This window comes from Pinus tabuliformis, chromosome J (genome assembly GCF_031772625.1).
Source record: "Pinus tabuliformis cultivar Carrire ecotype Pingquan chromosome J, CPIR1, whole genome shotgun sequence".
NCBI classification, from domain to species: domain Eukaryota; kingdom Viridiplantae; phylum Streptophyta; class Pinopsida; order Pinales; family Pinaceae; genus Pinus; species Pinus tabuliformis.
In genome coordinates this window covers 292857294-292929382 of record NC_142295.1, presented here as the reverse complement: position 1 = coordinate 292929382, position 72089 = coordinate 292857294, and positions in this window count along the sequence as shown.

Here is a 72089-nt window from a genome sequence, read left to right as displayed (position 1 = left end):
AAGTATTTATACCAATTCTAAACTGAAATATCTTGAAAAAATATTAAGATTGGTTTACAAATATGTAACACTGCTTTACAATAATAGAACTTAAATAAAGGACATTCAAAACTAATGAATCTATTTGGCACTAGTTTTATGGATTTATGGTGATGAAGAAGAGAAAGTCGAATTTGGTAGCAACTCTTAATTGATGATGAAGCATCCCAGTCACTAACTGCATCCTTCCTTTGTTCATTCTGCCCCAGAAATTCTGCAAAGTTAGGGTCCAATGATATGCTTGTATAGCTCAATACGTGATAGATATGTCAAAAGTGAAAGAGGTTTTTGTAGATAAGAATGTTTTTGAGATAAACCTCTCTCAGTTTCCCAAAATACAGCTCCAGATGTTCATAATATTCTCTGCAAAACGATGTCAAAAACAGGACTTTGCACAAACTGAAAAATAGGCTATGAAGACATGCACTTATCTCCCGTTTGGTAATACCTGTGTAAAAAGTGAAAGAGTTTTTTGTATATTCACTTGTTATGAACAAAACCTCCTCCAATTTCTCGAAATAATTCTTGGATTGGCCACAATAATTTTTGAAAAACTATGACTTAAACAAGAAATTTCTTAAGAATGTACCATTTTTGCTCTGATTTCATCTTTTAACCTTGAACTTCTTTCAACTATTTTTCACTTTTACTTTGGATAAAATTCATTGTAGCTGGTGAAAGTGTTTTCATCTTTGTTTAACCCTTAATGCATCCATGTTTACATTTACTGTTTACTTTTACCACTCTGTTTTTCATCTATCTTCACTTTGACATGAATTTGTATGCTATGCTTTGTAACTGTCTTCCCTACTGTTTATCTTTATGCTAGCTAATTTACTTGACTTGGTCTTCAATTTGATACTCTTTAACATTGATACACTTTGACTTCTTTTTACTGCGTCCTTGTACCTTCACTGTATATTTTAGGTTTTTACTGTCTATTTCAATAGTAAATCATTTAATTTCATGTTTCCTCTACTTTTCTTTCAACTGTATGTTTTTATTTTCCATCTCTGTTTGAATAGATTTGATAACAATCTTGGAGTAAACAGGTCTTATGACTAGTATTAAGACTGCTTATCCAAGGTTGTGGTCTTCTGATCACCTGTAAAACAAAACAAACTATTAAGAAAGCATTGGTTTGCAGGGGAGGTCGAAAAGGTTTCATTTGAGCTTGAAAGGTTTGTGGAGTGAATCTAGAATGCTTTTCGGGAGGTAAACCATGCTCGAATTGGTTAATAGAGGCTTAAGGTGGCGTAGATGGGTTACATAGGGTTTTACTGCACAATCAGGTGAAAATGAGCAAAACTGGGGTTTCTGTGTTTAAATGGGTAAGCGGTTGATATTGGCTGGTAAGCTTTGAATGAACAATGGACAATTTGTCATATGCAGAGAGTGGGAAGCAGGGGCAGTAAGCGTATTTCATCACGCCACTTCTGTGAGGGAAGTGGTTTTTAGGGAGGACCGCGTGATTCCACACATCTTTCAACATGTAGCATCGGCACTATTTGGGAAACCGCTCATATCGCATGCTAAAGGTTGACCAAGAGGCGCACGCGATACGAGCGATAGTCATTGGATCTAAGGGATCCAATCAGACGGTGGTCAGGGTGATGAAGTGACTGATGGATAATGGAGGGCAGGCCCGATATTAATTAAAGGAGTTACTCATATTAGGGGCGATCTGATTGTTCACTAAGTTATTAATTAATCCTCATTTAACATGGCGGGGTTGGGGTTCTTAATTAGTTATGGTTTAACTAATTAATCCCAATTATCAGTGTTATTACGGTTATTTTGCAACCAAGGGTGGGATATATAATTTATTGGGTTTTTAATAATAATACGGGTAATGGGTGTTTTATTTTTAGGAGTTAAATAATACAAGTTAAAAGTTAATATGACTTTGTGGAAATTCAACATGTGCTAAGATAAAACATTTCTGAAAGTATATTTCATCATATAACATTTATAACTTAGGCTAAATGAATATGAGGGTTTATATGGAGAATGTTTTAATTTCCCTAAGTAAAATAGTATTTTACTTAGGAAAAGCTTTATAAAGGGAGTGAGTGACTTTATGAAGGGGTAATTGTTGATGAAGGGGATTTAAGTACTTTAGGTATTTCAAATTATTGGGCCAAGGGTCCAGTCCCTCCAAAAGTCAGAGAATTGCTCTATGCCCCTCTAATTTTGTAAGTGCCTTTAGTACTTAGGGGAAATTAGTGAAATTTAGGGGAAAATGGAGTAAGGAAGTTAATTAATTTGACTTTGGTTCCTTGATGTGCTGTCTTCAATGCGAGTTATGCTTTGTCCAAGTGATGAAAGCAAAATATTTAAGCAGTAATCTTAACCATTCACCACATATTTATTCTGCAACCATCCATCTACTTACCCTACCTATTTATCCTATCATTTTTACTTCTTTATTAGGGTGCACTTAAACTGGCAAACCCTTATCACACTTTCTTTTCTTTTACATGTAGATATCTATCTAAGTCTAGCCTTATTACATCCAATGGCTCAAATTAAACTTTTGAGTTCCTTTTATTCACTCTACCTATCTACTTATCTACCAAGATTAAATAGTTTGGTCAGATTTTATTCTCTATCTCTAAAACATGAAATTGAAACTATGAACTAGTCAAGCTTAAACTATTTGACTACTCATGGATTGTGGCATAAGTGACAAGCTGCACACAATTTTTATTATGCAAAAAGTAAAATAGCAGTGGCATTTAGACTTGCACACTTTCATGGTATTTTTCCTTTTTTCTTTGGGGTTCATCTTCTTTCATTTTTTTGACCTTTTTCATTCTTTTTGCCCTTTGATTTTTCTTTTAAGGCATACCCTCTTTACATTTTTTAATTTTTTAATTTTCTACAAATATGGAAAACATTTGCAACAAGCAAAGGCATGTACATATTTTAGAGCTAAACCAAGTCAATCATGATATATGACACCTATTGGTATAGGAACCTAACAGACACTATCTGTGCAATGGATATGAAAGGTTTTTACGTAAATAAATGAGTCTAACACTTCATCAAATCATTGCAATAATGTATTAACAAATCCTTAATTCTTGAAGTTCAATCAAAGACAATTCAAAGAATAAATCTCAAAACATACTCAAACCATAAATCTAGATCCAATCATAACTGATTTGAAAAGGAAATGAATTTCAAGCATGTGCACTAAAAGAAACCATATCTAATGGGCTACTATATGATCTAGTAGATGGAAATAAATACTACAGCAATAGAACAACAAGTAACTACTTCAATATTTAGCATAAATTGGAAAGAACATCAATCAATTGTAACACTCGACTTAATCTACACAATTCATTAAAAGAATAACATTCAGATGTGACGCAGTTTCACCTATTCAATATGTTAAAGTAACATCATTTAAGGATCTATTTCAAAATGCAAATGTAAACTGTAAAGAATAACTCGATTCTGTAAAAGAACAGTAATAAATATTTGCAGAAAATAAGGAAATAATTATGACACAAAAGAGCAGTGAATCTTCTAGCAACTGGGCCCAAAGTCTCCAGAAGTTACTATTGATAAAGCTTAGAACATGATTAAGAGAGAATCTCTGTATTTCTCATTAATTGAAATAATAAAAGTACAAAACTACTGTAATTTCAAAATATTCTCTGTTTAATGCAAAGATACAATAACGGGGTAAGTGTCCTGATCCTTTTGACCCATCGGCATCATACATTCTAATGGAAAATTAATGGATGAAAGCGAATCCTGAGGATCAAGAGATCCTTAGGATTTTGTGGCTAATTGATCAGATTTTTGTTTTCTGAATTAGCACTTTCTTTCCTATCTTTCGCTAGCTCGCATAACAAAGGAATGATTTTCTCTCCAAATTTAGTACTATCATTCTATCGACTGAATAACAATTGTCCAATTCTGATTTCCTATGCATAAAAACAAGAAAAGGTTAGTATTCTCGTGTTAAAAACATGCAATTTGCTAATGATTGATTTTATCTAACTTTCAAAATCTTTTCTTCCAAATCCTTTCCAAGAATGAAGACAAACACACAGAAATAAGTGATTTATCAAGTAATGTAAGGGTAAAAGCATACCTTTTCTGTAACCCAACACTACCCATGATAGAAATTTCATCAAACATATCACAAATATGAATTCTACAGGTCTCAACAACATAACTGAGCATATGGGTCTCATAATTATCTAAGATTCACTATGAGCCATTTTTTCCTTATCACATTAGTTGCATTATCATATATTAGGCCATAGATACATTGTTCATTCATTTACAAGTAAAAACATGATGAGAGTGATAGATCACCACTATCATAATACATATTCATAACCAACATAATAACAATAGAAATACCAAGGAAACAACAACCATATAATCCACATATGAACCAATATAATACTTATGAAATAACAAGGTGAAATAACCTCATATTAATGATGCAAAGGCAAATCGAGTTTGGGACTTCCATGAACCACCCGACCATAGATTGGTTAAACCAGATCTTTCTTTCAACCAATCACCCATGTGCCATATTCCAAGAATGAATGTGGGAATTAAACCCAAAATCAACTAGGGATTCCCGATGCTACACCACCTCACCCTCATCAATATAACTAGGCTTTACCACAATCCATATTGGATCACTAGGTCGTAAAAAAAACATGGATGCCAGCATATTTCTCCACCTACACCATGAGGAATTTCCCTGTCTTGTAGTCACTAGTCTTTACCGCAATCCACACTGGATCACTAGGCCCTAACCAATACTCCACTGTCTAGTATTTACCATATATCTCTCCATTAACTGGTAAGGATTCCTAGGCCTAATCAAGGGAAACTAGCTCTAGGTCTTTACCATATATCATGCCATTAACCAGTCGAGATTCCTAGGTCCAATGAGGCCCACAATACCTTTCTTTACCGCAACCCAGAGTCTGGTTTAGGGGTCACTAGGCTAGTGGATTTACTGCAATTTATGGTTTGGTTTAGGGATCACGAGGCCATGTGTTCTTTCTTTCGAATATCCACCTAACTTAGCTTCAAATCCTTCAAGAAATCCAACTCAACCAAAACATGAGAACCCCATCACACCATGGCTATTTGGAAATGGCAAGGCTAGGCCAAAAACACTGTCACGCCTGGAAAAACCCATGCCATGAGAAAAAAGAACCACATGCAATACCATGCATGCCAAATCTAGAAAGGAAATCACACATGAAAATCGATACCTGTAAATTTTCCTATCGTAGCTACTTGATCCTGCTCTTCCTTGCTTGCTCCTTCCTTCCTCTTATCTCTTTTCCTTTCTTGATCCAATGCCAAAGTGCTCTGAGAAAACTCTAAGTGTCCAATAGTGAGTGAGACAGAGATAATAATGAGAGAGCTCCAAAACTGAACTAATAGAAGGTTACAATGACCAAGCCTGCCCATTGATCCTCAAAATCCTTTTTATCAATGAGGCCTCTATTTTCTTCAATTTCCATTATTTTCCTCCTCAAATGCAACCTGTGACCTTTCGCCTTCCTTTTCTCCAAATTTCCATTATTTTCATAAATATATGTGCCAAAAATTCCATTTTACCTTTCCAAAGTTTTTGACATTATGTTTTCCAATTTCCTTAGCCATAATAAACCAAAATAAAACGCACTAGGATGTTTTTCCCACCATTAAGCTTGGAATATGTGTCCCATGACCTTGGTCTTATTCTTTCCTTTATTAACTTTTAGATGGATTTTTGACTAGGTTTGTTACAACCAATGCTAGGGTCATTAGATGGTTGTTAGTATTGCAACAATTTGATCTAACCATTGTTAACAAGCCAGGGAAAGAAAATGTGGTTGCATAGTTTTTGTCTATACTAACATTGCTTGTAGGAAATGAGGAGATGATAGATGACCAAATTCTAGATGAGAACCTTTTTTATATTTCACTACTATCTCCTTGGTATGCTGATATAGAAAATTTCTTCATTGTTGGGAGGTTACCTTTAAACCTATCCTCCAAGGAGAAGCGCAAGATTGTTAGAAAGAGTGCTCATTTCACCTAGATTGGGGGAGATATATTCAAATTGGCACCAAATAAGATCTTGAGGAGACATCTAAGTGAGGATGTGGTCCATGACATCCTTTCAACATGCCATGATGGACCTTGTAGAGGCCATTTCACTACTAAGAGGAAAACCTTCAGAATCCTCCAAGATAGCTACTCTTGGCCTACTCTACACTAAGAAGCTAGAAGATACAATGCTATATGTGATGAGTGCTAAATGATGGGAAATATTACACCCAAGGATGAGATGCCCCTGCAACCTCAAGTGACTCTTGAGCCATTTGAGAAGTGGGGTATGGATTTCATTGGGCCAATTGATTGTTCAGCTAGAAAAAAGAGATACATCATTGTGTGCATTGATTACTTGACAAAGTGGGTTGAAGCAAAAGTAGTAAAGGAAGAAACAAAGTAGAAGGTTGCAAAATTTCTAAGGGAAAATATCTTTTACAAGTTTGGATTTCCAAGGGATCTTGTCACTGATCAAGGATCTTAGTTTACTTCAAATCTGATTAAGGGCATCATGGAGAAAAATCATATAAAAAAAAAAAAGATAAACTGCCTATAATCCTCAAGAAAATGGGCGGGTGGAGGTCACAAAAAGGTTTTGGAGAACATCTTGACTAAATTTTCCAACAACAACAAAAAGGATTGGTCACCCTGACTTGTAGAGGAAACTTGGCCCTACAATACCACTTGGAAAACCACCACTAGTTTCAACCCCATTGAGTTGGTTTACGGAAAGAGGGCTCTATTTTCCATTGAGTTTGAGTACAACACCTTAATTATGATAGCACATTTGTATTTATACATCACTGCAACCCATCAAGAAAGGTTTCTTCAACTCAATGGTTTGGATGAGTTCAGATTGTAGGCTCTCTTGCACAATTGGGTGGTCGAACTACAGAGGAAGATTTGGCATGATAAAAACATCAGGGAAAGGACCTTACAAGAGGGTGATTGGGCCTTGATATATGACTCTAGGTTGAAGGATTTCAAGGGAAAATTGATGACAAGATGAATGGGCCCTTATTTGGTAGAAAAGTGTCATGAGAATGGATCTGTCCAAATAAGAATAATTGATGAAGAAGGAATTCCATTGTTGGTTAATAATTATTGTTGTAGTTGTATACGATACCTATGTCAAAGGAAGAGTTTACTAACTCAATAAGTAAGGAGTTGAATGTAATTGGGGGTTTCAAAACTCTCAGTTCGTGCTATAGGGATTAATGCACTGGTGTTTGCTGGTGGTGATACCCTCAAGGATCTTCCCGGGATCCTTGGCAGACAGTTAGATTAGCTACAACTAGCCCATAGATACATGCACACATCCATATCAGTACAATGATAATCAAAGTAAGAATAAGGATTATTACCTCAGATCTTGGTGTGGTGTTGCCAGAGAATGCAAAGTAGTAGAGTGGAAAACCCCTCAGCTAGATCCAAGATCAATACCTTCACATGAACAAGATGAGGCATAATATCACAACATATAACTTCAACAATCAATACAATAATACATAGGGATATCTAACTACATACATCTAATCTACTAATAATCATTAGCGTTGCATAAACATGTAAATAAATCACAATACCAATGCCATGGAGTGGACAACACCACTTCAAGTATATATTAATGATAGGAAAGAGTGATTACAACCATCAATTCCATCAACCTTCCCTTACTCCTCCAGCTTATCTCCCTCTCTCTCCCTTCTTAACCTCTTGAGGAGCCAATGTCCAATACAAGATTCAACAGTGAATAGGAAATCCTTTCAATACTTTCGACCCCTTTCACAATGGCCCTAGCCTTAAATATATAACATGAGAGGATAAGACTTGCCAAAGCTTTCATGAGTTCTTTTGGGAAAAAGCAGAGATGTTTCCATTCTTTATCTTTCTTTCCCTATTTGTAGACTCCATTAGGAATAGAAATCCCCCCAAACAAGTCGAATCTGGATGTTTCCCTGCTTTATGAGCTGACATAGGAGTGAATATAGGGATATTATTTGGTCAACTTACTCTTTTGACCTCCAGAAACTCACTTAAGTTGACTAACGCTCCTCTGAGGCAAAAAATAGAGTTACCCTAGGGACTAACGCACCTCATGCATGGCTAGGAAGCTTTATAAAGCGTATTGCTAGTTCCTAGAGAGCGTTAGCTTGGAATATAGGCCTGTGAACTTGGTTAATATTTCAGTCATCTTTCCCTTCTCCTCTAAGCTAATGATGAGGTAGTTTTCCTCTGTAACAAATGCCCCCTAAAGTGTGAGATCAGAGGTAGAGATGATGGCCGAAATACTTTTTATAACTATCATTTTCTTCGAAAAGAGAGAGAGAGGATCAAAGCTTTGGGAATATGAGAAACTTGATACAACACACATATATAAAACATCTAAAATCATGTCCTGAGTCAGGCATTCCCACTCTTAGTAGCTATGTCAGAGCAATTTCTCAACAAGGAGATATGATGATCGTGTCCACCAATAAGCACAATTCAGAACTTGTGTCATAATAAGATCATTCTGATGAGCTATCTCCAAGAAATAATATACACAACTTCGGAGAGGAAAGAAGGTTGAGTGATGTAAGCCTCTACCCAAGGTCTTGATTTCCACTTCACCTTAATAGCATATTTTGATACATGTGAATAAAGGCATTGAGGTTGAACATGTACGAAATCCCCTGATTACCAATCAATAATGGAGACTGTTAACAGATGCGAGGATGGCCAATGATAATGGTGATGGTCTCCAAGATGCATAGTACAATCTAGCGAGTGTGAATAATGGTTTTTTCATCGAACACTTGTAGAATTGTTTAACCATGAGCCAATAATGAAAACCCTTGACCAAACACAAGGTAACCTGCCACTAATGTCTACAAGTTCCAGGGCACTAAAGTGTTTCTAGGTCTTCTTCCTAGATAGAGTGTTGAAGTTGATAGGAAGAGACTTGTCGAAAGGTATGAAATAATGTGTCCTACATCAGTCGACACAAAATGGGACAAGAATGATTTTTTTTTTTAGGAATAGTTTGAGCATTGGGTCAAATTAACAGAGGGCACGATGGAAGAATATGTTTGATCGTTTGATGGAGGAAATAGAAGATAAAGGGTTTCCCTTGAACAATAGAAGGCATGACACAAAGGGTTTAACCATGCAGCACTAGACTCATGAATACCAAAGAGTGTTAGGATACAAATATGCAAGAACATCGAGGTATATAGGCTAAATTCATAGGATGGCAAGGTTCATTTTTGAGAGGCCGTCACAAAGAACGTTTTGTTGAGGGAGTGCCATGTTCAATGGAGCGACTGCTGCCAAAAAACTCCTTCAAAAATACTGACAAAAAGCAATTGTATTTTCCACTTTACCCATATGATTAATTTAATGAGTCCAGACGGGTAAACTCAGTGGTATTTTCATATTCCTCGAGTCTGAAAAGATCGTAAAGAGCGACTCCAGGGTGGTCCCTTTGTCATAGTTTTTAATTGGGTGTGACAAAGGTTTAGTAGTATACTCGAAAAGGTTCCTTTTTTGTAAGTTATTCTACTAAGTCTGGATAAAGAGATAAACCTACGCTCAAGAGACGTTTGCCTTATTTTGTTACGAGTACGAGGGGACAGAGTATACTCGATATTCATCGTGAAATTTTAATGAGTCATGCAATGACAAACTCAATAGATCTCCATCAAATTTTAATGAGTCAAATGAAGAAAATGTGAGGTATATTTTTCATTTTAATGATTGAGGAAAAAGAGATAAAATAACTACTCATTCCTTCTTCATAGATTTAATGAGCCCGAAGAAGGGCAAAACTCGAGGATTTTTCAATTTAAGAGCGAGAAAGAGTCCCAAAAAAGAAAGTTCTCATACCATCATCGTAGGAGTTTTACGAGCCCAATGACAAAAACTCAGGGATTTTTCAATTCAAGAGAGAGGAAATATCCCATAAAATAAAGCGCTCATAGTGAATCGAACATGGTCATTTGTGCAATTCAGCCCTAAAAGTCCTTTCATGAAAGCATGAGTAATATTCACAATATGTCGACATGGTGATAAATAGCATAGGAAATGAACTGCTTCTATTTCAATGACTAAATTAAGATGATTCATACCTCGAGAGCGACTATAAGGAAGTTTTTTGAGCCTCCATTTTGACCATTTGCATCATTTGAGTGTTGTGAGAGTGTTCTGGAGTGAAAGTGGAACAGATCTTCCCCAAACAATTGTAAGCAATCTAGGTGACCATTCGACTTGCCATTTGTCCTAGGTAGATGGAAAAACCCTTACTTTCATTCTTTAACCTTTTATAGCTTCATTATGGGTAGTTCTTTGGATTTTTGGGAAGCCCTAGCACATTAAATGCGACTAACGCTCCCCTCTAGGTCTAGAGGGGCATTAAATGCCCTTCACGACCTAGAGGAGGGAGTTAGTGCACCCTGTATGCCCTAAGGGGGGGTGTTAGTGCATATGAGCACATTTCCAAACCCCAGCAAGTGATTTAGAAAGAATTTCTCCATCCCTTTTACTGATTTTTGGGTTTATTTGTGCAAGTTTTGATCCATCTTCATGAGTTTATGGAGAGAATGAGCTCATGATCACCAGGAACTACATATGCAGAATGATCAAGCATGCATACTTGCACTGCGTAGATGTGGCTTAATGAAATATGCAAGGCTTGACCTGATGAAAGGTCAGGAAGAACTCCTAAGCTGGATAATTCAACGCTGGGATGAACACAAAGGGGTGTTCCGAATCGGGGGTCATGAGCTCTTGATTGATAAAGATGATATCTATTTTTTGATTGGTTTGTCATGTAAAGGCACATAAGAAAACTTGATCGGGGGCAAGACAGATCCACGGTCCACCCTAGAGTTGATCCAAGCTTATTGCATACCTAAGAGTGGACTACTGAGCAACAAGGTCCCCATCGAGAAGATCAGGCCTAGGTCCATGAGGGCCATATTGTGGATGATTGTATGCTTGGTAGGGTCCAAGAGTCCTCATGTGACCACGAAGGCCCAACTATTGCTCTCTATTGATTGTGTCTAGCCTCAGATATTTCACTGGTGTGAGGCAGTTCTTCGTTAGCTGAAGTCGAAGTTGACGACATGCAAGACTTGAACCCAAATGACTTTTGGGTATGGTACTCTCATTGTGTCATTTATACTTGAGAGGTACCCGTCATGAGGCCACGGATGAGTGTGGGTCTACTTGATCTGAGGGAGCCCAGGTAAGGGCGATGGGCATCGCTCGATCCTCGCACTAAAGGGGGACTAATCCGACATTTTTTTGAAGAATATTTCTTCGAGTGGCTCAACAGTCAGATCTTGATGATCGGTGACTATGCCAATGAAGGCATGGACTTTACTGGAGAGCCATACTTGATATTGCCACCTGGTACACATTGGGGGCCTCAAGGTAAGAAGGTTTTCTGAGAGTACCTTGAATTATTTTTTAGCTTTTGAATATTTATGTAATGTTTTTGTTGTTATGGGTGAATAAGTACTGACATGAATCTTTTTCTTGACACATATGTGGCACCAATATGACCTGCAGGCATGGCTCACCAACCGAGGCAAGGGGATCGGCTACCTAGAGCTAGCATGGGAGCAACAGTTGCCAAAGAGGGGGATGATGCACAGTGTCTCCTTGAGGTTTTGAGGAACCTCGAAGGCCTGAGAATGGGCATTCCTCCACTTCCCATGAGGGAGATTCCTACTCATATGCAATGACACACCGTCTATGTGCCTGAGTGGTTTCTAATTCCTCTTCGGAGGATAGCTAGAGCTGTTATGACATTTCATGAGCAGTAGGCTCTTTTAGCAAATGCATGGCATAGCCAATGGGTGTTTATAGCATGGCTTAGTATCCATTTTGAACTTAAAAACACATAATTTTTGGGAAATTTTCTGATGTAAAACACTGGATTCGATATATATATATATATATATATATATATGGCGTTTTTTATGATGTAAATGTTTTTAAATGTTTTTTTTTAATTTTTAACTATGTAAATATTTACCTCCATACATGTATCTATAATAAATGAGACAGATGCCAATATAATACATAGTTTGCCAATGAATCATCAATTGCATTAAATTATTGAGGAATGTGTTCGTAAGTAATAAACTCAAATTGGCGTTCCAAGAGTCGTACAATTAAATAATGACGTAACAAGATTGGATTCTGGATGTGATAATGATTTGTCAATTGCATAACAACAAGTTGAGAGTCTAACCTGACCACTGGATTGGAGATGTCCTGAGATGACGCTTCAGTGAGAAATGAAATTACAGACATATACTTAGCAATATTGTTGGTGGTAGTACCAAGAAAGACTCCCCTGCAACAAAGTAGTTCTGACTCAAGTGTGTAAATGACCCAAGCAGCTAATGCAATGTGTCGTGTGTGATGATTGGCACCATCTGCATATCCTACGTATGGTAAGGGTAATGAAGACATATGCATGATGAGAAACATGTATGAGATAAATACTTAAAACATGCCAAAAGTTCCAGTCACATCAAAAAGAAGCAAAAATTATAAATACATGGAATTATAAAGCATATGCCCAGTGCAGTACTAGGCATAATACTTTTCAGATAGGGCCTATTTCGGGGCTCCGCGAGTGGGATTCCTTCATAGTCCTGAAGTTCATAGGCCCCTTTTGAGGGGGCCTTGGTGACGACATATGGACCAATCCATAAGTGTTGAAGCATTCTTGCCCCAAAGATGTCATGTTTTTGATCATAGAGCAAAACAAGATCACCTTAAGTATTAGGGGGTTTACGCAGTGCATTATATTAGATATCATTTTGGGATTCAACTGTGTAAAACCCCTAATACTTAAATTCAAAAAGAGTGAAGGGATATCTATTTGAATGGTTCATGAGGCACAATACTTGCTAAGGGTTTGCAAATGGGGTAACAAGCTAAGTGGTCTTGATTGTGGGGAAAACCCCACAGTTAAGTGCGCTTGAGCCAAAGGTGATCTGGGATGGGTGACCTCCCAAGAAGTCCTAGGTACCGAGTGCAAGCCCTAGAAGTGATGATTGATGCTATGTGATTAATTTCACTAATTTCAATCCCACTTCTTCACCCCTGTGAGCATCACCTGATGTAATGAGTGCTAAGTGAACTATTCAAAAATCATGAGAAGTTAGTCAGTTACGGCTACCTCTCATGGAAATGGTCATATGTGAATGACTTACTTAAGGCAGTTGAATCCCAAATTGATATCTAAGATCACCTTCTTAGTAAGAAAGATACTTGACCTTTTTGTCGTACTGGGATTTGACTCGGTGCTTATGGGCTTCGAGTGCCAATTCGACATCTCGATAGGTTTCATCCAGTTGATTGAGGTATAGCAAGCGCTCTTCTTCAACAGTGGTGTTGGGCAAGAGTTCAACAATAATTTTTAGGGAAGGAATATGACACTCGATAGGTAGTACAGGTCATAAGCAAGTTGAAATGGTGTAAATCCTATAGCAGTTTTGACTGAAGTTCGATATGCCCACAACATAGGATATAACATGCGGAGCTAGTGAGTTTTGTGATTACCTACTAACTTATAGATCATGGTTTTTAAGACACCATTAACGCCTTCTACTTGGCCATTATCCCAGGGGTAGCAGGAAGAAGATTGGTCTTGGCGAAAATCGAGCAACAATGTTAAGTCAAACGTCATGTGATTCTCGAAATGAGACCCGTGGTCTGTAACAATCGTGCAGGGCACACTGAAATGATAGATATCATGTTTAAATAGGAATAATGTTGCGGTTTCTCCATCGTCCCAGAATGTGGGAATGGCTTCAGCCCATTTCATAAAGTAATCCACAGCTACAATAATGTAGTTGTGTCCATCAAAGGAAGTGGGGTTGCATGTGATGAAGTCAATTCCCAATTTGGCAAAGGGGACGATAGAGATAACTGGGTGTAGGGAGGCCAGAGGGGCATGCATTTTCTTGGTAAATACTTGACAAGTGTTACACTACTGGATTGTCTTGATACAATCTTTGAACAAGGTTGGCTAGTAGTATACAACGCGTAAAAAATTTTGGGCAGTCGATATGCGAGAAAGATGATGACCACATGCCCCAGCATGGCAGTCATTTAAAACATGTTCCGCCTCTTCATGAGTGAGGAAACTTTGAAGAATTGTATCAACGCAAGGACGATATAAAGTATCGTTCAACACTAAATAGTGTCGAGCTTAGTGGCAGATGCGACGACGGTCACCTGATGATAGTTTAGGGTGGAAACGTTGCGCTTGGAGGTAGACACGAATGTCACCATACCAAGGGTCAGTAGAGTCAATTAGATAGAAAAATTTATCTGGGAGATGATCGTGAGTTATGTCATTTGGATTGACAATGGGAATATCCGACAGTAATTCTGTGAAGACTAAGGATTTTTTTGCCTTGGCAGCAGTGCAAACCAAATCAAATTGCTGGAGGATAACTATCCATTTGGAATATTTTCCTCCAATGACTTGACGAGACAAAATGTGTCTCATGGGATTCTCCAAAGTGATGATGGTAGTCTGTCGCAACAATATATAATGTCGGAATCAATTGACAACAAAGACAACTGCCAAGGACAACTTTTCCACATGTGAATATCTGAGTTCAGGCCCAACCAGGCCTTTTGATAGATAATAGATCACATGCTCACTCAAATCATCATGAGTTTGGACCAACACCATTCCAATAGAGGATGGTGAGGCTGCCAGATAGAGGAGAAAGTCGCGCCCATAGTTGGGAGCACTAAGCAGTGGGGCTGATATAAGTGCCTGTTTCAAGGCATCAAATGATCGTTGGGCTTGATCATCCCATAAGTATGGCACTCCCTTCTTTAGTAGGCGCATAAAGCCTTTTGTCAACTTGACATAATTTACGATGAATCGTCATAAGAATTTTTCTTTCCCTTGCAAATGTTGGAGCTGCAAAATGGATCGTGGTTCAGGTAATTAGGTAATTTCCTCTATGTTATTGGGATCAACCCTAATCCTGTACTTGGAGGCATTGAAACCAAGTAGTCATCCAGACTCGACAATATTTTTTTTGTGAAGATTCAAATGTATGTTATAGAACCTGCACCTAAGAAAAAATGCTTCTAAATGAACTAGGTGTTGATTTCGCCTCTTGGAATGGGCTGGAAGGTCATCCAAGTAAGCCTAAACAATATGTCTAATATCATGGAATGCGGAGTCCATGGCCCATTGAAATGTTGCTCCAGCATTCTTTAAACAAAATGGGATTTTTTGATATGCAAATATTCCCCAAGGGAAAATGAAGGCAGTTTTGTGTTGGTCTATGGGTTTTATGGAAATATAGTTATAGCTTGAGAAACCATCCATAAATGAGAAGGATTCACAATCGGTGCAACCATCAATGATTTGGTCAATGAGAGGTGTTAGATAATTATCTTTTGGACACATAGTGTTCAATTCCTGATAGTCGACACAGACACGGATGGTACCCTATTTCTTATCTATAGGAACCGTATTGGAAACCCATTTCGTTAAGGGAATGGGGTAGAAAAAACCAACATGTAACAATTTTTCCACCTCAATATTGATGGCTGCAATTTTGTGGGGGTGTACTGGTCGAAGCCTTTGGCAGACATGCTTGGCATTGTCATAAACCTTGATCTCATGCTCGAAAATATATGGATATTGGGCATTTCCTTGTAGGACTATGAAAATACATAGCAGAATTCCATAAAAAGGAACCTAAAGCTTGATATTTCCTTAGGAGTGCAATCGGCTCCAATCTGGATGTTTTCCACGATGCTTGTCTTGACTGAGATATTGATGAGCAATGTCTTTGAAAGATTTCCCATGTTCCCTTCCGAATCCAAAGTTTGGATGGTCGTATAAATCAAGGGAATGATTTCAGGTGTGTCAAATGATATGATTTATATGGGCATCGTGTCCGAATCAGATATCGAAATGCGATGGTGAGAATCCTCCCAAGGTCGCTCCTCTAAACACATGATCTCTCGAATAGCTTCGTCCAAAGGTAGGACATGATTGAGGAGATTGTTAGAGGGATAATTTATGGGATAGGAGGTGGTATCATTAGTCATGACCAAAGTGACTGAAGATTCGGATGCAGAGTTAATGTCTTGGTAGGCCAATTCAGCTGGTGACAATGACATTTTTTCTTTGTAAGAGTCAATGTTTGAAGCGGTCGGGAGGATTCAAGGATCAGTCAGTTCATGAGGAATAAATGAGACCATAGAGACCTTCTGTGGAATCACAGGCAGTGGGAGAGGAAAAAAACCCATCAGGGAAGAGCCCTTCAATAGATCAGTACCAATACTGACATAAGAGTCAAGTATACCACCCACTAAAGGTACATAGCTGCTAGGTAATGGGGAGTAATCTAGGGTGCAAAAGGACAACTGGTCCACTGTGACTATCCTTCCATCCAATGGAAATAGGATGATATGAAAGAAAATACAAAAAATGGCAGTCATGGAATAAGTCCAATTGTGACCCAACAACAGATTATAGTCGAGTTTTCTATCCATGACTTCTATATCCACCGTTTCCATTTTCCCACTCAAAGTGATGGGGTAGCTAGAAAGGTAACATTTTGGGATGAAAGTGTGGTTTTTGAAAGCTTTAAGGGAATTCAACAGCGGTGAGAGGGTTGGGGAACCTAAGGGGAGCCAACATGAAGTTGACATGACGCAGGTTGAAGCACCTTCGTCAATAACAGTTCTATGTACCCCTCGCCCTTTCGAAAATATTTGCACCTAAAATACAAGCTGGTGTGAAAGGGTAGATTTACATTTGTCCATGTCAAAAATTGCAAGCATGGAATCTTGAGGGTTGACCCCACCAAGTACTGAAAGTAAAGATTTCATTTGTGTTGGACAAGTTTGAAATACTTCGAGTGCCGACATAGCTGATGGTTCTTGCGCCAAATCTTCTACAATTCTGTAGTTCTGGGCAACACATGCAGATGTATTATGCGTTGTGCGACGAAGTTCCCCTTTTGGGGGGCGAATCATAAGATCAGCAACCAGCCTTTTGATATGAAGATCGTTAGGTAGCGGTGGGTTTTGACTCGAGGAGGCTTCCTCAACATTAGTGACTAGATCTCCATAAGTTTTGGCTCTGGTTTGAAGATCAACTATTTCAAAGGTGTAAACAGTCAATGGTCCTTCACCAGCTGAAGGATGATGTGAACCAACATTGCCCCCTTGCGGAGGTTGAGGTTGGTTTGCAATAAGATGTTGTTGCTGCTGAGCTGGAAAAGGGTTGTTTAGGACCACTACAGTCTGTCCAGTGTCCTTTTGAGAAAGGATATCTATGCATTTGTGGAGGCACAGATAATGATGTGTCATATGGTCTTCCACACAGATCTTGCAATGGAACTTGACAGCTTTGTCCTTTCCACTATTAGGAGGCGCATCAACTTTTTTCTTTGGGTTGGATTGCTTGGATGAATTCTCTTCAGAAGGAGCGGACTTTTTCTTGTTCTTCTTATTCTTACTGCCGAGTTTTTGTGTAGACTGCATAGAGTTTATCACGGCGATATGAAGAGAAGTTGATTAGGTAGTGGGGTCAACTGACAACAGGGAAATGTGATCGCTAAGTTGTTTTACAGCAGCCCCAGAAGTAGCACTGATTAGACCATCAGCATGTGCACTAGGTTGCTAAGTAGTAGGATCATTGGAGTTTCTAGGGGTAGTGGGAATGACGTCGTATAATGTACTAGACTACGAATAAATAAAATCTAAGTGTTTGGCATGAAAAATGGATTGGTCTTACTTGAGCACACCACCTAAGGCAACATCCTAAGTGATTTTAGGGAGAAAATATTTGTAAAACCAATCCGCTAATAGATAATCTGGGAGGGGCGCTTTGACTAGCCTTCACCTACATCTCCATTCATGGATGTGATCAAAGATGTGGGTGGTGGTGTCCTTACGTAAAGAAGGAGTTTCGTCCTAGTTTCATAGCAAATTGGTAGTTGAAAGTGCTTTAAAAATCCCATTGCTAAAGTGCCAAAGGTATTAACTAGTGCACGTGGTAACTCAATGTATCAATTGGCTGCATTTCTAGTAAGGGTGTGGGGAAAGAGCCTAAGTCAGATACTATCATCCAATATGGAGTTAGAAATGCACCATAAATGATAGGTCGTGATGTGTGTACCCAGATCCTCCCCTTGTTTCCCTTCAAACTTTGGGATGTCGTGGGAATTTTGTGTGAAATTGGAGGCCAAAGTAAGTTGTGAAATAGGGTCATTGGTGAGTTTGTTCAATTTGGGGATGTAAAGCATTGCAAAAAAAGGCAAAGCATTTGAAGCCCCTGATTCTGACCAAGGTGATACAAATGACTTAAGGGTCCTTACGGTCCTCCCATCGTATTGTTCCCAACATGATACACAAGATGTGTGGAATAATAATTTCCTTGGGGAACAGTCACAGATTGTGGTTGTCCATAGGGGTTGCTAGACTAGGGGATATAAGTGCCCCCAGGATAAGGAGTGCCCCCTTGACTCATTTTAGGTTGAGAGTTGGGTGCCTAAATGGATTGAGTGAGACCTTATTGAGGGATCTAGCTAGCCACGTAATTATCCATAGGCCCTTCACTGACATAAGGAGGATTCATGTCAATCAATGACTGTTCTTGTTTTAAATGGAGGGGGAACAGTAATGTTCCCAGCTGGTATATGCATATTGGGAACCATGCCCCCAGGTATTTGTATTTGGGGGTTGGAACTAAACAATGGATTCCAACCAAAAGGGTTGCTGAACGGACCCGTGCTAACCGCGCTATAAGGAGCGCTATAAGGAGCACTATATGGAGCACTTGTCGATGATCCAGGAGTAGACACAAAAGCGGCAGAAATGGGTATGCACTACATTCCACTTGTGTTAGGTGTAACTATGGTGCTCGGACTAGGCATAGTTGGGATAATTGGGTTTGCCATCAGCGGTGTGGTATTGACTATTGACTAGGGAGGTGGAGGTGGACCAAAAGTGTCCACAAAATCCCAAGACTTGTTAGCCGTCGATGGGATGATGAGTATCAATTCAATGGAATACATAGGAGGTACAGGTGCAACTAGAATCAATAACGGTCCTAATGGATTTGTGATCGGAGGTTTATAAGGAACAATGAAACCTTCAGGAAATAAATCTTCCAGTAAACTTGAGTCATGGGATGTCCAGACTGATTGAGTGTTATTTCTTGGAGACTAATTACCCAAAGATGGGTAATCTAGCTCACTGGGGCTTGATGGATCCACCACAGTTAGTGGTGGAAGACCTTGTAGCCATCTAGATTAACAACGAGGGTCATATGTAGCCACAGTGACCGATAAATTTTATCAATATATTTTATAGTGATATTTATTAAAGTCTCGGTGATAAAAACCTGGCACCTAAAAAATAAAATATACTCTAAATAAGTCAATCAACAAGAAAAAGGTATGACCCTGTCCGACAACCACTGTTTGCTGGAGATGAAACCCAGTATCACAATGCATAAAAGAGAGAGTTGGCCAAATGTACAATTACGATTACTCTTGAGCTTCACCCGAACTTTAGATTGAGGGGCCAAGTACTCTCATGAAGACGAGCACCCTCCCAAAAACCAAAGATAGAGTAGGTTCATCTGTTTAGGTACCAGGTCAACCAGGCCCAGTCACCTTGTCTTCATCCCTAAAAAGTATGGCCACTATGCTTACCTCAAATCATAGACACTACTGGGGGGGACATGGTCGTAAATAGTATGTTGTGTGGGTAGGATACCTAAGTCCCTGACTATTATAGATCTATTTGGGAACATCACTCCCATCATTCAGATCAGTACTTTTAGGGCTCATCAAACCCTAATCCAGTTACTACATGCCCTAGACAAGTCATCATATTGAATTCCATCATTCCTAAGAGTTTCCTAGCCTGAAGACATCCTGAAATGAATCCTTAAGGGACTAGCACAACGTTAGTTAGAGGTAAATGCACTGCAGAGCACTTAGGCCCATTCAAGCCCACTCTATAGAGCACCTAGGCCCACTTTGACCTACGTTGGGTGAGATTAAGCGAAATCTTCATAGGGTTTGGGAATATTCTTTCATTCTAGATCATTCTAGAAGATTCCCACCTCTTATCTTCTCCTATGAGCTTGAAATTGGATAGGGAATGAATCAAATAACCTCCTATCCTCTCATCCCTTCCTCCATGGAAACTAACTCCAAAATTGGAAAGCCATTCAATGCCCAATTTACGACAAAACCACCTCCATTTCCCTATAAATTGAGCACTCATCATAGTGATCAGGGGCTGGAATTTGAGAATTTGTAAGGAGATACTATTGGTTTCAGGTTTGAGATTGTAAGCAAGTATTGTTATGCTACCAGAGTGTTATGCTTTTGGTGTGATGAAGGATGGAACTCAAGTTGGATGAGTGACATGGGATCAGAATTCTTTGGTTGTAACTCTTCCCTCTACTTAATAAAGTTGTTTACACCTTTTCCCATATTCTTGTTTTTATGTATGATGATTATATGTGTAAATGCTTTTGATTTCATTTTCTTATAGTAGATAGATCTCTTGCTTTGATTGGGTTTTGTCCTCTGTTTATGATTGTAGGTACTTATCGAGCAGATTTAGTTCGAGAAGGAGCGATGAGAGCTATTCAAAGGAGACAAAGGGAAGCAAAAGATAACAAGTAGGTCCCTTGTCATATTTATCTTCTATAGGAAAAGGTTAAACTCTTTCAATCTGTTGTTCTAGGTGTAGCTACCTACCTAGGGAAGTTGTGTTTATCTGTAGATGCAAAATTCCACATAACAAATTGGTGACCACACTGGGGAACGATCATCGTTCCGGGTAGTTTATCTTCATCCTAGTACACCCTAGTAGACTTTACTTGCATCCATTGATCTTATTTCAACCTTTTTGAAGTGTTTTTTGGTAAAAATTGTGCTTGAAAGTCCCTTGAATGGACTCTCTAGAACCAGCGTAGGCTTGGTCAGGACAAAATGCACTACAGAGCACCCTTGGCTTGGGGACAGTGCTTTAAAGCGCACTGTCTCCCATTTAGGGCTATGTTGATCCTCCTTAGGTAAAAAATCCCACCTTTGGCTTGGTTTTTTCCAAATTTCCTTCTGTTTTTGCTTGCTGAAAGATCAATGATTGTTGTGTCTCTGAAATCAATTTGTGTTTCCTTTCCTAGCCCTACTTTGGCCTTGATTGTTTAGTTTTTCTTAAATGATTTCTTTATCATTATCAATTCATTGTCAAAGTTAGATTATTGTCGATTAATCTTTGCTGAAAAGAAAGTGTCATAAAAGTCTTCATTTCTTTTGAAAAGGAACTGTTGTAAAGTCTTCATTATTGCAAAAAGATTGATTGATTGTATGTGCATTAGTTTCCTTTTGTTCATTTCAACATTAAGGGAATTGAAAATAAAAACTTGCATCGTGCATTGAAAAAGTTTGAGTGTGCTTATAGGAATAGTTTAGGGAAATTGCATTAGATGTGCTCTTTGTTCTTTGATTAAAAGAATCTGATTGCTCTATCCCTATTAGCTAAGGTTTTCATTGTTCAAAATTGAATGAAAAGAATGCTTATCATATTAGTTGCATTCTAGGAATTTCAAAGACATCACATGGTGCACCTTGAAAGGAAAATTCTTAATCAAGATCAACTTAAAATTCATCTCAATTAACCTAATGGATCATTGTCACCTAACACAAAACATTTAGAGGTTCTAGGCTAGAGACGTGTTCCGGCATCATAAAACATAGCAGTTGTCGCTAACTTGTCTGCGATATATTCCAAGTGTGATACCTCATTCCACATACATGAGTATATCGTAGCTCGTCCACGTACCTTTGGGTATATATGGCTGATCTAAAAATGGGGCAATTAGGCTTCTTGTCTAACTTACAAGAACCTCTCCCACTTCCAAAGCTTTAAATATTCCTAAGTCTTAATGATTAACCAATGCGGAATTAAAAAAATGCTTGAAAATATAGGCGTATGCTGGTGTTTGTTTTTAACTGATTATATGCTTTAAATTCTGTTGTTGTGCTGTAAGTTGACGTTCTTGAACTGATATATAAATACATATAACAGTAAATGAAGTAGCAGAGACAATGCAACAATAAAACACACACCGAACAACAATATTAATTAGGAGTTCACCCAAAACTCTTGGGCTACGTCTCCGTGAGCTCTAGTCAACTGAACTAGGCTCTCTGGGATTATGGTATAACTCCTTTTTACAAGATCTTGGCTCAACTCCTACTGTTTTACATAGAAACAGTGGGTTCAGACACCATCTTATCCCCGGGCTCTTGAAGCTCTTGGCTTTCGCTCTAGCTCTCGGCTCTAGCTCTTGGCTCTGGCTCTTGGCTCTGGCTTTGGCTCTGGCTTCTTCGGCTCTCTATCAGTTTACAGCCCTCTGTCTTTCCACTTGAACTCCAAGTGACTCCCTTGGCTGCGTGTGCTTCAGCTTTTGCTTTCTGCGTTGCTTGTTTTGCTACTTCCTTTTTGTGCTGCTCTCTTATGCCTTAGCTTCCTGCTTTAGCTTGCTGCTTTCGACTTAAGCTCGGTTTCAACAACAACTCCAACAACCTTCAACAACCCTTGTCTCTATCGTTCTGTGGCTTTTTTAAGCCAAATCGACGCTGTCGGTTTATTTTCCCTCTTGGCCTCTTTGCTTCCCGTCGCTGTCCCTTCATCTTCCTTTTGGAGCGTTTAACAATTATTACTAACATCCCAAGGTATGGTGGCCACATGTTTTGTAACAGAAAAGGCCACTGGCACGTTGAAATCCCAAAGATATCATTTCTCTACTTACACAGGAAAATACACAGAAAGCCTGTAAAAATCCTCCCAAACGCGTCTATCGAACTTCAAAAATTATGAACTCCGCCTTATTTTCCATCGGGTTCACCTGAAATTGCTATCACAAGTTGCAATGCCCATGTTTCATGGTTCCCCTTTGTATTTTAAAAATACATTAAACATTGCAAAATCCCATCAAAATGGCTTTAGCCAGATTTGAAAGATTATATGTTTTCATTTGCAAACCCTTTTAGGTACGTTTTCATCACATCGCATATATCGCACGGACCCCGGGTAAGTCATATGGCGTGGCCAATGCCGACGTGATCCACCGATGCTGACATCGGTGATCGTGGTATTGCTTGGGCCAGGGTCCCGTCTCTGCCTCATGGCATCACCGATTGCGATCCGCTGATTTCGACGATCACACCATGTAGGTTTTAACCCTGTACAGAAGTTACCTGCATATGAATTCTAAAAAACATAAAATAAACATTGCGAGAGCATAACACATAAAACACATATACACAGAGATTTTCCCCTAGATCCCAAAGCCGAGACCACCAACTTGATTTTTCATTATGTTCCTTTCAATGTTACAATACATATTTATACATGCCGAAGCATCCAAATACCATGGACCGAAAACCATCGCGTCCAAAACCATGTGCGAAAAACATTCACAAAACCATAGGTAGGTCTACCCAACCTAATATAGTGTCCAAAACCATAGAATGGGGTTACTTGCACCCCTCAAACCCCCTGTGACTCCCCCCTCGCTATGTAATCGGCGCAATGAAGGGGGGGTCCGTCCCCCTTCTAACCCCCTAGTTAACTACTTGGGCTAGTTGTGGAAGGAATATAACACAACCCAACATTCTCCCACTTGTTGTTTTCTTTCCACTGGGGGCCACAAGAGAGCTTAGTCATTTATCCAGCCCTGCAATGCCCATTGTTTCTCTACAAGAAGAGAACTTCTTAGAGCTCACAAATCTTGTCAATGCATCTGTAGTATTCGTCAAAGTGTCCACCTTTACCAGCAACACCTTTTTGTCTTCTATTATATCCCTCACAAAGTGATACTAAACATCAATGTGCTTTGTCTTTGAATGACATGCAAGGTTCTTTGCCAAGAAAATTTCACTTTGGCTGTCACAGTCTATCCTTATAGATCCTTGTACTAACCCCATACTTGAACACAATCTCTACAACCAAACTACTTCCTTGGTTGCATGAGTGGCTGCCATGTATTCTGTCTCTGTAGTTGATAGTGCCACTACAGATTGTTTCTCACTCATCCAACTGACTGCACCTCCAAATAGGTTAAACACATACCCACTTATAGATCTTCTCTGATCCAGATCTCCACCCTAGTCTGCATCAACAAAGCCATGAGTATCCAACACTCTATCTAATCCTAGTCTTCCTTGGTAGCACAAACCATAATCAATAGTGCCATGCAAATACCTAAAAACCCTCTTCATTGTTGTCTAGTGTTCCTTCCCTGGTTTTGACATAAACCTGCTCAATACTCCCACTGCATGTGCAATGTCTAGTCTAGTATAGACCATCACATACATCAGACTATCGACTGCACTTGCATATGGAACACGGTACATGTCCTCTTCCTCTTCTTGTGTCTTGGGACACTGTTCAGCAGATAACGTTACACCTACAGGAATAGGAACCTTCACCGGTTTACTATCCTGCATATTAAACCTCTATAATATTGTCTCGACATACTTCCTCTTATTTAACCAAAGCTTCCTCTTTGTCCAATCTCTTTTAATTTCCATGCCCAAAATATAGTTGGCAGCACCAAGATATTTCATGTCGAATTTGGAGGACAAATGGGTCTTCAAATCCTGGATAATTTCTTTGTCATTTCCAACCAGCAACATATCATCCACATACAAAACCAGATAAATGACCCGGTCACCAATTAATTTAAAATACACATACTGATCTGCTTTGCTTTTGGTGAAGCCAAGTCCCCGTATAAATGTATCAAATTTCTGATACCACATTCTTGGTGACTATTTTAACCCATACAGAGACTTCTTTAACTTGCATACCATTTCTTTCTTACCCTTCACCGCAAAGCCTTCAGGTTGCTTCATATAGATCTCCTCTTCCTGATCCCTGTGAAGAAATGTTGTCTTCACATCCATCTGTTCTACCTCAAAATCAAAAGCAGCAGCAACAGATAAAAGTAATCTAATAGAAGTTACCTTCGCAACAAGAGAAAAAATATCACCAAAATCAATTCCCGGTACCTCGAATAACCTTTTGCTACCAACCAAGCTTTGTATTTCTCCACCTTTCCTGCTGCATTTATCTTCTTCTTAAACACCCATTTGCCGCCAATGGGTTTCCTTCCAGGTAGCAACTCTACCAGATCCTAGGCCTCATTTTTGTGCAAAGATGCCATTTCATCAACCATGGCCTCTTTCCAGAGTTTTCCATCCTCTGAATCTACTACTTCCTTCACAGTTCTGGGATCATCATCAGTAATAGATAAAGAAAAATTTGAATAGAAAGCAGATGGACTATGCATTTCTGGCTGCCTTCTTTCTCGAACTAATCTTCTCACACCCGGAGTTTGTGGCTCTTCATCTTCTGATTCCTCCTCTGCTGCAGAGTCTGATTCTTCCTCCTTTAGATCAAACTCTATCTTCTCAGGTTCCTTTGGTTGGACTTTATGTTTAATAACATTTTTCACCTCTTTGAACACCACATCTCGGATGTACACAATATTTCTTGTTACTGGGTTCCAAAGCTTATAACCCTTTAAACCATCCTTATATCCAATAAAGATGCACTTTTCATATTTACTATCCAACTTGGTTCATTTCTCCTTTGGAACATGTACATATGCATCACATCCAAATACCCTCAGATGTGAAAGAGAGGGTTTCTTATCAGTCCATACCTATTGTGGAGTTTTATCCTCCAACGCTGATGAAGGTGATCTGTTGACAAAGTAACATGTTGTCTCCACCACCTTTTCCCAAAATTCCTGTCCTAACTCGGCACCACTGAGCATGCTTCTTGCCCTTTCTATCAACGTCTTGTTCATTCTTTCTGCAACTCCATTTTGTTGAGGTGTATATGGAGTAGTCTTTTGCCGTGCTATACCACACTTCTTACAGAATTATTGAAATTCCTTAATGCAAAACTCTCCACCGTTATTTATCCTCAGCACCTTTATCTTCTTCTCTGTCTGGTTTTCCACCAGAGCCTTGAATTCTTTAAACTTGTCAAAGACTTCAGATTTCTTCTTAAGGAAATATATCCATGTATTCCTTGAGAAGTCATATATAAATGATACATAGTAAACAGACTTACCCAGTGATGGAACCTTCACAGGTCCAAGCACATCACTATGCACAAGCTCTAATATATGTTTCACCCTCTTACCACTAGAGGGGAAACTCACCCAATTTTTCTTCCCATGTACACAATTTTCACAAAAATCAAAATCTAGAGAGCTATTACTCATACCTTCTACCATACCTTTACTATGAAGTATTCGAAGGCCCTTCTCTCCAATATGTCCAAGCCTTTGATGCCACAGCATGGTCTTCTCTCCAGAGACCACTAGATTTTCTGATCCACTTTCATTAACCACAGAACTGTTGCACTGATCAACAACCATGCTACCTTGTAGCTTGTACAAAGTTCCAATCTGAACTCCCCACATCAATACCAGTACTCCTTGAACCATCTTGCAGGTATCCTTCTCGAACACTCTTTTTACACCTGTGTCATCCAACTTGCTTACAGAAATTAGATTTCTATCCAATGTAGCAATATGCAGAACACCCAGAAGTGTTCTAACCCTTCCACCTTGCAACTTCAACTTTACTTTTTTGTGACCAATGAATCTAGCCTTCCTATCATCCCCTAAGAAGACATCACCACCATCGTATTTCTCATACTTACAAAACCACTCTCAATGGGGATTGAAGTGAAAGGAAGCACCTGAGTCAATCAACCATGCCCCATGATCTACATGTGTACTTGAAGAAGCCAAGTACACATCCCCACCTTCATCTAAAGTGGTTTTCACCTCTGCAGAAGGAGCATCATCAGATCCCTTTCCTTTATCATGAGCTTTAGATTTACATTCCCTTTTGTAGCGCCCTTCCTTTCTGCATTTCCAGCACACCACCTTTACAGGTTTTCCTGGAGATTTAGATCTCCCTCTATATTTAGATCTCCCACTCGATGACTTATTTTTGTTTCTATTCTGGGATTGTCCTCGTACAGACAAGGCATCACCATTCTGGCTCTCCATATTTGTCCGTCTCATCTCCTCCGTCAGAAAGGATGAGACTATTTCATCAAACTGCAAGGAAGTTACATTACTACCTATTGCAATAACCAGACTATCCCACAAATCTGGTAGAGAACACAACAAACTGATGCACTTATCTTCATCTGAAATTTTAATATCAACAGATGCTAACTGACGTACCACAGTATTAAATGTGTTCAGATGCTCTGTCATCGAGTCTCCATCTTTCATCCTCATGTTATATAGCTTTTTCCGTAGGAACAGTTTACTCACCAGAGATTTAGATTGGTACAAAGTCACTAAATTGTCCCACAAAGCTTTCGCCATAGCTTCCTCCTGATACATTCAGCAATACTGAATCTGAGACACACAATCGTATTGTGATTTTTGCCTTCCGATCCAACTTCTTCCATTCTTCATCAGACACTCCCATTGGTTTAGTACCTGGATCTACCATGATCCACTGATCTTTATCCACCAATAGATCCTCCATCTTGAGTTTCCACAACTCACAACTCTAACCATTAAATTTCTCAATCTCTATCTTTCCACTGCTCGCCATCTTCTTTCACCACTAGAATCAATCTCACAGATCCCCCACTAAACAGGGTCTACCACAGGCCCGAGTGAAACCCCTTAGCAACAAAGGCATCCCCTTGAAGTGAAAACAACTCTGATACCAAATGTAGGTTTTAACCTTGTATAGAAATTACTTGCATATCAATTGTAAAACACAGAAAATAAACAATGCGAGAGCATAACACATAAAACACATATACACAGATATTTTCCCCTGGATCCCAAAATCGGGACTACCAACTTGATTTTTCATTATGTTCCTTTCAATGTTACAATACATATTTATACATGTTGAAGCATCCAAATACCATGGACTGAAAACCATCGCGTCCAAAACCATGTGCGAAAAACATGCACAAAACCATAGGTAGGTCCACCCAACCTAATATAGTGTCCAAAACCAAAATTTTCTGGGGTACTGCCCCAGACCCCATAGAGTGGGGTTACCTGCACCCCTCAAACCCCCTGTGACTCCCCCCACTATGCAATCGACGCAATGAAGGGGGGGCTCCATCCCCCTTCTAAACCCCCGATTAACTACTTGGGCTAGTCATGGAAAGAATATAACACAACCCAACACACCATCGCATCAGCCTGGGACCTTTGTCTTGGGTATACACTGCTTGACTTCGATCCGACCCACTGATCCGATCGTCGAAGGTCGCTGATTGGGGGTGCCTTCCACCTGACCTTAAGTCCTCCTCTTTGCCTCATGCAATGTGATTTTCCCTTATAAGGGTCTTTTGTCCATTTTTAAAGGATTTTTGCCTCTTTTCCCAAAGAACAAAGGGGAACTTCTTTTTGTGATAACTTCTCCATCTGAAGTCCATTTTTGCCCATTCAAGTTGTGTTAGATTCAGAATGAGGATGCAATGAGACTATTTTTGAGAGTAGCTTGCGACTTTCATTTTCCTCTGATTTACAAAGGATTTATGCCATTTGGCAACTTTTACCTCTAATATGAAGTATTTTAGACTTAGAGGTTTATCTAGGATCCATTTTTGGATCATGCCTTCCCACTAAAAGAACTTTTGTTCTCCAAAATACTGATATACTAATCTGAACAATAAATGAGAGTGACTCACCTTCTTCTTTCAACCTCCCCCTACACTTGCCTTACATAGTGCCTCTGAACCAATGTTTCTGACCACTTCCCTTCTTGGATGGGTTGGTCTTCCTGGGAAGAAATGTCTTCCTCTGATCTGAAATTGATATAAGAAAAACAATTAAGGTATTACAGACTCATGTGCATGGATGTGCCTATGTTATTTTATGCAACGGATCGATAAGGTTGTGAAATACATAGACACTGAAGCAGTTAGAGAAAACATAATAGGAAAAACATGTAAACACAACAAGTTTAATAAGGATTTCACCCAATACTCCTTGGCTACGTCTCCTGGTCTAGCCTTCAATGGTGCCCTCTCTATTATGTTTTCAAAAGTAGAGTTTTTACAACAGTGAGCTCAATTTGAGTCTCACACAGCAGATATGAATCAGGAAGACTATACTTGGATCCCCCAAGTCTCTGAAGTACATAGACTCTACTTATTGAAAATCGACCTCTATTGGTCACAGTAGTATGAGCCCAATTTGAGATTCATACATGACAAAAATATATAAAGGAATTCGCTTGAACCTCTCAAGACTTCTCTGGAGTACACAGACTCTCTGACTCTCTCTGGCTCTATCTGGCTCGATGCCACCTTTGCTTGTGCAGGTCAGCTTGGCTCCTTCTTTATGTGTCTAACAAACTCTCTTCACTACTGGCTTCCGCTTCTGCTTGCTCTGTCTCTGTCAGTTCGTGGCTTTAAAGCCATCGACTTTCTGACTGTTCGTTCCTGCTTCTCGACTTTCTAGTTTCCCTGCCTCTGTTCGCTTGAATCTCTCTGTTCGGCGTAATCATCACTATATAATGCCTCACATGGAGGTGGCCACCTATTCTATAACGGATGAGTGTGTCAGGTTCACTAGAAATGTTTGAACGACCGTTTTGTCCGTTAACTCCAAGAATGCTTGCGAAATACGAATCTTCACCAACGCGTCGTCCATATCAGACTTCAAATCTTATATAATTCTACCTGTTTACCCCACCGAATCCAGTCATCCATCAGATCACGTGTCTGTTTTCAATCTGGGGGTCCCAGATCCTACGGTCATTGCTCATATCGGGTGGCTAAGTAGCACGATGGTTCCCCATCCGATGTGAGCAGTTTTCTCTCTCTTCCACCAGACACATGGCAATCGATGTGTGGCATCGGGTGGGACTCTGTTGAAACCACTTATTGCCTCAAGCCCTTCCGATATCCTACCGGTTTTATGGAATCCTTCTCCGTCGGAACTGAGGCATCATTTTCCACATTTTATAACATTTTCAGGTCCGGGCACTCAGGCCTTATCCTTCTTTGAGGGGTTTGTCGCTAATCGCATATCAGAAACTGCCCCCGTTTCTTGAATTAACCTCTGGTTTTGCCAATTTGTGCTAGCGCGTGTTACCATGGGCCAACGATCTGCGCGCTTGACCGAGGGTCCTCATTGCTCCGCATTGAACACAAATTGCCATTTCCACGAGGATATCTCTGATAAGCTTGACCTTTATAAGACTTTGAAACTTTGGCATGATTTTTAAGAGTTCATGAAAACTTTAGAGAGTGTTCTAGGATCCAATTCAGATCATCCTCCTTGCCTTCCTGCAGAACTTCTACTGAAATGGTCATAGAAGGTGGTTTGAACTTCCTTGCCTTTATCATTGATCCAAGTTGGCTCAAACAAATGCAAAGTTCATCTGATCCACAAAACTTTCATTTGTACCTATTTGAAAAGCTGTCAACAACAACTGTTAACAATAACATAAATACAGACAACAACTAGATGGCCAAAACTCCTGCTTCAACAAAAGAGATAGATTTCACAGCTTGTGAACACCTCCATGTCTTCATTTGTATACAAATGATGGACTTGATAGAAGCCCACAAAACATGCCTTTAAACAAATGACCCTTCAAGTCAAGCATGTAGAAAAAGACCATTAGGACTTTAAGTATTAGGGGGTTTATGCAGTGCATTATATTAGATATCATTTTTTGGGATTCAACTGCGTTAAGTAAGTCATTCACGTATGACCATTTCCATGAGAGGTAGTCATAACTGAATAATTTCTCATGATTTTTGAATAGCTCACTTAGCACTCATTGCATCGGGTGATGCTCACAGGGGTGAAGAAGTGGGATTGAAACTAGCGAAATGAATCACATAGCTACAATCATCACTTCTGGGGCTTGCACCCAGTAACCAGGACTTCCGGGAGGTCACCCATCCCAGATCGCCTCTGGCTCAAGCGCTCTTAACTGTGGATTTTTCCCCACAATCAAGCCCACTCTTTTTCAAAAGATGAAACACTTCATCATTATCTCCATTTGGAGACTAAGTTAACTTCTCCCAAGTCAACATCGCATCACATGCATGTCAAAGCAATCAACCCTGCAAGTTAATTACATATACATGTTCAAAACAAGGAAAACATCAACATCCCTATGTCCATGCACATCATGCTCATGCATGAATTTCATCCTTCAACTTTCACTTAAGTACACTGTACTTTCGAAGCTGAAACATAATGTTGCAGCAACAAAGTGAGTCTCCTACTCAACTTTTCCATTCACCTTCTCGGTAGGAACTTGCAAGCATCTCATTAACAAAGAAATGCAAATAGATGCATTAATAGACATGCAACCTTAATTGGATAAGAACTCTAGCCATTTCTCACCAATCCCCTTTCAAAGGTACTACCTTTGTCTACACATCAGCATCAACATGTGAATCATCCTGAGATACATCAATCATGGAATCTTCCTTTCCATTTCTGCCATCTTCTCTTTCCACTTTCTTCAGCTTTTGTGGAAGCATTTCTGGATTCAGAGTCCAACATTTTGCAGCAAGATGTCCTTGCTTATGGAAGTAAGTGCACTGCATGTGCATCCTCTTGACAGCATGATTTTCCTTGTCCAATGGACCTTTGGCTTTTTGCTTCTTTTCCTTCAAAAGTTTCCTGTATGTGGCCATTCTCTTCTAACATCTAGAAACATTATGGTTATCCAACCCACAAAAGGAACATGCAATTATTTTCCCATACATATGTGGAAATTTAACATGCTTTGCACAATCAAAAGGAAAATGTTTAGAACCAGATTTATACCTTTCTCTTTCACCTTTATTGCCTTCATGAGGAGGTGAATCAAATGAAGAAGTGACTCCCTTTGGGACACCATCAATCTCTTCAAGGTTGTTAGAGTCTTCACAACTCTTTGGTTGAAGTGTGTACTTCTGAACACCTACATCCTGTAAATGATGTTTCAAGCTATTGCATTCCTCCTGAATACAATCCTCACACTCTGTAATGCAACTCCTTCTTGGAGCTATTTCAATGGCCTTCATGGCAGCTTTGGAACTTTCTCCATGAGCTTTTCCATAGCCAAGACCCAAATACTTAGGCCTTTCCTCAATCATTATTGGCTCAACAATACCTTGCGCATGTCTACCGAAGCCTTTTCCTTCATAGCCCATCTTGGACATTAGCTTGGAACCTATGCCTCTAGTATGTTTTTCAAAAGAACCAATATAAGCATCCTTAAAGGAATTTGAAGACAAACTGGAATGGTTTACCTCTTCTTCAAGCTGATACTTGACTAAGTCTTCTTGGGAAACAAAGAGTTGTGTCTCCAACTCATGCATCCTTTTCAGGTTCATATTTGCAATATGAAGTTGCCTCTCCATTTCCCGCAATTTATCAGAAAGCAACTGCTTCTCTTCCTTCATGGAATTCAACTGCTCTCTAAGTCTGCTACTCTTCCTTCCATCCTCATACATTTCTCTAACCATCTCCATCATGGTGGACAATTCTTGCTTCATGTCTTCATCAAAGAATCTTCTAAGGAAAGCAGAATTTGAGGACCCACTTGTAGAAGTTGTTATTATGCCAATGAACAAAAATAATTTAACAAGATAAATAAAGAGCTTATTCCGTAACCTTTTGCAACAAACCTCTTGTGCTCCAAGGATTGCCTTGAGGTCCTTTGGGATAAGAAGAGTGCCTTCAGCTCTCTTTCCTTCTTGTCCTTCCTGGACTGAGCTATCAACACCTTTCCCTTTACCTCTGCAAGCTCAGAAAACAGTCAGTCTACAACAAGCATACATCAATGAGACAATCAATCCTTGAATGCCCAAACACCTTTCAGACAAGAAATCTTTGCTTTGTCAATCAAGCATTCTGATATAAACTTCTTTGAAGGTGGGGTTAATCAAACTTAAGCTCTGATACCACCTGATATGAAAATGGGGCACTTAGGCTTCTTGTCTAACTTACAAGAACCTTTCCCACTTTGAAAGCTTTAAATATTCCCAAGTATTAATGATTAACCAATGCAGAATTAAAAAATTCTTGAAAATATAGGTGTATGCTGGTGTTTGTTTTTAACTGATTATATGCTTTCAATTCTATTGTTGTGTTGTAAGTTGATGTGCTTGAACTGATATATAAATACATATAATAGTAAATGAAGTAGCAAAGACAATACAACAATAAAACACACACAGAACAACAATGTTAATTAGGAGTTCACCCAAAACTCCTGGGCTACGTCTCCATGGACTCTAGTCAACTCAACTAGGCTCTCTGGGATTATGGTATAAGTCCTTTTTACATGCTCTTGGCTCAACTCCTGCTGTTTTACACAGAAACAGTGGGTTTAGACACCATCTTATCCCCAGGCGCTTGAAGCTCTTGGCTTTCTGGCTCTTAGCTCTCGCTCTGGCTCTCAGCTTTGGCTCTTAGCTCTCGCTCTGGCTCTGGCTTCTTTGGCTCTCTATCAGTTTACAGCCCTCTGGATTTCCACTTGAACTCCAAGTGACTCCCTTGGCAGCGTGCGCTTCAGCTTTTGCTTTTTGTGTTGCTTGTTTTGTTGCTGCATTTTTGCGTTGCTCTCTTACACCTTAGCTTCCTGCTTTGGCTTCTTGCTTTCTACTTATGCTTGGTTTTAGAAACAACTCCAACAACCTTCAACAACCCTTGTCTTGTCATTCTGTGGATTTTTTAAGCCAAATCGGCGCTATTGGTTAATTTTCCCTCTTGGGCTCTCTGGCTTCCCGTCGTTGTCCCTTCATCTTCCTTCTGGAGTGTTTAACAATCATTGCTAACTTCCCAAGGTATGGTGTCCACCTATTTTGTAACGGGTAAGGCCACTGGTGCATCAAAATCCAAAAGATATCATTTCTCTGCTTACATAGGAAAATACATAGCAAGCCTGTAAAAATGAGCCCAAACACGTCTATCGGACTTCAAAAATTATGAACTCCACCTTATTTTCCATCGGGTCTGCCTGGAATCGCTTATCACAAGTCGCAATGCCCATGTTTCATCGTTTCCCCTTTGTATTTTGAAAATACATTAAACATTGCAAAATCCCATCAGAATGGCTTTAACCGGATTTGAAAGATTATATGTTTTCATTCACAAACCCTTTTGGGTTCGGTTTAATCGCATCGCATATATTGCATGGACCCGAGGTAAGTCATATGGCGTTGCCTATGCCAACGGGATCCACTGATGCCGATATCGGCAATTGCAGTATCACTTGGCTTGGGGACCCGCCTCTACCTCGTGGCATCACCGATTGCGATCTGCCGATTTTGGCGATCACACCATCGCATCGACCTAGGACCTTTGCCTTGGGTATACACTACCTGCCTCTGATCCGACCTGCCGATCCGATCATCAGAGGTTGCTAATCGGGGGTGCCTTCCGCCCGACCTTAAGTCCTCCTCTTTGCCTCATGTGATGCGATTTTCCCTTATAAGGGTCTTTTGCCCATTTTTAAAGGATTTTTGCCTCTTTTCCCAAAGAACAAAGGGGAACTTCTTTTTTTGATAACTTCTCCATCTAAAGTCCGTTTTCGCCCATTCAAGTTGCGTTGGATTGAGAATGAGGAGATCTCTGCAATGAGACTATTTCTGAGAGCAGCTTGCGACTTTCATTTTCCTCTGATTTACAAAGGATTTGTGCCATTTGGCACCTTTTACCTCTAATATGAAGTCTTTTAGGCTTAGAGGTTTATCTAGGATCCATTTTTGGATCAAGGGAATTGTTACAGTACGCAAAGTATAAAGGAATGCTCTCACTGTGCGGTTTTGCATTAGACATTGCTAACATGGATTGGGCCTCCATGTACTTTTGGGTATATATGGGAGGACTACATTAGGTTGCTATCCATCCTTAGGTAACCTAGTTGGCCGCCTTGTACATTGTGATACACCGAACACAAAATTCAGGGAGATTGCTTGCCCATACATCTCGGTTCGCTGGGAGGTATTCTATAGTTCACAGTTGCTTGGTAATCCTTTTTCTTAGCTTACCCCTTTTTGTTTATTTCTTTTTTTTGTAATAAAATCAATCAGAAATCATGGAGGAACATCAACACTTACCCCGTTGTTTGCAGAGGACAGTGAGTAAACTGACTTTACCGCCTGAAGCTACACCTATCTGGTCAAGGTTGTCTCATTTGACTGAATCTAGTATTTCACAAATTTCTGGTTCTTCATCTGAATTACCAAAAACACTTGCACCGGTAAGTATTGTGACCCCAGTTACTCCTACAATTACTGGTACATCTGTTACTGAAGTGGAATCTCCACAATTACCTGAGGACACTAGAAGTGAACCTAGTGAAACGGTAACCCAAGTTGTCCAACAAGAAGTTGTTTCTCAACCCAAAGTTGTTCAATAAGAAATTCCTTTCGAAATTGAATCTGTTCAACCAGAAGTTGATCCTGAACCTATCACCATTCAATTAGAAGTTACTTCTGAACTAGAAGTTGTTCAAGAAGCCCAACCTGAACATGTTGTTCTTTTACTAGAACACTTTGATCTTGAAGTTGAACAATTAGAAGTTGTTACCATATCGGAAGAAGATCAACCAGTATATCCTCAAACATCTGTAACTGTCGCGACTTCCCCTTTACCTCAGGAACAAATATCAAAAATCTATTATAGACCTGATGGTGAAATCCTTCCACCTGGTTTGATTTCGATTGAAGAGGAACCTGAGGAAGAAACACCTAGAACTCCATTCCATTTTGGAACTGGACTTTATTTGTATCCTCATACTCCTCATTTTACTACTGCTTTTGATCTTGATTACTTTCAGACACCCGTTGATTCATTAGGAAATTTATTTGGACATTTGACTATGGCAGAGTCAACATCCCAGACTGTACCATCTATTACAGCTACGACAGAATCTTCTGTCACAACCTCCTCTATGTTTACTACGATACCTGAGTCACATTTGTATGGTGTTCTGTCTGTCCCATCGGGTTACCAATCTTTATCTGGAACCCACTCAGGTGTTTCTTCTAGTGCTTGGTCTTCACCCATGTCCACTACAGGAATTTTATCTAGTTCTTCATTAACGGATACCAAACAACTTGACCCATCAAGTCAATATCAAGCTGGTTCATTTGGTTACCATCCAATGTATCCTTTTTACACTAGACTACCCCCATACGGAGAACAATATGCACAATCTCCTTATCCTCCATTTTTTGGGGGGAAACCATATGTTGGTATGCCATCGTCTTTAGGTCAGCCTGGAATGACTGTCTGTGAGTGGTAGCCAACAATGCCCATTCAACCAAGGCTTGTGTATCCATCACAACCTATGCAATTTGTCTCATCCATACCTACTACACTTGTTGTTACCACTTTACCACAATTGTAATCTCAGTTAGTTGTATCTCAACCTATGCAAGCTGGTCCTTTAACCTCAGACCCCCAAGTTTCAGGTTTACAGATTCATCCTTCTCAGGTAGTTTTATAGCAACTACTTGTGCCTGAAGTCCAACAACCTCAAGCCAGTTTACCTTTTACTGGAATGACTTAGACTTACACTAGTTTAGTGTATTCACAACCTGGTCAAGCTTACATTGGTGGGAAACAACTGTTAAATCAACAACCATTGTATCAACAACAACAACATATGCTCCAACAGCCTTAGCAGCCCCAATATCAACAACAACAATTCCAGCAATACCAACCTCATCCTGGACTTGGTCAATAAGCCTATGTTGGGTTTAGTCAACAACAAGTTTACCCGGGTCCTATTCAACAAGCCTATGTTGGGTTTGGACAAAATCAAATATTTCCTAGTGCTCAACAACCACCTTATACTGGATTTTCTCAACAAACTTACCCCTATCAAGGTTACCAACAACAAATGCCTTATGCTGGTATGCAAAGGCCTATTGCCTAGGAAATCCCATCTTATCTTGGTTATGCTCAACCTGACCTCAATAGACAATTGCCTTTTGTTGTAACACTTGAATTACCAGATCTAAATCGGCTCACCAATGATCCAATTCTTTATGCACCTTGGTGGTTAGTGATTCCTCATAAATTACCTTCCAATATTCTGAAATTCAATGGAAACCCTCGAGAAGACCCATCCAACCATGTCATGACTTTCCATGTATGGTGTTCATCAAACTCCCTGAATGATGATTCAGTTAGACTACATCTTTTCTAGAGAACGTTTACTGGTTCGGCTGTGAAGTGGTACATTGAGTTACCACGAGCTTCTTTTGATAACTTTACATCCTTAGCTACCATGTTTTTAACCCAATTCCATTTACCCATACGATATGAAATTGGAACGGATCTATTCACCAACTTTAAACAGACTACTGCTACTCATATCTCTGATCAAATTCATGAGTGGCATCGTCATCGTCGAATGGTCAAAACATATGTTCCTGATTAGATTTTCGTTGAGTGGTTTATAAAATCCTTGTTGCCATCTATCACCGAGGATGTGGCGAATGGTGGAGTTTTAACTGAAGAGAAAGTAATTTCTTGTGCCCAATATTTGGACTTGATTTATACATAGTCTGGCACGCTCTATGACAAGATCTCGAATGCACCCAGACCAGCTTATACTATTCCTCCACCACCATCGAGTAAGGACTCTCATGCCGGTGATGTGTGATTTGTTCTTCAAGCACACAAACAGCAGGTAGACCATTTGGTCAAACACTTGCCATTTCCAACCAAACTTCAAATGCATCTAATAACACTCTTGCTTCTGAAATTAATGTCGTTTCATCTGACAAAGGCAGGAATGAAAAGAAACCAGGAAGAAAGAAGAAGGGAAAAAACAAGAAGAAACAAAATAACCCTCCTCAAGAGAAATCATTTGATTCCTCTCCTTTAGCTAGGAAACCTTGTTACCCATGTTTAATCTATAATGATGAGCACTTTACGCGAGATTGTCCTCATTGCTATGAAGTCTCAAATCTTCTTAAGACTTCTAGTACATTTGTTGTATTGACTGATCCTTTTCCGAACCTAGAGACACATATGGTTTCTACAGACCATGCTTCCACTTCCCAAGTGCTTAGGCTATCTACCTATAAGCCTAAAATTGATGTTTTGGTGTTAACACGAAGTAAAGATTATGGAAATCAACCGTCATCATTGAATAACTAGGCCACTGATCAACCTAATCCTTCGACTTCAATTTTTTCTAATCCTATTCCACCACCTATTGCACCAGAGTTAACAATAAAACCACCTAAGGGAGTTGTACATAAATCAACATTTAACCCTCTAGCTAGAGCAACACAGAACTATAACATAGTAGAAGATTTGGCTCAATCACCTTTTGCTATGTCAACACTTGAGGTGCTTCAAAATTGTCCCTCCCAGAAGTAGGCTTTGTTGTCAGCAATTGGTGGAATCAATCCAACAAATTCCAATCTTGTGGTTTTCAACCATGTGAGTTATACGCCATAGTTACCTGCACAATTATCATTCCTGATTCAAGTAAATGCCTTGAATAAACTTATTCACTAAACCATTATTGACGAGGGGGCATCTACTTGTATTATGTCAATGAATTGCTAGAAAACACTTGGCTCGCCACCTTTGTCATGTTGACCAACAACGTTAAAATATTTTGACAGTCGCACATATACACCTTGTGGAATCTTGAGTAATTTGCAAATTGAACAAGGGGGAAAAAATAACTGTTGAAGTTGAGGTCATTGATGGACCCCTTGACTCTAACATTTTTCTAGGAAGACCGTGGGTTTATGTTATGGCTGTTGTGGTTTCAACATACTTTCATACAATTTCATTCCCTCATAAAGGCAAAATCACAGTTATCGATCAACTCGCCTTCTTCGCCTCTAGTTCACAGGTTACTAGAAGAATTCTGTTAGTTCAGGGACCCCCTCTATCTCTTCAAAACATTGGTGTAGTTCTCTTCAAGGATTCTTCCCGAATGAGTACTTTTTCACTACTATCACCATCAAACATGGTGGAAGTGGCGAAATTTGAGACTTACAATATGATATCTTCCAGTTCATCTGATTTAAGGAAGATGACCAACAGTTATGAAGTTGATAGTAGTAATGAAATCATGCCACTAAGCCCCATTGAGCTTGCATAGCAATCAATCTTCCTGGCTTGCGTGGCGAACCCAAATCCATCTTCGCTAATTGTATGGGTAGATTGTTCATTAGAATATGGTACTTCTTCTGATCCTTTTTCACATATATTTTCTACTGATGAAGGAATCATCCAATCAATGATGATGGAAGAAGAACCATGGGAAGATTATTATCATCGTTCGTATCTTCCAGATCACATAGAATATTTTTCAAATGAACTTAATCACCCTTCAGTTGTTTATTTTCTTTCGAATTTTGTTTTCATAGATACAGTAGATTCCGAGCGAAACTTGTCAAATATCGAAGAAACTATTTCTATCAATATTTTGACCAAACCTAAAGTTGTAGAAAACATTCATGTTGGAAAATATTGTTCTCCATCAGAACTTGATGTTTATTGTGCTCTCTTTCATGAATTCTGAGATCTATTTGCATGGTCATCTGAGGAGATGTCAGGTATTGACTCTAGTATAGTAGAACATGAAATTAAAATGTATCCTGATGTCAAATCAGTGTGATAGCACCTCCATCTTGTTCATCCAAAGAAGGTTGCTGCCATTAAAATAGAAGTTGAAAAACTTTTGCATGTTGGTTTCATATACCCTGTTCCACTTACTGATTGGGTTTCCAATATTGTTCTTGTCATGAAGAAACAAGCGACAATATGAGTGTGCATCGATTATAGGGATGTTAATCAAGCTTGTCCAAAAGACAATTATCCCACTCCCTTTATGGACCAGATTATTGATGAATGTGCCAGATGTGAAATATTTTCATTTATGGATGGCTTTTCCGGCTATAATCAGATAAATATCCACCCAGAGGACCAATCTAAAACTTCTTTTATTTGTCCATGGGGCACATTCGCTTACAGGAAACTCCCTTTTGGTTTGAAGAACGCTAGGGCCACTTTACAGATGGCAATGAATTATGCCTTCCATGACATCAAACACATTGTTCAACCATACCTTGATGACTTACCTACTCATTCACGAAAGTGGATTGATCATCCACAGCATTTGAGAGCTATATTTTTATGGTGCCGACACTACAAAATACGACTCAATCCATAAAAATGTGTGTTTTGTGTTGGTTCTGGTCATTTTCTTGGTTTTGTAGTGTCTAAGGAAGGAATTTGACTCAACCCTCTTAAGGTTCAGGCAATTATTGATGTGCCTCCACCTTCCAATCTACTACAATTATAGAGACTCCAAGGGAAGGCTAACTTTCTGAGGAGGTTCATTCCTAATTATGTTGAAATGGCTAAAGTATTTACTCGTCTTTTAAGAAAGGGATACCCTTCCATTGGGATCAGGTTGCACAAGCTTCCTTTGATGCTCATAAAGATACCTTGATTAGAGCGTCATTAATGTATTCCCCAAATGATCAAAACGACTACTTCCTGTATCTCACTGTTGCAGATACAACCATTGCAATGGTTTTAGTCCAAGAGGAATATGGGATTGAACATCCGATATATTATTTGAGTTGCAATATCAATGATACAAAAGTTAAGTACTGTTATGTTGAAAAGCTAGCTTTGGTTGCTGTTCAAGCTATACAGAGATTTCTCCACTATATCTTGCTTCGAAAGACCATTGTCATTTCGTATTGCAACCCTATGACATATATTTTTCACGTCAATTTCTGGGGGGAAACTACTCAAAATGGATTGTCATTTTGCAGGAATTTGATTTGGAATTCTTCAAATCCAAACCAAAGAAATCTCTAGTTTTCTTTGAGCTTCTTTGCAACCTTCCCTCGAATACCATTGATTCAACATCAGAACCATCAATTATGGATGAGTCTATGTTCCTAATTTCATCATCTAACCTGTGGTATGGAGATATACTAATTTATCTCCAGACCCAAACTTTCTAGCCCGATACCTCTCGCTTGCAACAACGATGTATCCAATACCAAGACAAATATTATCTGATCATTGGCGACACTTCTTTACTGTTGTGGTATCGATACAATTTTACGGAGGTGCCTCACACATGAGGAAGCCGAGAAAGTTTTAAATGACTTCCATTTAGGTGCTTGTGGTGGACACTTATCTGGTTATGCTACCACACAGAGGATTCTCTGTGCTAGTTACTTCTAGCCTACCATATTCAAAGATTGCATTATTGTTTTCAGAAGCTGTCATACATGCTAGATCTATGACCATAAAGTTAGATTACCACCTGCACCATTGCATCCTGTCGTTGCTGTTGGACCTTTTGCCAAATGGGGCATTGACTTCATGACATGTAACCCTCACTCAACTGGGGGGTATGGGTACATTATATTCGCCATTGACAATTTCACAAAATGGGCTGAGGTGATGCCTACATTAAACAATAGTGGCGAGACGGTTGCACTTTTCTTTTTCAACCACATGGTTGCCCAGTTTGGTGTACCACAGGCTATAGTTACAGACCATGGGTTTCATTTTCGCAATCACATGATGACTGAGTTAACTGCCAAGTTAGGACATTCACATGATAGTTCTACTCCTTATTATCGCAAGCTAACGGACAAGTTGAGGCCATCAACAAAGTCCTTAAGCGAATGCTTCAAAGAATGATAGGGGTTCATAAACTTAAGTACTCTACTTTGTGGGCATACTGAACCTCGGTAAGGAATGCAACTGGATTCACACCCTTTCAATTGGTGTATGATCTGGAGGAAATCTTGCCAATACAATGTGAAATTTCATCTCTTAAACTCGCAATTGACCTATTACCCAACACTTCTAATGAAGAAGCGCATTTCTTAGAACACATCCATCTGGATGAAACTCGTTGTGAAGCCGCGTCGGCTAACGAAGCACATAAGAAACAAATCAAGGTACAATATGACCAAAATGTCAAGCCTTGCATTTTCTCAAAAGGAGACCTGGTCTTGCTTTATGACCAGGAAGCCGATAAACTAGGAGCAGGAAAATTTGAACCACTATGGATGGGCCCTTACATTGTCAAGTGTGTTCTAGCAAAAGGTGCCTACGAGTTGGTGGATTATGATGGAATTCCATTGTCACAGCCCCGAAACAGGTTGTACCTCAAACGTTACTTTGCTTAATTGAGTGTAGTAAAATTACTGTATATATGCTTTAATTGCATGTGTGTGTGTCAGTGTGTCTTTTAGAGTTTTTTTATGTGATTAGTAATCCTCTTTGCATTTGTTGCAGATGTCGAAATCTTTGGAACCATTTGTCGGTTATGTGGTTGGTGCTAGTTGTAGTACGTAGAACCTATCTTCTGCAACATGGGCCATTTTCACTCCAAGTGACGAGTTAGTGAGTTTTTAAGGGATTTTTATCGGTTGTTCTATGAACAATATCGCTGAGTATACCGCATTGATCGAACTTCTATCTGATGCCATTTCACTTGGCATTCACCGAATCATCATTAGGCTAGACTCACAACTCGTCATACTACAACTAGCAAGTGTTTATACTGTCTGAAACCCAAGTATTCTTCATATGTTCCTTAGAGTTCGTATTTTGGAAATACATTTTGAGTACATCCAATATCAACATATTTCTAGAAACTTTAACACATTAATTGATTCATTAGTGAAATATGTGTTAAACAGACATTTGCGACACATGTAAAAGTAAACTTTCAATTCACACCATTAGTTGAATAGGATTACACATAACCATATATGAAAACTCTGAAAGTAAAAATAGATATATGTTTTAATGTTTTTACAAAATTTGTGTCCAAGACATGCTTGGTCATCTGGCCTAAAAACTCAAATGCATACAAAAATCATCCTAAGTAGACCTAGTGATGATCATGATAACAAGTCACAGCCTGAGCTATCATACACAATAGCCTCATCCAACGGCTAGGAACACCAATAGTATGGCACTATAGCCTCATAGGTAACTCCTTGATCCGTACATCCAGAATACCGAGGGTTAAACCCTCTACATGATCTTGCAACTTTGCTAGTGTCTCGGTCAAATCCAAATCCCGGAGAATTGCTCTCCTGACATTTCTCCGTGCTGGTCCACCTGCCTCCTATTGATGTCCCATAGGTAGAACAGTACCAACATATGTATGCATGAGAATGATTTTAGTTTAGTATTGGAAACATCAAAAACACAAAAACATGTAGAAACTTAAAAATCTAAAACATTTGGTTAAAAAATATTTACCTCTAGCACCCCATTGAGCGCCCATTAGTAAACTCAAATTTGGATCTCCACGAAAATCCATCCCTGTGTATGGATGCTCCTAAATGAAAATGTGTTGTCAATCGATCCAACTAAAGAATGCAGTAGAAAATGTGATTGATGATAAACCAGCATGTCTAGCCATCGATTCGATCCATCTCTACATCCATGGATCTCTAGGACTAGCTACACCCAGTGTTACATGATGAGGTTGCAACAATGGAATTCTCTCTAAGGTAAAAGTGATTAAGATCGATCCATAGCTAAAATTCTTCGTCTTACCACTCTTTACCTTTGTCAGCTGCTCTTTCATTGAAGAAAGTATGGCCTCACACCAGTTGAATACAGTTGCCTCAAGACACTCAAGCGCATACTGCATGTATGATCTATTCTCCAGATGAAGTGTCACACTGCCCGCCAACTTTGCGATAGTGAAAAGGGTTTTTCTCAAAGGAAAAACACATACATCCCTGATTTTTATTTTCCCATCCTTGCTAGGTTGCATACTTGGCCGACAAAACTGTTAAATATAGTCGCTCACCGATTCACCCCCACGGGCAAATCCTGAAAGAGAAATGGGGGCACCATGTATCGACAACACAGTAAGAAAGTAAACATCATCGATCATAATAGGGACCACTTTGTCCCTTATGTGGAAATCTTGATCCATTGGATCCCATGCATGAACTAAGAACTCCAATAGGTCTAATTGTTGCCTCATCCCAGACAACCTGAAGTATTTGAGCAACCCACAGTTTCTAAGGGCCTCAACAGTACCCAGATCATTTAGGGAAACCATGTCTTGTTCTTCATGCTCTCTTTCTCACTAAGTAATAGACATTCTGATCCGATCAAAGCCTGAAATCAAACCATAAGCTTAGTTAGGATCCATTTCATGCAAAAAACTTGAGAATTTTTGGGCCAAACAAGTGAAACAAATTTGTGAAACTCACCCAACGCAGCCTAGGAAAGGAGACAATGTGCTACAGAGCAGGTACCCGTCTATTTGGGTGCTTTGCAGTGTAGTTTTCGATGTGGAAGGTTGCGCTGATCCCATGGCAAAATATACTAACCCCAAGGGCCCTAAAAACCTAAATTTTTTTCTTGAAACTGCAAAAGAATGACATGAAAAGAAAAAGAAGGGGTAGATCTTCTACCTATTCTAGACGACATGAGGAATGATCCACAGAATCTCTCGTAATCAGTTGCTAAAGTTCGAGGTAAAAAAATGCTTCAGAGCACAAACTAAATGGTAAATATCAAATGGTGAAAATGACATGGTAAATTCTTGTTTTATGTATTTTATGATCATTAAATGAATAAACTTTAGTATTTACCTATTTTTACCAATGAAATAGGTATTTTTGATCTATTTGGTGTTGCTTTGAACAGATTTACAACTGATACAGTGAATTTGACGTGCACAATCGTGAATTGTACTTTGATCACAGAGCATACTTTTATCTCTTTTTTGAGCTCTGTTAAACATCGATAAAGTAACCCCCTTGGAGTCCTCTTTAAGCTCTTTTCAGACTCGTGAAATATGAAAATACTGCTGAGTGCTTGTCCTTTTCAGCTCATTAACGGATTGGAAATTACATCTACTCAGTATAAGTTTAACCCTTTTCCGGACTGAGATATATTATTTATGAAAAAGGAATACATTGATCGAACATGTTCAATAGGTTCTCTCTCATATTATTTTATGTTTTTTCGGACTTGAGAGACAAACTTATGAAAAATAACTTGTGGAGTTTTCTTTTTGTTCCTTTTCAAACTCTCTAAACATGAAAAGGATTGAGTTATCATTGTCGTTAAACTCATGAAAACATCAAATAGCGACAAACTTTTCCATCATGACAAGACCGAGTTTCACCTTTGCTAGACTCGTTAAAGCATCACATAGTGATGGATTCACCCAAAGGGTGGAATTATACAATAAGCATATGTTATCCTCCTCAAGCTTGATAAAAAATAAAGAGGTATTGGTCAGCAATGACTGGGGAAAATGGGAAAATGGGTAAACCATTTTATGGTAGCAGGTCGCTCTTGAACATGACACTTTCACTTGATCTTTGTGACTACTTGGGTTGGGTTATCTGCTTGATGGTTATTGTACCTATGGTATATCATACCATCAATTAATTTTATTTTGGGTCAATCCTGCCAATTCATTCAGTGTCACCGACATGTTCAAGAGAAGTCACTTAGTTAAATTCATCCTTTGCAATACTCATAAACCTTGATTTTCATGACCGCCATTCATGAACCTTGTGTTGTCAGTCACATTCCGTCTCCAAAAATCATTACACTCGTTTCGTGTCATTGATGTGGGATACATCAAGGATCTCCTGTGATGAGTCACTTCTTGTCGACATCAACACATTATCCAAGATGTTGACTTAGAAACACCCTTTCAGTAACTTGGGGCTTGCATACATCAATGCCAAGTTTCTCACTTTCGGTGATAGGTTGACATCACTGGCCTTTGAAAAAATGACTTTGTATGGTGTTTGACATTAAAACATCCATTCAAACCATGCAGAATGTACTGCAGTACCTTGAGGATCATTATCATTATCGGTGATTTCTCTCGCGTTTGTTAACGACTTACATCATTAGCTAGTAATCAGATGGTGTCTTCCCATGTTCAACTTCATATCACATATTCACATGTTTAGACTCGTACTTGAGCAAACGATTGAATGAGATAGAAGACCCTAGATCTAGTTTCATCTATCCAGGCTACTATTTCAGGAGAGTACTAAATCATCTGTACGATGGCTTTACAATTATGGTCATCCCATCATGGGTCTATATCTACAGACGACTATCTATGTAAATGTAATGAAAGTTTATATGCTAAGAATGGGTATGCCTTCCCTCAATGATTCATGAAAAAATCAAAATATCATGATATTATGTATTGTAATTGATGCAGGTTGCCATCTGCTTCAGAACCTCCTCATCACATCGTAAAGCATATCACTCAACATTATCATTTACGACTTCATGCTTTAGCGGGCACCAGTTATAGATCTATTTGGGCACATCACACCCATCATTCAAATTAGTACTTTTAGGGCTCATCAAACCCTAATCTAATTACTACATGCCTTAGACAAGTCATCACATTGAATTCCATCATTCCTAAGAGTTTCCTGGCCTGAAGACATCCTGAAATGACTCCTTGAGGGACCAGCACAACCTTGGTCAGGGGTAAATACACTGCAGAGCACCTAGGCCCATTCAAGCCTATTGTGTAGAGCACCTAGGCCCACATTGACCTGCGTTGGGCAAGATTGAGCGAAATATTCATAGGGTTCTAGGAATATTCTTTCATTCTAGATCATTCTAGAATATTCCCACCTCTTATCTTCTCACATGAACTCGAAATTGGATAGGGAATGAATCAAATAACCTCCTATCCTCTCATCCCTTCCTCCATGGAAACTAACTCCCAAATTGGAAAGCCATTCAATGCCAATTTATGACAAAACCACCTCCATTTCCCTATAAATTGAGTACTCATCATAGTGATCACGGGTTGGACTTTGAGAATTTGTAAGGAGATACTGTTGGTTTGAGGTTTGATATTGTAAGCAAGTATTGTATGCTACCAGAGTGTTGTGCTTTTGGTGTGATGAAGGATGGAACTCTAGTTGGATGAGTGACATGGGATCAAACTTCTTTGGTTGTAACTCTTCCTTCTACTTAATAAATTTGTTTACACCTTTTCCCATATTCTTATCTTTATGTATGATTATTATATGTGTAAATTCTTTCTATTCTATTTGCTTATGGTAGATAGATCTCTTGCTTTGATTGGTTTTTGTCCTCTGTTTATGATTGCAGGTACTTATCGTGTGGATTCAGTTTGAGAAGGAGTGATGGGAGCTATTCAAAGGAGACAAAGGGAAGTGAAAGATAGAAAGTAGGTCCCTTTTCTTATTTATCTTCTATAGGAAAAGGTTAAACTCTTTAAATCTGTTATTCTAGGTGTAGCTACCCACCTAGGGAAGCTGTGTTTATAAGTAGATGGAAAATTCTACATATCAGCTCTGATATCCTCAAAGGGATCCCTGATATATAGAATACCCCAAGGGGATGTAAGAGAAAGTATGCTACCTTCATTTACATTCCTATGTTGCCTTGCATTTAGGTCCACTTTGACTGGAGTGGTCCTAGATAGTATGAGTGTAGAAGGATTTTCCTCGTTAATGACACTAGTTTCAGTGTATGATCTTGGGCAGTTAAGTCACAACTTCCTAACCTAAGATCATAGCCTAAACTAATATGTGTTTACTAAAAAAAGAGTTGTTGATTGATTTTATTATGATGTAAATTTTAAATGTACTTTGTTAAAGTCTTCAGTGGTGGTGTTGACGTATGAAGTTATGTGGTACTCTGACTCAAACCATGCAAAAAAATGCTTTGAATTTCACTTTGATGAATGAGTTGCTTCTATAAGGAAGAAGTAATTTATACATCAATGTTACACTAAAAAATGTCACCATGGCTATGTACAGTTAATATGGCTATATCAACAGTCATGCTATCCTCTTGGGCAAGTCTTAAGCCTCTGCTCTCCATGTCAAACTCCAAAAAGAGAGAAAGTCTTTATAAATGTATTTATCTCTGGGTACGCAGGTTCTCTCAACCTTACCTGCGGGTACGCACCCAATGTTCACAAAAGCTGCGTCCTTGTACGCTCTGTATGTAAAGGGGCAGGTGCGTCCCCCTGTAAAGGTCAAAATGCGCAAGTTTCATCTTTAAAAAGTTACTTGTGGTCATTTCTAGAGCATTCTAGAAGGTTGTTCGACGTGTATTGAGCACCTTCAGATAGTTCATGTATCCCTACCAAAGAGGAACTTATCCCATCAAGAGAGGAGATATCCCATCCAAAGAGGGGATTATCCCATTGATGGTGGACCTGATTAACTTCCTCTTGAGCACTATAAATACAGGCATTGGGCCAGAAGGAGGGGAGGTTGAAAGCTAAACATTTCTAAGGGTAGATGCTGCAGGAATTAGGACTCCCATTTAGAAGCTTGTGAGGAGAGATTACCATCTTTGCTTGTTCTATTTGGAAGTGGGTGAGCTTTGTCAAAGTAAAGGAGAACTCTTGATGGACCCTGGGAGGGACTTGCACAACACCAAGGCTCAGGTTGTAATTGTTCCTTTTGTTTACTATTAATGCAAATGAGTCCATTCTTCTCAATAACTTGTTATTTATGAGTTGTTTCATGTACTCCTTGGTCTATGTGTTAAATATGTTTTATTTTATGAGATTATCAAGTGCTATTTAATCGTTTGATTGTTAGTGAACGCAGGTTTCAAAGTGAAGGAGGAGCTCATCCGGATCAGCAAGGCTGGACTGCTACAACAACGTTGGACTACAGGTAGGATCTAAACACTTGATTTCTTATATAGTAAATGCATGTTTAGAGAAGGATTGCTCTTATTTGTCTTGTTTGTCACTAGAGAGTCTTAGGCTCCTAGGGAGGTTGATTTGTGTCCGCACTATCGACTCTTTCCGCCTGACAAAATGGCGACTCCGCTGGGGACTCCATGAATGTGTTTGAGTTCTTTTTGATTTGATATTTTGGTCTGAGAAAAATTGCTTGTTTTCTGATTTTTGGTTGTCTAGCTGTGTATTTGGGTGGGTTAGCTTAGAGTCAATTTAGTTTTTTATTTTTCTTAGCTTTGCCAGAAGTACGCAGTCTCTGGGTTTAACACAGTGCGTACTTGTACGCACTGCGTCTTTGGGCACAGTGCGTACCCGCGCCTGTGTGAACAGATGACCTGCGTACCCCTGTCAATTTTGAGAAAATTTTAATTTTTGCTTTTTTGCTCTTTAGTTTTTGTTTTTAATTTGTTTTTACTGCCCAGATCCATTGGTTTACTATCATAAATCTTCACCTAAGCTTGTTTCACTGGCATTTCTGCTCTAAGCTTTCATCAATTGGGTGTTTTGAGTCTCTTTTTTGAGAAATTCTTGATTTGATTTCCTTTGGTCATTACTTGGAGGTTTCTCTCAGTCCTTTCACAATTTTGCATCTTTTTGCTTCTGTTTTTGCAAAAAAAATTTCCCCCTCATTCGCCGGGGGGGGGCTAAATTGTGTATGAGTGTTAATCGCCTTTGAGTGTTTTTATTTTTTGATCTTTGGAACTCTCACCCAATTTTCTCGACTTGCACTTGATTGGTTCTTAGATTACATTAGAATCATCTTGTGTTTGAGAATTCTCTTGCATAGATCACATTTGCATAATTAGAATTCTCATTTTCAGAATATGAATGAAAAATGTGCATAGATTACATTTGCATACTTTTCGAGTGAATTGTGCATAGATTACAATTGCATAGTTTACATTCTGGAAAATCAATCGTAGATTTAGATCAGTTTTCTTTGATTTGAATTTACACAAAAATAAAAATAAAAAAAATGGTTTGGAATTGATTTGCATTAGTTTTTCTTGATAAAATTAGTGCATTAGAGAATTTGTTATATTTTCTCTTAGTGATCAATTTTTTGCATTGTTGGAAGTGAATGGAAACTCTCTCCTTACTTTAGTTAGGATTCATCGAATTGAAAAGATCACATTATCATATTCGATTGCATTCAGTTGAGTCGGGTCATAACACCATTGGTTTCGTATCCATTTACCCATTTGAGTAATAACAGCCTTAATAACACATCGCTTAATTAAAATTCATCTAGTAATTTTTACATTTCTAGGGCTCTGAAACACCAACATAGCTTAGGCTAGTGTCTTGGAGTAGGAGAATAATTAACTCTCCAAGAAAGCAAAACCAAACAAGTAGCTCATCTTGTGGTAGGATAAATCCAACTGTTACATTTATGCTCTGGGAAAGCTCCTCTTAAAGGAGAAGCACGAGACCATGTCCGAACCAGTGAGGGGATCAATCCTCCTTCATTGGGAAAGACACCAGATACGCACGTACTACAAACGGTAAACCTCGGATTATTGTCGAGGAGCCTGGGGTCACTTGTCGGTAAACCTTGGATTATTGTCAAGGAGCCGGCAAGGGGATTGAGCTTGTTACTCTGCCCTTGCGTGCTATCGGGTCGTAGACTATTCCCCCAGGTGTATTTGTTGCTGTTGGTGACCTTAGTGACCATTATCTTTAGGATTCTACCCAAGGTGACGGTGGAGGGAAGATCCCACTGTACCTGGAGCAGACGTCGGCTAGACTCACTTGGATTTTCTGGGGGGTTCACTTCACTCGAGATGGTTAAAGTGGAGGAACTTGTGCCAGTCTATTCATTAAGCAGGTTGCCGGGGTAACTGTTCCACCCGCCACTTCTGTACTGAATTCGATGATGTTGGGTTTCATCACCAACTAGTGTTTTCGGTCCGGAAGGTTACTGTTTGTGTGTGGTTTGACTCCTAGATTTGATAACGCGTGTTAGTTAGTTTGTTTTTACTTTTAGAGACCATAGGTGTGAATTGTGAATTGTTAATTTTAGTTATAAATTGTTAATAAAATTCACTGAAGTTGAATATAATGGCAAATGTTCTGGAATTTACCAACCTAGGAACCCCTCCTAATGAGAATCCTAGTACTTTTCCTTTGGAAATGTTGGTCCTCCTTATATGGCTACTTTGTCATTACCTGGATTTACAATAGGTTTACCGATATGGTTATTTTCAACTTCATTGGCCCAAAGTACTCCAATTGTTCCATCTCAACCGGATGCTTCACCTCAACAGAGTTCACCATCTCAACATCACCAACCTTCTGTTGACCCTTTACCTTCTTCGCCTAATTTTTCTTCCTCCATTTCTTCCTCTTCGCCTGGTAAAAGCCTTGATGCTAGTAACCAGGAGGCTAAGAAGAAGAAGGGAAGAAGAAGAAGAAAAAGAAGAAGCAAGATAAGAAAGAAGTCAACCAACCAACCACGACTGTAAGTGTTAGTTGTGTTGAGGAAAACTCCGACATGCATCGTAAACCCAAATACCCTTGCAGGCTTTGTAAGGGTGACCACTTCCTTGTCAATTGTCCTAGTATTCCAAAGGTCTTGGAAGTATGGTCAGAAAAATCTCATCAACTTTCTATTGATCCATCAACCAGTGATAGTCAGGTTCCTGGGAAAAAGGGTAAAGTTAGGTTTCCTTGTAAGTTATGCAAAGGGAGTCATCAAACTCACATTTGCCCTCACATGGATGAAGCCTCGAAATTGTTGGAAAACCTTACTATTCCACAACAAGAATTTCCAACTGGTTACCGTAAACTTTCTCCCAACCTACCGTCAACTGACGGAGTGATTGATCTAATTTCAAGTACAGCCAATCACACTCTTCCATTGGAGAGTGAAACTCATGTCACTCAGGTTGATGATCCATTAGTTGATCAAGTGGTCGATTCAATTTCACATTCGGTCGATCACACTCTCCCTTTCGAGAGTAAATTTCATACCGCTGATGTTCTTCTTGTTACATCAGATTCTTCTATGCCGGGGGGCATTTCACCTGTTTCTACAGAACCCCCTCCAAGTACTGAGGTCTTTTCCTTTGATTGGAATAGACTGACAGAACCTCGTCTTCCTTCCTCCATCCCTTTCCAAATCATTGTCAAGGCTGGGGGTAGGGACATACATCGTACTCAGGTAGATGAAGGTGCTTCTGTTAGTATTTTATCCTCAACTGTTTGGAAAGCTTTGGGTTCCCCTCAGCTTGCGCCTATTACGCAAAATCTGAAAGCTTTTAACAGAACCATTAGTGAACTTTAGGGATCCTTCCCAATTTTTCCATTACCTTGGAAGGTAAAACTGTCTGTATTGATCTTATGGTAGTTCGAGGTCCCTTGGACTTCAATTTACTCCTTGGGCGAGACTATGTTTATGCAATGAAAGCTGTCGTATCGACACTCTTTCGCGTGATGTCTTTCCCTCACAATGGCAGTATTGTGACTGTAGACCAGCTTTCGTTCCCTAGTCTTGTTTCGACTACCAATAATAAGACACCCCTAAATGTTCCTGATTCTAAAGTGGTATCTACCCTGCCACGGGTTAATTATGTGGCAACTGGTCCCATGTTTTCAGTTACCGATGTAAGTGAGCCTCTCACTGTTTGCTCATCTTCCTTTGATTTAGATCCGGTAATTGACATGGAAAACTCTATGGGATTACTTGAACACGATGTTCTTATCCCTTTTGAGTCCCTTGACATGTGTTCCTTCCAGAGAACTATTCTTCCTTCTGATGAAGACCTCTTGGAAGCCATGATCAAGGTGTGTCCATTGACATGTCTTTCTTCCAATTGGAAGCCATGATCAGTGACCGTGAGGATAGTTTCTTCTAGTCTCAACCTCGTTAAAAAATGAAACTGTATGCGACGAGGAAAGTTCCTTTTACTGTGTCAACCTCGTTAAAAAATGAATCAGTGAGCACGAGGATAGTTTGTTCCCGTCTCAACCTCGTTAAAAAATGAAACTGGATGCCGCGAGGATAGTTTTTCCTGTACCAACCTCGTTAAAAAATGAAATAGGCGACGAGGAAAGTTCCTTTTATTGTGTCAACCTCGTTAAAAAATGAACCAGTGAGCGTGAGGATAGTTTCTTCTAGTCTCAACCTCGTTAAAAAATGAAACTGGATGCGACGAGGAAAGTTCCTTTTACTGTGTCAACCTCGTTAAAAAATGAATCAGTGAGCACGAGGATAGTTTGTTCCCGTCTCAACCTCGTTAAAAAATGAAACTGGATGCCGCGAGGATAGTTTTTCCTGTACCAACCTCGTTAAAAAATGAAATAGGCGACGAGGAAAGTTCCTTTTACTGTGTCAACCTCGTTAAAAAATGAATCAGTGAGCGTGAGGATAGTTTGTTCCCGTCTCAACCTCATTAAAAAATGAAACTGGATGCAACAAGGATAGTTTTTTCCTGTATCAACCTCGTTAAAAAATGAAACAGGCTAGCATGGGGATAGTTCTTTTACTGAGTCAACCTCATTAAAAAATGGATCAGGTAGATTTTAGGATATTTAGGTAGATTGTAGAAAGTAGAATTTTTTGAGGATAGTTCCTGTTACTGAGTCAACCTCGTTAAAAAATGAATCAGGTATGAGGATAGTTCTTTTCTTGTGTCAACCTCATTAAAAAATGAAACAACTCCCTTTTCGAGTTAAATATTGAAAGTAAAGCTTCATTCCATCCACCTCATTGAATGCAATGAAGCCTGGGGGGCATGTACCTCACTTTGCATCATTATACTGGGGGCATGCGAACTTTTGGAGCATAGTTCTTTGTCTTGTGTCAAGCTCGTTAAAAAATGAAACAAGGAGTCGTGAGCATAGTTCCTTGTCTTGTGTCAAGCTCGTTAAAACATGAAACAACGGTAGGTTAAGTAGGTATATTGTAGAGAGTAGTCACGAGCATAGTTCCTTGTCTTTTGTCAAGCTCATTAAAAAATGAATCAAGGATTTTAGAGCATAGTTCCTTGTCTTGTGTCAAGCTCGATAAAAAATGAATCAAGGTTTTTAGAGTAAAGTTTTTGTTAGGTAAATTGTAGAGAGTAGTTATGAGCATAGTTCCTTATCTTGTGTCAAGCTCGTTTAAAAAATGAAACAAGGGTTTTTGAGGATAGTTCTTTTCCTGAGTCAACCTCGTTAAAAAATGAAACAACTCCCACAAGTCTTTCCAAGATCTTGAAAGTAAAGCTTCATTCCATCCACCTCATTGAATGCAATGAAGCTTGGGGGGCATGTACCTTGATTTGCGTCATTATGCTGGGGGCATGTGAACTTATAACAAGCATAGTTTTTCGTTTCAAGCTTGCGTAAACATGAAACCGAATCCGAGCATAGTTCTTTTCCTGTGTCAAGCTCGTTAAAAAATGAAACAAATCCTCCTCTAATTGGGTTGAGAGTTTGACTAGATCTCATAAATGTTAAGTTGTATATCTAGGTTAGTTATTTCAGTTTGTTGCATAATTTTCTTACAGTTTTAGGTCGAGTCTTTCAAATGATCTCGTAACTCAACCTTCATTTCATCCAACTGGTTGAATGAAATGAAGATGGGGGGCATGCGCTCTAGCAGTTACGCTTAGGGGGCATCAAGCACAGTTTTCTCTCTGTTTCAAGCTTGTGTAAAAATGAAACTACTCTGAAGCATAGTTTTTCTCTGTTTCAAGCTTTTGTAAAAATGAAACCTATCTCGAGTCAATTTCAGTTATTTTCAAGACTCGTTAAACTCATGAAAATCCCGAGATTATTTTGCTATCTTTCATTCTCGTAAAACAAATGAAAATGCCGAGTTCTTTCCGTCTTTTCCTGCTCGTAAATTAAATTGAAAGTCGGCCATATGAGTACATTTTTATCATTTTTTCCAACTCATTAAAACTTACGAAAAATTGAAAACCATGAGTACATTTTTATCATTTTTTCGAACTCGTTAAAACTTACGAAAAATTGAAACCTTGGAGTTCTCTTTTAAGCCCTTTTCAGACTCCTAAAACATGAAAAGATTGCCGAGTGTTTCTTTTACACTCGTTAAAACGGAATTAAAAGACGGTCCCCTTATAGCCCTTTTCTGACCGTAAAAACAGGAAAAGATTGCCGGGTTTTTGTCGTTTCAAACTCGATACTGGAAATAAAACAACGTGTCCTTGATCGCTTTTTACTTTTCAGGTCAGAGACACTAATCATGAAAGTACTCCTTGGTCGCAAGATCAAGCGGTTCTCCCAGGTATTATTTTATACTTTTTCGGGCTTGGGGGACACCAATTTACGAAAAAGTTCAACCTGGAGTCTTCTTAAGTTTTTCAGACTCTCTAAAATTGAAAAACGCCGAGTTTCTCCTATACTGGGCTCGTAAAAATTTCATAGTAAAGGACCTGTTCAATTACAAACAGGAACGAACCACTCCTTCCTAGGGTTCGAATCAAAACTAGGTTGGACTCGTCCGAAGGATGAGCTTATAATCAAGCATATGTTATCCTCCTCAAGCTTGTTAAAAATAAAGAGGTACTTGCCAGAAATGGTGGGGGAAAAGAGAGAAGAATGAGCCTATTTGTTATCTTTTGTCTCAGAAGAAACTTTATTACCACTCTTGGACACGACACTTTTCATTCACTTGGGTTGGGAAATCCTTTGCCTCACAGTTGATCAAACCACTTTGAAAGCCTTCAGTCGGGTTTCGGGGATTAACTTTGAGTCGTTTATCACCAAACCATCTGTTGTGTCGTTATGTGTTCAAGAGGTCTGCAAGCAAAACTTTCATCTGCAAAATACTTGTCATCCATTTTGACCATCCCTGAGTCAGTCCTTACAGCAACATTTTCTCCAACTTGAACTATGATTTCGTGTTGTGGGCTTGCCTGCAACGGGTTTCTTTCTATCGACATCAGCACATTATCTAGAGAGATGACTTAGAAATCGTCAGTACCTTGAAGTCTGCATGCATCAATGGCAGGTTTCTCGCCTTTGACGTCAGTTTACATCAATGACTTTCGATCGAAGGATTCCATGAAATGTTCGACATCAACTCATTCATTCACATCTCATGGATTGTACTGGGTACTTTGAGAACCATTGACATCACTGGTGGTCTCTCTCACACTTGTTAACAGTTTACATCATCGACTGGTAATCAAGTGGTTTCTACCATGTTCGACATCAACTCATTTATTCGCATGGCTAGAATCGTACCAATTCGAGAAGTAGAAAAGAAGACCCTGGATCTAGTTTCCACCATCCAGGCTGTGAGGAGTTTTGTATTCATTATATAGTAGACCAATTATAAATAGATGGCTGCGTCCATACTGTGTCTACACAAGTCTATGATTATGATGTACTGCAAGATCATTCCTGTATCAGAGTAGTTAGTCTGTTAGTTAAAGTTTTGATCTGAGTATGGGAATGCCTACCTCAGCGATGATATAATCTTATACATGTATTTTGTGTTGAAAATTGCAGGTTCTGACCAGGCTCTCCACGAGATAATCCTTGAAATGATAAAGCGCTTCACCCTTCCTAGATTTACAAAACCCTAATCTACTACAGGCTTCGCACTTTAGGGGGCAATCTGTTACACTAAAAAATGTCACCATGGCTATGTACAGTTAGTATGGCTCTATCAACAGTCATGCTATCCTCCTGGGCAAGTCTTAAGCCTCTGCTCTCCATGTCAAACTCCAAAAAGAGAGAAAGTCTTTATAAATGTATTTATCTCTGGGTACGCAGGTTCTCTCAACCTTACCTGCGGGTACGCACCCAATGTTCACAAAAGCTGCGTCCTTGTACGCTCTGTATGTAAAGGGGCAGGTGCGTCCCCCTGTAAAGGTCAAAATGCGCAAGTTTCATCTTTAAAAAGTTACTTGTGGTCATTTCTAGAGCATTCTAGAAGGTTGTTCGACGTGTATTTAGCGCCTCCAGATGGTTCATGTATCCCTACCAAAGAGGAACTTATCCCATCAAGAGAGGAGCTATCCCATCCAAAGAGGGGATTATCCCATTGATGGTGGACCTGATTAACTTCCTCTTGAGCACTATAAATACAGGCATTGGGCCAGAAGGAGGGGAGGTTGAAAGCTAAACATTTCTAAGGGTAGATGCTGCAGGAATTAGGACTCCCATTTAGAAGCTTGTGAGGAGAGATTACCATCTTTGCTTGTTCTATTTGGAAGTGGGTGAGCTTTGTCAAAGTAAAGGAAAACTCTTGATGGACCCTGGGAGGGACTTGCACAACACCAAGGCTCAGGTTGTAATTGTTCCTTTTGTTTCCTATTAATGCAAATGAGTCCATTCTTCGCAATAACTTGTTATTTATGAGTTGTTTCATGTACTCCTTGGTCTATGTGTTAAATATGTTTTATTTTATGAGATTATCAAGTGCTATTTAATCGTTTGATTGTTAGTGAACGCAGGTTTCAAAGTGAAGGAGGAGCTCATCCGGATCAGCGAGGCTAGACTGCTACAACAGCGTTGGACTACAGGTAGGATCTAAACACTTGATTTCTTATATAGTAAATGCATGTTTAGAGAAGGATTGCTCTTATTTGTCTTGTTTGTCACTAGAGAGTCTTAGGCTCCTAGGGAGGTTGATTTGTGTCCGCACTATCGACTCTTTCCGCCTGACAATCAATATATACCATGCATTCATTACAGTAAAAAAAAGGCACAATCGACATAAATAAAATGCTCTCTAACAACTTTTAAAATCAAATAAATGCAGATCTAACCAACTAAGTAGAAAAACTGTAAGCAAATTTTTATTTTATTTTTTGTGAAAAACTTAAGCAGTAAAGCTATTTTCCTAAAAAGAAAAATTTGTTCAGGAGACAGATATCAATCAAACATGCACAACTATAGATCCCTAATTAGTCTACAAGCAAATTTCCCAAACCATGAGGTCACAAAACTGGTTGCTTATCACCAAGTGGCTGGCTAATGCACTATAATAGAGGACACAAAGAGTTAGTGGCCTCACTAACTCTTTGTTTTCAAGGCCATAGTGCTTTATAAATCCCTATTTGCACTGGTACTAGTAGGGTGCATTAGTGAGGAATAGGCTTGAAAAAAAGGTTGTGGGGATCAGATCTAAGGCTGAGCACTGAGAGAAGGGTGTTGTATAGTCCTGAGTGGTCAGAAAGGGGATCAAGAAGTACAGGAAGGCCTAGAAGAAAGAGAGACCTAGGAACTTTCTAGGAGAAAATTGGGAACTAAGTGTATTCCCTAGTGGAGTCGCCAATTCTACTATAGGGATTAATGCACGGGTGTTTGATGGTGGTGAAACCCTCAAGGATCTTCCTGGGATCGTTAGCGGACAGTCAGATTAGCTTGAACTCGCCCAAAGATACATGCACACATCTGTATTAGTGGAATGATAATCAAAGTAAGAAGAAGGATTATTACCTCAGATCTTAGTGTGGTGTTGCTGGAGAACACAAAGTAGCAGAGTGGAAAAACCCTCAGGTAGCTCCAAGATCAATACTTACACATAAACAAGATGAGGCGTAATATCACAACATATAACTTCAACAATCAATATAATAATACATAGGGATATCTAACTACATACATCTAAGCTACTCATAATCATTAGCATTGCATAAACATGTAAATAAATCACAATACCAATGCCATGGAGTGGACAACACAACTGCAGGTCTATATTAATGATAGGAAAGAGTGATTACAACCATCAGTTGCATCAACCTTCCCTTACTCCTCCAACTCCTCTCTCTCTCTCCCTTCTTAACCTCTTGAAGAGCCAATGTCTAATACAAGCTTCGATAGTCAATAGGCAATCCTTTCAATACTTTCGACCCCTTTCACAATGGCCCTAGACTCAAATATATAGCATGAGAGGATAAGCCTTGCCAAATCTTTCATGAGCTCTTTTGGACAAAAGCAGAGAAGTTTCCATGCTTTATCGCTATTTCCCTATTTGTAGACTCCATTAGGAATAGAAATTCTCCAAACATGTAAAATCTGGATGTTTAACTGCTTTATGAGCTGACATAGGAGTGAATATAGGGATATTGTTTGGTCAACTTGCTCCTTTGACCTCCAGAAACTCACTTAAGTTGACTAATGCTCCTCCCAAGATAGCAAATAGTGTTACCCTAGGGACTAATGCACCTGATGCATGGCTAGGAAGCTTTATAAAACATCTCGCTAGCTCCTGGAGAGCGTTAGCTTGGAAAATAGGCTTGTGAACTTGGTCAATATTTCAGTGATCTTTCCCTTCTCTCTGAGTTGATGAAGAGGACATTTTCCTAAGTAACATTTCATCCAACCTCTAATTAGCAGAAGAAAAAATAAAAATAGAAAGAAAGAGAAAAAGGAAAAAAGGAAAGGAAAATAAAAGAGCCTAGGTGAAAACCTCCATGAGGCACCTGATGCCAACTCTAGGGCTGAAAAAATCTATGAGGTAGTTCAAGAGTAAAAAAATATAATAAATGAAAATATCCCCAAGTGAAAACCTCCTTTGAGGAACCTAGGGAAGTCCTGTAGGTTGAAAACTTGTTTTGAGGTAGCCTGTAGGTCTCAAGAAAAGGAGGAAAAATAAAAACAAAGAAAAATGAAAAAGAAACAAAGAATAAAAGGAAAGAAAGAGAACCCTTACATCAATATTGCTAACATGTTTTTGTAGGGTTCCAACCATGACCAAAGAAGGACAATAATCAAAGTAAGATGCCTTTACACTCCTCTTTTCCACCCAACAAGACTAGTTATTTGCATATCCTTCATCATTCCATCAACTTCCCTAAGTTCCCCCATCACCAAGAAACCTATCTCACTCAATTTTTTATCGGTTCTGAAGTGTTACAAGATTGTCATGAAATGCTATAGGATTGTCCATATTTGCTACAAGTTTGTGATCGACACAGAGAATAGGTTCAAATCCTATGTTTTCCATGGGAGAACGTAAGGAGAGGTCCACCACACCCCCATCGCCCATTCTCCACACAATTTATCCACTTTTCCACCCAAATAATAATCTCTATCCATAGATAACCCCATTTTTACCACTCCTTTCATTATTTTCACCACAACTAAAGCTTCTACCAGTTGTCCATGATTTTAACATGAATTATCAGAGTTTTTTGATGCATTATATGAAGGTTATTGTGATAATAAGGTGTTCTGTGTGACTACTATAGGAAAGAACCCAATCCTGTAGCAGTCTACACAAACCCTCCAAACCACAATCAAAAGAACTTGGAAGCACTAGAATGAAGAATTGATCATCACGAAGAATTGCAAGATTATCTCCTTGATCTTGGGAAGCAACAAAACTTCTGTAGGGATGCTATAGGTCACTGCTCATATCCAACAATAACAGATTGATCCACCATTAGAAGGACCTATATTGACAATGCTCAGCCAAGCGCATCTAAAAAAAGATATGTACAAGAAAAAAAAGGAATTTTTTTTTTCAAAGTAGAGTCGAAGCATGGAGCAACTAGTATGGGAAATGGAACCTCAAATAGTCAGTAGATCAGCAACCATTTTCGAAGTAGCATGCAGACATCACGGTAGCTAAAGACCATTAGGTAGGCACATGTATGAAACTCCTCACCTCTTCCTTTAAGTGCATGATAGTTTGAAAAAGTCTAAAATGTATGAGGAGCAAGGTTTTTGTTGGTTGGAGGTGGCCAGCAGTCTCAACCACCCTCGAACAGTTAAGTGAAGTAACTTCCTCTCTCATGAAACGTGTGGAAAATGACAAAAAGGGAAGGGTGATAATTCCGAGGAGTGGGTGAATGAGTTTTTGAAGTTATGAAGGTGGTAGGTGGGAGCCAACTCATACAATGCATTGAGCCCACCAACACACCACAAAAGGAATAAATGATGAGGTCGAACTTCGGTTGTACCAAGAGATCATTCCCAAAAATGGTAATAGAGGCCCACGACATCATTGAGAGTCAATCTAGCTACCACTAGTGGTGCCCTAAGCTGCTACAAAGGTGCTACAAGGCCGAATATTAGGTTATACAAGATCATAATTTGGTGCTACAGGATCAAAATTTAGTGCTATAGGATTGCACATAACCCTTATAGGATTGTAACCAATTTCTACAGGATTGGCCTGAGGGGTGAAAAGGGCTCGGTTTGGTGTGAATTATCCTCAAAGACCCAAAAATACATGAGGGAGTCTCCAAAGGAGGGGTAATTCATACAGTTCCCTCACCTTCCATTCAAGAAAATTGAAAAATTGGGTCAACTTTTGCATCTTGTAGCAAACCCTTGAAATTGAGTTTTTTCAAACCCTGTACTTTTATGTGTGGAAAGCATGGTAGAAAAAGAATGATTTTGTTTTTGAGTGTGAAATATCATTTTCATACATTTGGTCAGAAGAAAAAAACCATTTCTCTCATATTTATTTTGAAACACTAAGCTACCTAAAGTTGATAATTGATTGAAAATCCTTTGGAAGAAACTTAGAGGAGCTATAATAGACAACATGGCCAGAGGTGTTGTGGGGAAAAATGCCTATGCAGGACAATCCTATCCACCTAAGGTGTGACAGTGCCTTAGCAACAAACAGAGACAACTATTCAAGTATTTCTTCGTTTATGAATTGAGAAAGAAGAGGGATCAATGGACTTACCGATGTCTTCCGTTTGTCCCTCAATCTAGATCCTCTTCTCTTTGGGTGTTCACAGCTACTTGCCTCCTCGCTTGCCCAGCTTCAAGAGAACAACTACTTGATTCCTACGAGATCACAAGAGAACAGCTACTTGCGACAAGAGAAGAACACAACACAAAGATAGATATTCATATTCATAAATGATTCAGGATTAGAAATAAATCAAATACACTAATGCAATCATACATCAAGAAAACATTAGCATATAGGAGAAAACAAGATAGCTTTATTGATGAATAACAAGGGTTTGAGAAGAGATACAACCCAGAGGGCTCCAATCCAGTGCCTCTTCCTAGCAAATGAAATTCCTATCTTCACCCCTTTCAAAGCATTAAGCACCCAATGATTCAAATCTCAAACTAGCAGCAATTCTTTGCATTCACAACATTCCAGCCTCCCTTGACCTCATGGAGAGAGATCTATATATAGGAGTTTTGGAGAGAGGATGAGTCAGCTTGAGGCTGGTATGAAACTAACTAGTGTCCTCTCCCACTTCAGTTCTTGAGTCCACTTGGAGGTTCTTGCTTCCACTTGGATATTTGGAACCTCTTACTCATCACCAGTTGAATTCCTTGATGCAAGTGTCATTTTGGAAGTTTCCTGAGCATTGACACCTTGAGAAATGAGCCTGCCACTTGTCCAGTTACGCTCAGCACAGGTGGCCTTTGTTGCAGTTGACATTCAACGCAGGTAGACAGTGGAGCAGTTGACATTCAACGCAGATGCTCAGTGGAGCAGTTGACATGATCCAGAATTGCCTTGTTTTTGAGTGTTTTCAGGTGGAGAACTTTTGTGAATTGCTGTGGTTTGCTGGCCTTGTTCCTCTAGGGGTAGGAACAACATGCTTAGGGACTTTGGATCCCTTGATTATTGACATTTCATGCTCAGTGATGCAAGGCACAAAAATGTCTATAACAGTTGCCCCCTAAAGTATGAGGCCGTTTATCGGGTGAAATGCTTTATCCAGGAGGGTCCGAAGTTCATCCATTTGCTGGGAGGAGACCTGTAATAAGATACAATACAATACATTATGATTCATACTGCTTTCATGATCTAACTGAGGCGGGCATTCCCATGCTCAGCTTTATAAATTCATTTTTGTACATAGCACAGGCAATCATCTGATGGTAGACTGATAATTTTGGTGAAATTATCATCCTTTGAGTAGGATGATCATCTGCTGCAATGATGTACATGTCAAATGTCTTTATTTTTCCTGAATATATATCACAGCCCGGATGGATGAAACTAGATCCAGGGTCTTCAAACTCGTTCGATCTTCACTCTAAGTACAAGTCGATCCATGTGAGAATTGCGCTGAAGTCGAACATGGAAAGACATCGCTTGATTACCGATCAATGATGTAAACCGTTAACAAGCGCGAGAGCAATCACCGATAATGATAATGACCCTCAAGGTAATGCAGTACAATTCACGTGGTGTGAATACAGGACTTGGCGTCGAACACCACGCAAAATCTTCTGGTCGAAGGTCATTGATGTATACCTGTCGCCGGAAGTGAGAAACTTGCCATTGAGGCATGCAAGCTTCAAAGTACTGAGGGGGTGTTCCTAGATCAACTTCTTGGATAATGGGCTGATGTTGACAAGAAGCGATCCGTCAAAGGAGGGCCTTAATGAATCCCACATCAGTGACACAGAATGGAGTTAATGATTTTAATGGAGGTGAAAATGATCTATGACATATGATTCAGGGTGGCGGTCATGAATGGATGAAGGATAATGTATGGCAGTGGATGGGACCCGGTTGACTCTTTCTGAACGACTTCTCTTGAACATATGGTGACACTGATGCGATGGATCGGTAGAATTACCCCAAATATGGATGGTATGGCGAGACCGTGGTGATGTGACCGGTGAATGAAACAACCCAACCCGATTGTGGTACGGAGGAAAAGTGTCATGTTCAAGAGCGACTTGCTACCATCAAAGTTTTCTTTAGTTTTCTCCCAATTTTTCCCCAGTCATTGCTGACCAGTACCTCTTTATTTTTGTCAAGCTTGAGGAGGATAACATATGCTTGTTCTATAACCTGCCCTTCGGGCAAGCCCATCGCTATGTTTTAACGAGCCTAGCGATAGTGAAACTCGTTCTCGTCTAAAGACAAGTTTGTCGCTATTTAGTGATTTTAACGAGTCTAACGACAAAGACAACTCGGTCCCTTTTCATTTTTAGAGAGTCTGAAAAGGTACGTAAAGTTAACTCCAAAATTCCTTTTTCGTCATCTAATCCCTTAAGTCCGAAAAAGTATAAAACAATACAGAAGGGATGAGTTTTCGATAGTTTTAACGAGCCGAATAAAACAAGCGCTTGATCTTTTTGTGCAATAATCCCTCAGGTCCAAAAAGATTAAAATCTAGAGGAGGGATAAACGAGCTGGAAGGCCAAAACTCGGCAATCTTTTCATATTTTATGAGTTAGTTGAAAAGAGCTTAAAGAAGACTCGTCTTTTGAGGAACGAGTGATGAACAGGGTTAGCAACTGATTCCAGGTACAGGTTGGAATTTTCCAATCACGGCAGTGTCACAAGGATGGCTAGGTGAAATCACTCTTCGCAGCTGTTCCTCAAAATGGGTAAACAATCAGATGGAGGTAAACGATCGGCCAAATGAACGGTGGAGGTGACGGTGCACAAACACGACCAAGGCTTCTTTTATGGTTGATCAGGTTACATACTCAATGGTTATTTACCGGGATGGGTTCATTTTTTAACGAGCTTGAATGCGCCAAAACACTGCTCAATCTTATGTTTATTTTTTAACGAGCATGAACTATGTGCTAAAACTGCTCGATGATAAGTTTGCATGCCCCCAACATAACAACGCAAATCGAGGTGCATGCCCCCCAAGCTTCATTGCATTCAACTTGGTGGTTGGAATGAAGGTTTACCTTTGAGATTTGGAAAGGGGATTTGTTTCATTTTTTTAATGAGGTTGACACAAGATAAGAACTATCCTCGACTCCTTGTTTCATTTTTTAACGAGGTTGACACGAGATAAGAACCGTCCTCGGAGCCCACTATATTTACAGTATTTCTATTAGGGCAATGATCCATGCTGACAAAATGTTTAGGAATCTTCCGAATCCATTAGATATAGAAGATTTCATATTGTAGGTTTCCACTGTGGCCACTTCCGCCAAATTACTTGCAGGCGATAGGGCAAAAGTACCCATTAAGGAAGGGTCTTTTAGGAGACCTACTCCAATATTTTGAAGCGGATGATTGCTTCCATGGGTCATTGGAATGCTTCCCGTAACTTGTGAACCGTCGGGGAGGAAAGTTTGTTGGTCGACGACTGTAATTCCTCCTTGAAAGGGAAATGCAATCTTCCTGAAGTAGGTCGACACAACTGCAGCCATGGCATATATCCAGGGCCTTCCCAATAGGATGTTGTAATCAAGGTTTCCATCAATCACTTCAACATCAATTCCTATTGTTTTGCCCCCTAGTTCAACTTGCAAGTTACTTAAGATCTCGTATGGAGTGTATGATCATCCATCAAATGCTTTTATCGTCGTTGACGATCTCGACAAGGGTGGTGAGCCTAAATTCTTCCAGCAACTCATCGACATAATACACGTAGATGCCCCCTCATCAATAATTGTTCGATGAACAGTTTTGTTGAGGGCTTTCACTTGAATAAGGAAAGCTAGTTGAGCTGGTAACTGAGGGTCATATCCTTTATGATCAAAGGCCACAAGATTGGAATCCCTTGGACCAACCCCACCTATTGCTGATAATAAAGCCTACTCTTGGGAGAGGCAATTTTGTGGTACCTCAAGTGTCGACATAGCGGACGGCGATTGGGCCAGGTCCTCTACTATATTATAATTCTGTGCTACTTTGGCACGAGGATTAAATGTCGATTTGTGTACTCCTCCCTTTGGCGACTTTATCATTGGTTCAGGAATGATGGGTGGCACAACTTCGGTCAAAGTTTTCGTCGAACTACTAGGTTGTTCATTAGCCTTGTTATTCGACAGCCGTGGATTCCCGTAATCTTTATTCCTTGTCAAAGCATCATTTTGCTGCTTTGAGACAGACAACATAAGCACTTGGGATCGGGAAGCATTTTGATTAGCAACCAGTTTGGTTCCCGGGCTTGGAAACGGATCAGTGGTTTTTGAACTCTTAAAAAGTTTCTTAACTTCAGCTATATGTGGACAATCTCTCGTCCAATGATCCTCATCACATATATGACACCCCGCAGGGGGTTTCCTTTTTCGCCCTTTCTTTTTCTTCTTGCCCCCTGGTTGCTTTAGTTGTTTGCCCTTGTCGTCCGACACGGCACTTACTTCCGAGGCAAGAAGTTCCTCATTTGCATTTTGACCGGAAATCTTACGGGCCTTTTTAGATATAGCCTTTGTCGATTTCATGTCTGTTGCGCCAATCACGCCATCGCCGGCATGAGAGTCATTGTTTGATTTAGGAGGAGGAGGAATTGAGAATTCCGGTCTAGGGGCATCAGGTATTTTGTCGTAGAGCGTGCCGGACTGAGTGTAAACCAAGTCCAGATATTGCGCACGAGCGATGACTTGCTCTTCGGTTATGACTCCCCCCTTTGCCACATCTTCCGTGATGGCAGGAAGTAATGACTTGATAAACCATTCAGCTAATAGCTGATCGGGAACGTACGTTTTTACCATCCTACGACGACATCGCCACTCATGTATATGATCAGATATGTGAGTGGTCGTTGTCTGTTTGAAGTTGGTTAGGAGTTCTGTTCCCGTTTCATACCTTATCGGTAATTGAAAATGGGTTAAGAAAGTCGTGGCTAAGGTACTGAAGTTGTCGAACGAAGCTCTAGGCAATTCAATATACCATTTTGCCGCTGGACCCGTTAACGTCCTCTGAAAAAGGCGAAGCCTTATCGAATCATCGTTTAGGGTGTTTGATGAACACCATAGATGAAATGTCATCATGTGATTCGATGGATCTTCACCTGGATTTCGATTAAATTTAGGAATATCTGACGGAAGTTTATGCGGAATCGCTGGCCACCAAGGGTCATAAGCAATTGGATCATTCGTCAGCCGGTTTAGATCTGGTAATTCTAGAGTTGCTACAAAGGGCAACTGTTGATTCAGGTTAGGCGGAGCATACCCAGGATAAGATGGAATCGCCTGAGCAGTGGGTCTTTGCATACCAGAATAATGCTGGCAACTTTGACAAGGTTGATGGGCATAACCACTATAATATGGCTGCCCATTACTTACAAAGACTTGTTGCTCAGGTCCTTGATATGATTGTTGGAACGGCGGTTGTTGAGATTGAACCAACCCTGGTTGTTGGACCATTTGTTGTTGTCCAATACTGGATGATTGACCAAGATGAGGAGTCATAGTACTTGTTTGAGCCTGAGTCGCTCCAGATAAGGAGTCACTAACCTGAGGTTGTGATTGAGTCGTTGAGACAAGAGGCTGTTGTATTGCAACTTGAGAAACTTGGGGTTGACATACAACAGGTAGCGCTTGTACTTGCGACGCAGTCACCATAGCAGGTATAGCAGGAATATTCGACACAGGGTGGACTGGTTGTGTTGAATATACAACTCTTGGTTGCTGAGGCAGTATTGGTACCCAACCGCTGGATGTAATTCCAGTTTGACCTGAACTTTGTTGAAAACTCCCATATGTTTGTTCTCCGGGGGGGAACAATGAAAAGGCATATTGCCCTCCATATGGTAGCAATCCGGTACTTAAAGGGTAGATTGGCCTTTGAAGACACATTGGATCAATTTGTTGAGTTTCAACATAAGAAATACCAGATGATAATCCGGATGAAGAAATAGGAACTAACCATGTCGTCGAAGCAGTCCCTGATGGGACTCCAGCTTGTTGTTGATAACTTGCCGGGACAGATGGTATACCATCGAACATCGTTGGAGTAGCAGCAGGAGGCTCTGTCGCTGCTGCGTCAGATGACACAGTCCTGGATGTCGACGGTTGTTCAGACATATCTAGTCTATCCAAAAGATTTTCTAGCGATTCTACAAGAACTTACGATGAAAAGAGACTAACTTCGAAGATCAACGAGGGAATGGTGATGATTATTCCGTTTAAAATAAATTTTAACGACGCTTAGACACAACTTGCTTTTTCAATTTTAGAGAGTCGAGAAAAAGCTAAAGATGACTCTAGTCTCCTTCGATGTTTTAACGAGCCCGAAGTGACAAATGCTCGGATGGACTTTTTATGTTATAGAGTCTGAAAAAGGCCAAAAGAAACTGCTCTGGAGATCTAGGCAGAGGTTGTGCCAAACTTTTCGCAAAACCGCAGAATACTTTTTAGGGTACGGGCGGTCGATCTTCGTGAATGCTGTGTTCACTGCATTGCGATCAGTGGGGCGGCTGACACAGCTTCCTAAGGATAAAGGATATATGCCTATAGGGGTCTCCCAATATATACGCGACGGTACGTGGGAGCACAATCTGTACTAGCACTATCGTCCCTCAGGAGGAATCACCCACCTTCCACGAGATCGACAGTCACTAGGCTTAACGACGCCGGAACACGTCTCTAGCCTAGACCTCTATGTTGTGCGTTATGTTGCAAAGTGTTGTTAGGTTCATTCAGTTTATTTTAAGTTGATCTTTTTAGAAGTTTGCCTTTCAAAGGTTCACCACGAGATGTATGATACAAATTCCTAAATGCAGTCTAAAGATGATAAGCAAGCTTTATATCTTTTCAACTTTGAAAATCCTGGCTACTAAGGGAAAAGAAAGACACCATCTTTTCTCAAAGAGCAATCAGCACACTCTAATGCACTCTTTCCTAAATCAAGCATGCAAACTTATAAAAATGCAAATGCACAATGCAGGTGTTTGTTTTCCGCTTTCTTAGTATTGATGCCTACAAAGAAAGTTTTTTGTACAATTTTGAATTTGCTTTTAAATGACAGATACAAACAAGTTTACTTTTTCGAAATCAACAAGGGTAGAAGAGATTACAACACTTTGCAACTTTCGAAATGAATACTTGTTTTGACACTTAAAAGAGACAAACTCAAACCAATAAGCAAAAGCAAATGTATAATCAACTGCAAACAACCAATGAACTCTCTCCTAAGATCACAGTCAATCAGATCTGAATCAAGGGCTACAGGATGATTATTTCACTTATGCAAAGGAAAACTGTAAATGACGCCACAAACACATAAAAACACTCACAGTATTTTTGTACAAAAGGAGGCGGAATTCAAGAAAAGAAAAGGGGTTATAAGACTGGTACCTATGCTGGTTACAGGCTGCAAAAAACAGAGATCAAAACAGGGCAACATAAAGCAGAGAACCCCAGCTGCACAAGGACAAACTGGATCAGCGCAACCTCAACACTGGGGTTTTGACATTCAACGCAGGTAACCTTCACGGGAACTGCGCTGAAATGCAAAAGGCCTTCACTGGGCCTGCGCTGAAGGAGAAACTCTCGTTTCCCCTAGGTTCTGAGTCACAAATTGCTCAAAAATCAACAGTTTCAGGCCAAATCAGAAACACAAGCAAGGTACTATCAAAGGGATGCTTTGAGAGGGTACTAAGATCTATCACAAGGATCATCAAATCATTTATGAGTCCATTGTTTAGATCATAGACAAAATCCAGTGAAGGATCAAGGCAGCAACTGTCTACTTTGCAGAAGCAGTTCGATTGTTGCTGTTGAGTCTATGAAACAAACAATGATGTAAACACAAATAAAATGACTAAACAAATCTCCCCAGCGGAGTCGCCAATTTGTTGTGGGGAAAAATGCCTATGCAGGACGATCCTATCCACCTAAGGTGTGACAGTGCCTTAGCAACAAACAGAGACAGCTATTCAAGTATTTCTTCCTTTATGAATTGAGAAAGAAGAGGGATCAATGGACTTACCGATGTCTTCCGTTTGTCCCTCGATCTAGATCCTCTTCTCTTTGGGTGTTCACAGCTACTTGCCTCCTCGCTTGCCCAGCTTCAAGAGAACAGCTACTTGATTCCTGCGAGATCACAAGAGAACAGCTACTTGCGACAAGAGAAGAACACAACACAAAGATAGATATTCATATTCATAAATGATTCAGGATTAGAAATAAATCAAATACACTAATGCAATCATACATCAAGAAAACATCAGCATATAGGAGAAAACAAGATAGCTTTATTGATGAATAACAAGGGTTTGAAAAGAGATACAACCCAAAGGGCTCCAATCCAGCGCCTCTTCCCAGCAAATGAAATTCCTATCTTCACCCCTTTCAAAGCATTAAGCACCCAATGATTCAAATCTCAAACTAGCAGCAATTCTTTGCATTCACAACATTCCAGCCTCCCTTGACCTCATGGAGAGAGATCTATATATAGGAGTTTTGGAGAGAGGATGAGTCAGCTTGAGGCTGGTATGAAACTGACTAGTGTCCTCTCCCACTTCAGTTCTTGAGTCCACTTGGAGGTTCTTGCTTCCACTTGGAGATTTGGAACCTCTTACTCATCACCAGTCGAATTCCTTGATGCAAGTGTCATTTTGGAAGTTTCCTGAGCATTGACACCTTGAGAAATGAGCCTGGCACTTGTCTAGTTACGCTCAGCGCAGGTAGCCTTTGTTGCAGTTGACATTCAACGCAGGTAGACAGTGGAGAAGTTGACATTCAGCGTAGATGCTCAGTGGAGCAGTTGACATGATCCAGAATTGCCTTGTTTTTGAGTGTTTTCAGGTGGAGAACTTTTGTGAATTGCTGTGGTTTGCTGGCCTTGTTCCTCTAGGGGTAGGAACAACATGCTTAGGGACTTTGGATCCCTTGATTATTGACATTTCATGCTCAGTGATGCAAGGCACAAAAATGTCTATAACAAGAGGCTTCAATAGAATGGAATCCATAGAATCAAAGAGAATCCACCAATATCCTCATATAAGAGAAATCTTCACTAGTCATCAATGGATGGGATTCTTTGAGAAAATTAAAGGATATGATGATGAGATAACCCGTGAATTTTCCATGGCCCTTCAATCTCAAGGGGAATATAGTGCCACCACCATTGTAAGAAGGATTGTAATCCATATCAATTTAAAACTCATTAGTAGAGTGAAAAACTCATTAGTAGGGTGACCACATTAGCATTAGGAGTTAGGTGGGACTAGGAGGATACTAGATAGGACAAAATCCATCACAACTAAACATAATTTCTTCCTCCTTGAAGAAAGGAAAATTAAGGATAAAAATGGAGTTAGAAGGGAGAAATTGCCTTACCCATGGGATGAATTAGCATACAACATCTTAAAATACATATCCTGTGAGGTGATGTTAAGTGTTGTATTAGTTTAGGCTACTTTATGAGCTGAGGTTCCAGACATAATTGCCTATCCCAAGCAGGCTTAGTATACCCAACTTTCTTCTTTAGTCTATGACAGAAATGAGCCAAAGGGTGAGAGAAGGGAAGCACCAATACATTTCTCATCCTGGGCACATAAGGTCCATTGCCATGGATGACTTGAGTCACCTCAAGAACTATGTACCATGGATAAAATTTGTAGACATGGACAGGGAGGTCTTTGTTTAGACTCAAGCCCAACCTCTGTTAGAACATGAGAGACAAAAGCAAAGAGTGTTTCTAAAGAAGAGGCTGAAGAAGAGAAGGAGGAAGAAAAGGAAGAATAAGTTGAATGGGAGGAAGAAGAAGAGAAACTAGAGGTAGAAAAAGAGGCCCTTGGGGAAACTTCTAGGCCTCAAAATAAGAGAAAACAAGAGCAACATATAATCCTCTCAGGAGGAAACACCGAACAAGAGGTGGCTTCCACCTTGGAAACCATTATCACACATGTTAAAATTAAAATGAGGAATCCCAAGCAAGTCCCCTGATATTTCAAGAGAAGGAGTAATAGAATCAAACAAGGGAAGCATCAACCTCCTTCAATAGTCCCCACCGTAATTGAAGAATCTATTAGCCACCAAGAAGAGGAATTGGGACAAGGTAAGAAGAAAATTGAAGAATTCACCTCCTAAAGTCCAAAGAAAAGTAGTTGTATACCTCCCAAAGAAGGCCACACACTAGGGAAGCTACGACCAAGAAGCTATAAGAAAAAACAACCTAACTACAGGGAGAGACATGACTGCTGCAAGAAAGGGAAAATTTTCTACAAGAAGGGACATATTTTCTATAGGAAGATGATGTAGAAACACAAGACCTCCAAGAGCCTAATCCCTAGCCTGATATTGGATCCTACTACAAGTTCTACGAGGAAGGATTAATCATACCTGAAACATTTACAGTCCCCATCCTACTTGAGCTAGATAGAGAGAGAAGTCAAATCTATCGATGGATGAAAATCACTAAATAAAATAAAGTTGAGGATGTGGGCCTTATGGAAGAAAATATGAATACGATTTGTGAGGAAATGGATGATTTAAGATTAAGAGATTCAATGATGAGGGAGTGGTTGCAAATGGAAAATCAGAGGCTAAGAGAGCAACTGTAGGAGAGAGAAG